General features: G+C 39.9%; 1 non-coding gene across 1 annotated transcript; it reads right to left on the bottom strand.

Annotated features, from left to right (window-relative positions):
• Nucleotides 1-24,707: 24,707 nt before the first annotated feature.
• Nucleotides 24,708-24,826, bottom strand: LOC120582956 (5S ribosomal RNA). Its single transcript, XR_005647692.1, has one exon. It is a non-coding gene; the product is annotated as a 5S ribosomal RNA (ribosomal RNA).
• Nucleotides 24,827-64,685: the final 39,859 nt, after the last annotated feature.

Below are 64,685 nucleotides of genomic sequence, written 5' to 3'. Positions count from 1 at the left end.
ACACAGATCCATTTTTATTCTTGAAAATAAAATAAGTAATCGATGGCCTGAGCAGACAGTCCGGCCCATCACACCAAAATCCACACTGTTTCTCCCGTTCGCTGCCGCTGAGATATAAGCGACTAAGTACGGGAGCCGTGAGGGAGGAAGGCGAGCCGACGGCGAGGGAGGCGAATTCGAATGGCAGTCGCGTTAGGAGCCGACGCAAGCAGAGCAGTCCCGGGGGAGCCCGTCGGTGCTGAGGGGAGGGAGAGCACGCCGGCGGGTGCTGCCGGGTCAGGGACCGCGGCACGTGCTAGGAACCGCGGGGGGCTCACGGTGGCCACGAGGACGGTCCTGGGGTCAGCAAACCGCCCCCCCCCACACCCACGTATACCGGGGCTACTACTTCTTCTTTTCTCTTCAGAGTGTGTGAGATGAGGGTGCAGCACGCAAGCCATCGAGGAATGGGCGGCTCGTGGTGTTGACCTCGACATGAGCTGTCTCTGTTAATTCGGTCTTTCTCGGTTCCTGTGTTTTCCTGTCGTATGAGTTTCCTAGTATGAGCCAGGAGAGAAGGGTCGGCCTGTTCTGTGGAGCACATATTTCTCAGACAGTGGAAGAAATGTCACATAGTATGATATTTCCTGAAGCTAATAACCTGGGCGGCTCAGGCAAGTCAAAGAAATTAGTTCCACTGAAAGCAAGGATGGCCGCCCCTGGACTTCAGCAGATGGCTATGCTCTGGATTGCTGTTTATTAAAAAAATCACAATGGCAGTTTGGAATCTTTCTCTTCCTCTCTCCCTGGAAGGTTAGCTTCTTCAAGGGCGAGAAATAAACTCTAAACAATATTACTAGATCATAGATTCTGGGCTATGGCTGCTATTGAGTGAAATGTGGAAAAAAAGTGGCCCCTCTGTGCCTTGAGAACTTAAAGAAGGTAATAAGCAGGTGACTCAAAAGTTTTGGCTCAGCTGAGAAGTGGTGTGGTTGCGTGGACGTGTTTAAGGTATATAACTTCAGCATCCTCCCACACCCTCCCCTGACACAGGGAGGAGCCCTCAGAGAGCTCTGCGTAGGTCCCAGCATCATCTTAGCATCCTGCAGCATCCACTGCTGATATGCATCATATAGGCCTCTGTCCTGCCAAACATGGCTGTCCTGCCCTGGTGATCACTACTTTATCCCCACCCGACCTCGGGGCAGTGGACCAGAGTGCTAACGTCTCTGCTCATGAAAACGTATAGAAGTCATGCAACTTTCTTGGACATTTGTCTCCTTATCTTTAAACTACAGAAAATATCCCTAGGTAACATCTACCGAACATTCATTTTTATGCAGACAATTTTCCAAGTATTTTGCCGGTGCTCACTTACTGAATCTTTCTCTTGGCGTTACGGTAGAGATGAAGTGCTTAGGACATCGTATGGAATGTAGCCAATTCTCTGTAAATGTTTCTGTGACCGAAACTATTGTAGCTCCTTTCTCGGTCGTCTTATTAGTTTTCTAGAGCAGCCATAACAAAGTATCGGAGTCCCCCATTATTTTGGGGATTTCATTTACCAGTGGTCAACTGAGGTCTAAAAGTATTCAATGGAAAATTCCAGAAATAAACAATTCGCAAGTTTTCAACGGTGCCCCATTCTGAGTCACATCATGAAATCTCACACTGCCCCGCTCCGCCCAGCCAAGACGAAAGTCATCTCTTTGTCCAGCGTACCTGTGCTGAAGACCCCACCTGCCCGTCAGCCACTTAGTAGCTTTCTCACCAGGTCCATGGTAGCCTGACACTACGTCACAACGCCTACCTCGTTCACCTCACTTCATCTCTTCACACAGGCATTGTGCCATCTCATACCAGCACAAGGAGAGAGGGGCGTACAGCGCAATGAGGTATTTTGAGAGAGAGGCAGAGAGAGACCACATTCACATAAACCCATTATAGCATCTCGTCATGCTTGCTCTATTTTATTACAGTTATTGTTGTTAATTTCTCACTGTGCCTAATTTATAAATTAAACTTTATCATAGGAATGTATGTATAGGAAAAAACATTATCTATAGGGTTTGGTACGTTCCGTGGTTTCATGCGTCCCCCGGGGGTCTCAGACATGTGCCTCGCGGATGGCGGGTGGCTACTCTACTGCATGCTGGGTGGTTTAAACAACGGAAATTTATTTTTTCACAGTCCTGGAGGCTGGGACTCTGGGACTATAGTGTCGTCAGGGTTGATCTCTCCCGAGGCCTCTCCCCTCGTATATGGTCATCTTCTCCCTGTGTCTTCACGGGGCCATCCCTCCCTCTGTGTCTGTGTCCAAATCTCTTCTTATCAGGACACCAGTCAGATTGAATTAAGGCCCACCCTAATACTTCCTTTTACCCGAATTATCTTTTTAAAGGCCCTATCTCCCAATATAGGCACATTTTGAGGGACTAGGGGTCAGGATTTCAACATACGCACTTCGAGGGGACATAGTTTAGCCCATAGCCGGTATCGTACACGCCTTTACTCTTAAGTTTCTACTGTGAAATTCTAGAGATGAGACTTCAATGAAAGTCGAGGTTAAAAATAAGAGTAAAGAAAAGAGACTATAGAAATGACTTAGCATCCTCAGGTCACTTTTGGGAAGTCCTTAAAAGCTGACTCCACAGGATCCTTACAGCCCACTGCCATCTCCTCTTCCCCCAGGTGAGAGCATTCTTCAGCAGGTTGTTTCCAATGGAAGTCTAATTCTGACCCAAATCTATAAAGTCATAAATGAGAAGGAAAGTAATACTTTCTCATGTTGTTCTAAGCTCATCTTCTCTGGTTCTGATTTTTTGACTCAGGATACACAGTTTCTCAGGATGATGGAGAGGATGAGTGCTCATTTCATGCATAAAAATCCCATCCATCCTTATGGGTTGAGTTCTTTGGCCCTGACGATGCAATTATACTTTAACTTAATAGGCCACTCTGCATTATTCTTTAATTAAAGACATTGTCAACTTGAAATATGCTCCGAAATTTATTTTATATTCCATTATCTATTGACAACTCACTTTGTATTATTTTTTTGTGTGTGTTACATGTGTGATAATCTCAAGCCTATCCTGTCCCTTGATCATGTTTTCAGTCGTGTTTAGGTAATTTTGTTAGTGTTGCGGTTGTTATTTCAAATACGACTCTAAACTCTGCAGTGGTTTTATTTTTCTGTCCCGTTATTATTTTTTTCTTCCTTATGATTTGTTCTTACTTTTTAACCTCCTTCTGTTGTATTATCAGTTTTTTCCCCTTTGATCTCTAAGATTTATCTTTTGAGCTTTTTTTTTTTTAGAGAAACCTTGTTTGCAGGTGATTCTTTGCTGTTTTCTACAGTCATTCTGATAAAGTTTAGCTGTTTTTTTTCTTATATTTCTCTCATCAGCATTATTACTTTAATTTCCGAGTGCACGTGCAAATCTTGAACCAGTTCCTTTATATTACATGTGTTTACCTGTGTTTAAAGCTTAACAGGACAGTTCTTTCTGAGTCAGTTATTTTTTTCCAGCAAGTGGGAAAGCTGATAGAAGGCAAAGGGCTGAGAAAGTCAATGCCTTACATTTTGATTAATGGTCTCAATCATTCTTCAATCAATGGAGTCCTCTGGCCTGAGGGCACGTAGTCCCGTATTTTTGCGTATTCAAGGAGTTTTCGAACTGACAGTAAAGTTCTGGAAATCTCAGGTTCTCCGTGTTATCTCCTTTCTCTTCCAGATTACCCCTTGTTGGCCGCAGTAATATTACTGCTAATGAAGCTGGCATATCTTCACGGTTCTTCCTTCTGCCCCATTCCCCTGCTGCTCCACGGCCTCTGTGAGGTTATATCCTCTTTCTTCTATTTGACTCTCTTATACACCTTCACCTTGTATGTTAATTCAAGGGTCATTGGATGGGTCTTTCAACACTGTGTGATTATTTAGAGAACTATATATCGATCCACAAATTTGAAGAGGTCTCCTTGTCCCCATTTTAAAATACTTTATTTCAGACATTTTTTATATTTTGTGATTTGCTGTGGCTAAATACCCCGTTGTGTTATTGAAGATGGGATTTTATTCTTTTTTTTTTTCTCCTATTATTCTAGAATTATTTTTATAGCTTTTCAGAGAGGGGAGTGGATACAAATTTTTAATTATCCTACTATTCATTCTTACATAATTTCTTTGTTTTCAGACACCATTTCCCCCAACTGTATTTATTTCTAATGATGTGTTTTGCAATGTGACATTTTGTTCCCACCCAAGAAATTAGCATATTCATAATCAGTGGCTGTGTGAATAATCATATCAGAGCTGGGAAATCAATGGGCAGATGTATGGAGATGAGCATCCCGAGAAGGCTCCACTTTTACTCTTCTAGGATAAATTGAAAAGTACATGCTTCACGAAAGCTGGGGCTTTGTTTGATTACTTGCCACAGTATCCGTCCTTAGGCTAGTATGTGAGATACAGTAAATCTCAATAAATTTATGTCGAATAAGAGAATGATGTCTACACCTACAGGTCATTACCTCCATGTTTATAATCGCAGCTCTACATTGATTGTAAACAACCCCTCAAAGATTTCCATTCATAAGAAAAAATTATAAGCTTGATTTAAAATCATATAAAAAAAATAACCTTTCAGTCCAAAGAAACAAATTAGTCTCCCGAGTCCCCATTCTGCTAAGAGATATCTGATTATCTGACCAGTAAGGACACACCCTTCTGAATCTAGGACCATCAGGTTAATGTTGGCCTCAGTTTCTTTCAGTTCCCCCAAAGAGCGAGATTTCAAAACATTTTCATAACTGAAAGGCCCATTTATTCTTTTCCTTTCCTCTAGAAAAAATAAATTGTTTGCTCCAAAGTTCGACTTAATTTATCTCCAATTAGATGACAGAAAATGCTCACCACTTTTAGCTGACAAACTTTTTCAGCTTCTATTCCCACTAAAATTAAGGAACTTAACTTTGATAATCAGAGAATGACGATTAAAAATGTATAGGCTGTGTATCCCCGGAATACTGTGTAGCAGTTAAAAACTACAGGCCAGATGTATTATAGGTAAATTAAATACACACGACACAAGAATCCATGTTCTATAAGAATATAGACAAGTAAAAGGATAGGAACAAGAAACACTAGAATGGTTGTTTTTGGAAGAAGATGGGAATAAGAATGAGGGATGGGAACACTATGAAATTAATCAATCAATCAATCAATCAGTCAATCAATAAAACTAGGAAAGTGTCTTCCAGAAAACAACAATCAATTGAGAAGCATGACAGACTCAATTTAATACCCTATGAGGTTAAAAAATAACATATACAATTGTAGTACATAAGAAGAAACATGTTGAAAACTCACTGGATCAGAGGTTGCAAAGAAAGAATCTATTTAATATAAATATATGCAATCAATATGTTGTACACCTTAAACTTACACAATGTTGTATGCCAAAAGGGGAAAGAACCTACTATATTATAGAGGAACTATGATATACAGAATGATGGAGAATTCAGAATAAAAATAACCTCAAAGATTATACCTAGAGAAATGCATAAAAAGAACTAACAATACTCATCTCTCCTAATTTCTCCAGAATTGTTATACATTGCAATGAACCGCACAGATGTCTATTTTGTTCTAAAGAGATCTGCAAGGCTAGGGTGCAGAAGAACTGTGTGGCTATAGATCCAACCAAGCAGGAGGTCAGCGTTAGTAATTTACAGGAGCAGGTATTGGGAATTCTCAGCTTTGTGTCGCAGGATGCTGAGGCACGATTACAGGTTCAAGGAAGAGAAGTGAGAGCCAAGAACGGGATCCAGACAGGTCTTTAGGCAGCAAGCACAGAAAATGAAGTAGAAGATGATGAAGGGCTTGCCGTGGGAGCCAGTTACTGGGCGTATGACGTCCATACATCCCGAGGCAGTCAGAAAGTGGAGATTCTTTTTCTTTCAAATTTCCTTTTAAGCGTTAAGAATTTTATTTAATAAAGTATTATTTTATTTAATTTTTTTATTACAATGTAGGCCAGTTAGGGCGCTTTTTGGCGAATTCGAATGAGACTCGGTTATCCCGTTGGATGACGAAGGTCTAATGTTAAGGAGCTGTCTGTGGTCTGTTTGTCAGTGAAGGAGAATGAAGCCGGCACGGGGAGCGTAGGAAGCGGGTCTAGGAGACGAAGAAGCAGCTCTAGCGGCATTTAAGTTCCTATATTCTGATGTTTCCTATGTCTACCTGCTCTGTGGCCCTTAGACAGCTTAATTATTCTTTGGGGTACTCAGATATACATGAATAATTTCCCTTTGATTCATAAGCTAATTTGAGTTTGGCTTGTATTACTTCCAGGTATAGTAACCTTAATTCATGCGTAAACATAGTAGTGGTTTTCTTCTAGAACCTGCTGATACCTTTGGGCTTTGTAAAAGGAGAGAGTGGCGCGAGGGGGCAGGGGCATTGTGAGGCGTAGAAAGTGCTAAGCTTTTGAGTCATTTAATATGGACTTAATCCTTACTCTCCCACCTCTTAAATGTGCGGCTTTGGGGGAGTTGTTAACCTCTCTAGGCTTCTGTTTCCTCGATATGCAAAACTGGGATATTCGCTTCCCATAACAACTATGGGGCTTCGATGAAATAGTACATAGAAGTGCCTAATACAAAGCTTTGTACATATTCGGTGCTTTGTTTTTCCCACTCTGAGTGACAACTGGAGCATCTTCCTTCAAAATGATAGCTTTGAAGGCTGTATGTCTTCTGGTTCTATAAACTCTGTCTCATCTAGGACCTCTGAAACCACAAGTCTCATATTTCTCCTTCCCTTTGTAACCAGAACCAGGAGTAACTAGGATGAAAGATGGGTGATCCGGCTTTTGAAATGTCTTTGGAAAAATTTCCCAGTAATCGTTTTCCTTGGGTGTGATTCTCTCACTCAGACAAGTCAAGTTCACCTACAGATGAGAATGATTGCAGAGAACTTAAAAGAAAGAATCTCTAGTTTGGCACCACGTTTTAGTTCTGTGTACTTTCCTGTGCATCCTCTCATCCACGTTTTGTAACATCCCTCCAAGATAGTTAATGCAAACATCATCACCCTCATCGAGAGAAGTCAAAACTGAGGCTTTCCTATTTTTTAGTTCAGTAAAAATTCACGGGGCCAGGCTGGGGTCAGATGAAGAGAATAATAAGATGTGGTCTCAGCCTTCTAAAGCCACGGTGGAGGGTAGACTAACTAATAGCGTAGCGGGCAGGGTGGAGAAGCCCAGGGCTCACACTGCGCATGAGCAGACGAGCCAGGCCCGAAACACGTGACTCTGCTTCAGGACCAGGACGAAAGCTAAAGATAAAAACCGAAGGCTCTTTCTGATATTCAGTGATGGCTGTGTCCTGGAAGACAGATGAGATATTGTGTGTTCTGGTCAATCTAACATTTCACATAATCGTGAATTCTGCCTGTAATGACAATAGATTGAACTTTTTGCAAAAAGAAAATAGAATAGAGTGTAATAAGACACTCTTGGTCTGGTCTTCAGAAATGCTGTTCCGAACATCAATTTGTATCATAATATAAATTACGAAGACGACAGGTGTGGTGATGAACAGCGAGAACTGTGAAATCACTCTACCTGTGTTAAAGTCCTAGTTCTGTTGCACACCAGGAAAAATTGCTTAACCATCGTGCACCTCAATGTCCTCATTTCTAATGGAGGTACTGGTGATGCCTACTTCATGGGGTTCTCATGAGCACGGAGAGGGTAATCAACATGGCCTTTAGCGGAATGGCTGGCACATGGCAGGAACTCGTGATTTTTCGGTGCTGGAAGATGTGGCAGTTCGGGGCTCAGAACAATGGGGTCCCAGACTGCTGACCATTCCTCCTTGGGGCTTTCTTCGGTTCTGCTATTTTAAGGATGAGGAAGAGTCATCGGCCTGAGTTATTGTACCAGCAATAAAAAGGGAAAAAAGCAAGACGAGAAGGATGAAGCGATTCTTTCCATTTCTATCATCTCCTTTCCCAAAAAGCTCTCTGTCTCCAAGACTGAGCAGTTAGTTTCTATAATCCTACAAGTGGGAGCTCTATGGCTGAACTACGTGGCTCAGATACGGTCGCAGAGAATTTTGTTAAATCCCCATCTCCTTAAGGATGAACATATATAACCAAGTAGCCCACCAAAAAGTTGGGAAACGTTCTCAGCTTATCTGTCACTCATTCTGAAGGATAACTTAATTTAAGAGTCAATATATTCATATTAGTTGTTCTCAGATATTAATTAGTAGGACTGATTAGTAGTTACTTAATGACCCAAGATGATGTAGTTAAAATTCAGTTTTTAAAGCTAGATATAGCCTAAATGACTCATGCACATCTTGGAAAAATCTCATGACTCCTTAGTAATCACCCTTATCAATATAAATAACTTTTAATGCTGGCGATATTATCCAACCCTTCATCAAGGGCTAGGAGTGCCAGGTCTACTCATGGAACTCTCCCTACATGCCAAGACCACATAAACCTGCTCGGGCCCTAATTATCAACCTAATTGCAATCAGAGACAATTGAGAATTATTTTCATATTCAAGTTATCTTTTAGAGGAAAAAATGCGTTACTTTTATTTTCTATTTAACTTTCACATAAAATTCACTTGTAACTATTTTGTTCATTTTTTAAAAATTTGTTTTTGTTTGCAGATATGTAGCACTGTCTTTACTGGAAAACATCATAGAACATAAATTTTCAGTCAAAATTATTTCCTTTGAACAACAAGTTAGAAGATTGCTTTTCCTTGATATTCATGGCTTTATCAGGAGGATAAGATTGCATGTTTTCACTTCCTGATAAAATATTTATGAAGGGGAGAGATTTCCTTATCTACCAAATTATATACTCTAATTCAGCAAATGCTTTATCTTCTGGAACACGAATTTAATAGGCAAATACAGCCTGGGCAATTCTCACAAGATGACTTCGGATTAAGATCTCCAAAGTTTTGCTTTTATGCCAATCCCTGCAAAAAGAAAAAAAAAAATCTGTTCTAACTTCTCCCAAAGTGTTTTGACTTTTCTCAGACTGTATAACAAAGGTTTTATATAAACAGATGCAAATTTGAAAAGCCCTTGACATTTTCCCTTAACCAGGCATAAAAGGAAAAAAAACCCCAAGTGGCAGGTGTTGACTTTTATGCAACCAGCCATCAAATGAGCTTCTTACTTTTTCTAAGTTTCCAGCGAACTCTGAATCCACTTTACAGTCTGGAGAAATAGGCCATTGATCCAGCAGCACGTAAAACCAACTGAGTTTTTGCCCCGAAGTAGAGTGTTTGGCAGATGTTTCTGGAGCTGGATGAGGAGCATCCTACAACAGATTGTCAAGGACACTTGGGGAACAAGGACACCCGTAAATCAAATCCGTCCCTCGCTTTTTCTCTCCTGACCACCTTCATCTATCAGCTCTGAAACAACGACAACTGAAACTCTTCTGCGAATCCGAGTGCCACGAGAGCCACGTTTACTGCAAGGTCCGTAAAACTCCAACCTCATTCTTAATGAGGTGGGAGGAGGGGGGACGCCCCGCCATGTTAGAGTTTATGGAATTCATTACTCCACTGTGTGAAATTTATAGACTTGCGATTTGATGCCTGGTGCCTTATGTGCCTGGGTTTTCATTTATGTTTTCTTCTTTTTTAAATTTTTTTTGGTGGTAAGGCTGATTTTGTTTTTATTTCTTAATATTTTACATCAAAGACTTTACTTTCCGCCTCGCCTCATACTTAAAGGTCGAAGTGTGACGGCTCTCTCCTTGTCCAAGGCAATAGCCTTGAAAACTTCCAACTACTCTCTTTCATCCTGGTCTTTGAAGATTTGGGAAGGCCAACCATCTCGTCTGAGAAGGTGATATTTGCTTGTATTGCTATTCTGTGCCATGCCATTCTCTTTTCAGGCTCAGAAACCACTCTACCTTTTCTCAAACATTGGAGTCCCTCCAAAACTCAACCTCTAAGATCCTGATCACATTCCCTCCTTTTTCTTTAAGCTCCCAGTGCTCTTTATGTGTGCAGCTCTTTAATATGTCCATCACCTGGCGCCATAATTATTTGGGAGGCAGTCTTGAACCGTCGGTGTAAGTTTGGAATTTGGTATCTAGCAGAACCATTCTTAACTTTGTGAGGATCACAACATCTCCACTAAGTTGGTGCTTTATTAAATACCTTCTAATAGTGTGGAGGCATGAAAGTCACTGAATAATAACAGCACTCTTCACAGGGATGTGATGAGAATTAATACAAATTACCCACAAAGCACCACATATAATATGCATTAGCTGCATGTTCACTGTTTAGGTAAGCTCTTACTTCTCTTGTTAGCCAAACAAAATTTCCTCCGGAATAGAGACTACATCTTAAATCATCTACCTTTCAGACCAGAAGAGGACTTTGCATATAATTCACACTCAACAAATAGTTGCTGAATGAGTAAATGACTGATCTGAAAACCCCTCTCAACTGCTTTCCTTGATGACTGCCTGACTCAGGGGCATTTACTCTCCAGACACATCATCTTCCTCCTCTGGTGTCCTACACGCCCTTCAAGACCCATCGGCCCCCAATCAACCACCCCTCAGTCTGCCACAACTATTCTTACCCCTGGTCTTCACAGCCCTCTGTCTATTGCCCAGGCTACTTTAGATTTGTTTCTCCGCAAGGGAAAGGTATAGCATTCCCACTGTCCTCCTCGTCACCGGGACAGACTCCACCTTCTCGCTCCGGGATGCAAGGTCTCCTCCGTTCTCTGGCCACTGTCCTCCTCTCTAGTCACCTTGCCTGCCACCACTGTATTCATGCTCTTCCAAATCTTTTCTATTGAAAAAAATTAAATGGCTCATCTTCCTTTTCTTGTAGTACTTCCACAGAATTTTAAATTTGACTTGTTTCTATCAATCTGCCACGAAAGTAAGAATTGATTTTTGTTCTTGGTTGCAAATCCAGTTCCTGGTACACAGTAAGGTATTAAAAATAAAGATGACTGAATAAACAATTTGCGTACCTTTGAAATGCCATTTCCTGTATATGAAATGCCTTTCTATCCTGTGCTCCCTAAAAAAAAATATTAGTGTTTAAAAATCTGCTCAGTCTTCATCTTCATTGCCAATTTTCTTCACAACATCCAGAGGGAATGACTCATGCTATCGCTTTGTACATTTCTACTTGTTTCACCTTGAATTATTTGTGTTTACATGTGTGTCTTGCTCCTACTAGGATGTGGGTTCCTGGTGGGCAGTGAAAGTGTCAAATACCCTTCATGGTCGTGACACTTACAAGAGGTGTGGCACCTCAGAGATGCTCAGCCGGTGTGTGGATTCATCGCTCTGATTTCTGAAGTGGCAGGTTTCCTGTGCATCCGGCAGACCCATCCCTAGCAATTCCAGAGCACTGTCAAGGGTGATTCGATCATCTTTTAAATTCAAGCTCTTATCGAACAATTGATGAAAATGTGCTGATTAACAAGCCACCAAACTGGAAGAGCTCTGGTTAGGGAGCGCATTTTGCAGCCCGGCGGCCTAGATGACACGTGCTTGGAATGACTGAGAGAGATCGAGAGTCGTTGACAGCGTGGATGATGGAACACGAGCATCAGGAAGGTGCTCAGTATTGTGCTGAAAGATAAAAGTACAGACGGGAAATGGTGCCGAGCAGAGCCCTCGCCGCTTTAAGATGCTAGCGGCATGGCGTTGGGCAGCGACACCCTTCCCTGGGGGAGGGTGGGCGTGGAGAGTGTCCTGGGACTGAGTGGCAGGCAGTGTTCTAAGACAGCGTTGAGTGGCAGGAAGAATTCCAGCTTGGGTGTGGCACTGACAAGCTGCGTGACCTCAACCAAGTTCGCTGACCTCTCTGGGCTTCCGTTCGTTTATTTGTGACGTATTGCGTTAAGACTGTTGGCAGTTTTCAAATATCTATTTAGGAAAAAAACCATAAAGGAACTCCAACATATGAAATATTTTATACTAGTACGTCCTGAGAGATGCTGAAATGGGGCCTGGAAACCCCGTTGGACCTGCCCCCTGCTTTCCAACCCATTTCAGAAATGGCCCCTACAGCACCTCTACCGAACCTAAAAGGCACCTGGGAACCCAGTTTGCAAACACGTTTTTGACATGTAGTCAAGGTCTAACATTTCCCATTTTAACATTTTGTGATTCTGTAATTTAATGTCATAGTTCTGTAATACTAATTATAACAGTAATAATAATTACACACACATGTATGCACGCATACATACAAAATTCCTCGCAGTTTACAAAATTATTTACATTCTTACTGCTTCAGCTTCACATTTGTCCAGATGGAAGGTATGACAGGGATGTACATTTTCATTTCACAAAAGAAGATGTGGCAACGGATTGGAGTTCAATAAGAAGGTGGCTATTCTGGGTATTTGCATGGCTTCGGATGGCTTCTGATAAGCATTAAATGGATGGCAATTTTTGAGAGTCACATAACATTAGGCACCGAAGATATGCTGGGACTGTGTTAAGCACTGGGAATACAATAAAATTAAAACAAAAAAATAGTCCCTGTTCTTGAGATATTTATGGTCTAATGGCAGATAAATGCACGTAGTCAAATTTTAATGCGATGGTTGTTTTAAGATACAGTGTTGCCTAGGGTGCCACAAACAGAAAGAAGAGAGACACGCAGCAGAGTGTGGGTTCAAGGAGTCGCTTTCCGGGGCAGATGCCGTCTGTCTGGCTTGATTGTAAGAGAATAAAGAAAAGGATTTCAAGAAGAGGGAACAGCGTGAGCAAAAACATCAAGTCTATAATAGCATAGAGAAGAGAGGCAGAAGCAGAGACGGGAATGGGAGACGGAGACCAGACGCTGGCGTCCAAGGTGACGTGTGAGGAGGGTGCACGCACCTCGAAGCCGACGCGAAAGGGTTTTCATCGAAAAGTGAACAGATTGGATTTTTTTATTTGAGAAAGATTACACCTTGTCTTTGACGTGCAGAAGGGACTGGAGTTGGGGGAAGAAATGGAGGTGAGGGGAACAAAGTGGGAAGTGACAGCGCTAATCGAAGAATGAAATGATAATGAACTAGTTTAAAGCAATGATTGTTACTTAAAACAAGTCAAACAAAAATAAACACAAACCACATACCGGTCACTCATAGGAATGAAAGGCCCTTAGCCATTCGTTCATGCTGTTCACTATCTCCTCCCGCCTACCTCTTCGGTCTCTCCCACCTCAGCTCCTCGGCTCATCCCCATATGCCCAAACGCAGCATGCAAATGTTCGTACCTACAGGTAAGAAGTTAAGTGATCTGGGGACGGAAGAGACTTAAGAAACCCAGGGGCAAATCTCAAAGGAGACTTAGAAAGGATTTGAATAAATGCTTATTTTCATTATCCAAGATACCACATTCAAAATTAAAATGAAGCAACCTCATAAAGTGTTTGCTGTAAAAGCACAAAAAGAAAATATCATTAGTGTCCACGTAGCTCACACCAATCAATTAGAAAAGCACTTAATCTCAAGAAGATCAACAGCCGAAGAGTTCAAACAGAACATTACAGAAGAAGAAAACAAATAGCTAATAAAATAAGGACGGTACCCACGGTTACTAGCGTAACACACATGAAAAGTGAAGAAACAATAGAAAACTATTTCCACGTCAAACTGTCATAGCTTTTTTAAAAGTCTATTGTTCCAAACTGATGTCGACAGAGAATGGACCAAGAGAATGTCCACAGTGGGCTTGAGGGGACGGGGAAGGATAATGGAGCGATAGTTCTGGAAAGTAATTTGACTTTTAATACCTATCAAGATTATCTGTCTGTCTATGTATGTATGTATGTATGTATGTATGTATGTATGTATGTATGTATCTATTGTCTGTCTGTCTATCTATCTAATCTGAGAGAATTTTTAATAGCTATACTTTTTGAGCCATTAATTTCATTACTATGAACGTACCCTAAAGAAATTCTAAAGATGTAATAAATATTTATTCAAAACAATGTACATTTCAACACTATTTACAATGGCCCAAATCTGAAACAATTAAAATCTCTCGCAATTAAAGTCTGTATAAATGACCATTATACAGTTTTAAAACCTTTAGCTTTTGAATAATTTTATCGAGAAAATTGTTCTACTGTGTTGACAAAGGTGAAAAATGATACAAAACTGCATATATACTACCAATTCTAATTATGCGTACATACCTGTGTGTATGTTTCCAAATGTGTAGACATAATGGTAGGTATTTGTAGGTATGTGAACCCCAAGATCATATTACATATTAAAATGCAATGTGGCTGAAGAATGACTTAGAATCATAAGTTTTACAAAGCTTACATTTCTAGTCAACATCTTGACAAAGGCTTGCCATTGTCAAGTGATTGTGCGAGGCAGCAACTTTTGAAAAGTAATGACTTTATTTCTTTAAAAAATGTTATGATCCAGTGAGACACAAAAAATCCAATAAAACTTAACAGGTGGCGAAGTTTGTTGGGAGGAGAATTCTGCGAAATATGTGACTTTTGGCAGAAATTTGATTGTGGAAAACCCCAGGAACCATTATTCATGAATTCGATGTCTACTGATTATACATAGTAAATAAACTGAAATAAAAACAGCAAAATGTTAACAGTAGTGATATATGGGTTAGCAAAGACAGCCTTTTTTTCCCCTGGTTTTATAATTTTGAATTCTCTTTGAGCATGCACCGCCTGGAAAACAGAAGTATACAGTGCTGAAGTTACAAGAATCGAAGTCACACTTTGCTGACTTGTTCACACCTCCGGAGCCTCTCAAGGGAGACGAGGGACCTGCGATTTGGCTCGCACCAGGCTGGCTCCCGGCTGCGCCGTTGGAAAGCTTGGACGAGGCTTCATCTTCAAACGGTGAGAGCACAGCAAGCTATTTTCCCTGCCATTCTAAACGTTCCACTCCCCGCTACTGCTCTCGCCAGGGCCTCCTCGACCCTAAACGACTACCTCTGCCACCCCTCAGTTGTGGCTCCGGCCACCCCGAGAATCCCCTTCTTCCCGAAACTGACCACACCCACTAGCGAGCAGGAGCAGCGCCAGCCCCCCCCGCCCCCACCCCGCCGGGCTCTGGATTGAACCCGCTGGCCTTGCTGAGCATCGCTGTCTGCAGTCCCTGCCTACGCGGCCGCTCCGTGCATAATCCCACCTCAGGTGTCCTCTCTGCAGCCCTGGCCGCCTACGCTATCACTTGATCCTTCCTTGCAGTAAGTCTGCAAGCGTTTCAAATTTGCAAGCAATAACCTGCCGGCCAGGGTGAACCGAGGACATCGCTGAAGCCAGGATGGCCGCAGAGAGCAGAAAAACATCCTCCCCACACGGAGCAGAGAATACTACCCCAGACAAGGAAAATCATCCGTTAATTCATATGGGTAGAAGCCTATTATGTGACGATTACGAACTGATACAATATCACTAATTAGAAATGGTCATAATGAAGTATCACAACGACAGAGTGCAGTGAATAGAATCCGGCCTCCACCTTACGGGTTAGAATATTGAGTTGCAGCCGAGTTTGGACAGCTCAGTGAGGTCACAGAACCAGGACTTGCTGCCAGGCCTCCTGACTGCAAATGAATGTTTTGCTCCAGGTGGTAAAAGTTTCACAGGTAGAAAGCAAGGCCCAAGCTAGCGGGATGCAGAGTTGAACTTGATGAACATGAATAAAAGACTCTTCAAGAAGGACAGTCAACGGCCTCCGGTACCAGATGCTGAAAGAGATGTGCAGACAGACCCTAAGCAGGTGCCACGACCGAGGGGTGAGGCTGAGACCTGGCTGCCTGGAGGACCGGGCCACATGGCTGCGTGATCGTTGTGGCCTTTTCTCTATTTTACTCTCTGATGCTCTTGGTGTTTCTTTCAATCGCCAAATTTTAAGAGAAAGAAGAATATTGTGAGAAAAATGCAGGCCTCTGGGCAGATGTGGCAGAAGGAAGGGGTGTCACAGAGTTAGGTTGTTGAAAAAAAAAAGGAGCAATATATGTATTACATATGTATGTATGTATGTATGTATGTGTGTATTTAAATTGAGAAAAAGACTTTAATAGGTACTTTGCAAAAGAGTTCATCCCAATGGCCAGTAAACACATGAAAAGGCATTCAACTTAATTAGTTGGAGGACTGCAAACAAAAACCACAACGAGATACCTCTAGAGGTTTTACAGTATAGCCACAAATTCTTTAATACTCTGTTTTTCAATAAGTGGAACTTAATTCCTCTCTCTTTGAGTAGAGCCTGGACTTAAGTGACTTGCTTTAAAAGAGGAGCCATTTAGATGACCAAGAGCCAGGGCCAGCTGGTCAGGGAATTCTCTAGGATTAGTGAATCTGAACAGAGGGAGGGAGAAAATGTCTAGGGGACCGTTTGCGTCAAGAAACAGGAGTGGTGGGTGTCAGGGACGGAGAGAGTTGAAAGGCAGGGAGACTGAGCAGAGGGTTTCACCCTGGAGCGCGGGACTCTGAGCAGGGTGATGGCGGGTCTCGACAGAGCTTGAAGTGTAATCACAGGAGTGGTTCTCTGAAAGGAAGTTGGAGCTGAAGTTCACTTGAGTTGAGAAGGTCAGGCCACTCAAATTCTAGAGTGTTCTGATAGGAGTCTCATAGGATGACAGGCAAATAAAAGAAATGAAAGGTTATAACGTGCTAGCCTTGTGATCTTGACAGGACTCTCAGCTATTAGGCTACTGGGGGTGTCATCCAGCACCGCCGGGCCCATGGACATGGTCCTGTATGTCCAGAGAGTGGCCGCAGGGGGCCTTTCCTCCTCCCGGCTTCTCGGTGACGACAGACCTTAATGAAATCGATGTCTGATTAATGACAAGGAGTAAAGTGGGTGAAGCCGTGAGGGCCGAGGCACCTCAGAAAAAACCTCGGGGTGACAAACAAGGACACAGCCCCCTGGGCAGGGGTCTGCCCGTTCCAGTAGGCATTGAGGGAAGTTTTTCTTCTCTGCCCTTCTCAGTCCCCGACTGCCCCCAGGTTCTAGGGTGGGGGGTGCTTCATCTGCTGCTTCTGACAGAAGGTCCCAGGGAGTAGCGGATAAGGGGATTCCCAGAACAAATAAACACTCTGCAGAGGGATCTGGTAAGGACCCGAGGCTCTAGGAACTGCTACTAGAATGCCAAGGAGAGGCATGGGAACTAGACTCTTTACATCCAGAGTGGCCACCCCCTAAGCCCTGAGAGGGTGGGAAATATTATCTCTTGATTTCCGGCGATCGCACGATGTCATGTACTTTATTGGTGATAGGGTGTAGAGGCAACACAAGCTCGATCTGATGTTAAACCCTAAACGCATTCCACTACATAAATCTTCCTCCCAAACAGACAAAATAACCAGGTGCTAAAGGCATTTGGAGATGCGCTGTAAGTTTCTGATTCTATATGACCAGCAGGGAGGGATATGCGATATAGTCTCGTCTTCCTACATAAGTGTTTGGGGCACCAGTTTCTTAAATGTTCGGTGCCTCATTTAAGGAGAATTGTGCCCATGTCGTGAGATAGTGAAATAGCTACGTCTCCACCAGCGCCAGTCTTGGATGGTGGGGTTCTGCTGACGCCCCGCTATCTATGCTATTAATACAGTCAAGCTCCATTTTGTTCATGTTCCTTTGTCACGATGTCATGATTTTCGGAACTTGCTTAATAAATGATGCCAGTTGAGCTTTCTTCGTACGTCCATGGACTGAGAAGCCTCAGAAATACATTAAATTACAGCATGATCATTGCCCAGAGATTTATTTATTTTTCTTCCATTTTATACAGAAAGAATGAAAAGACAGCAGAGGGAAGGAGGTGGGACCCTCTGTCAGAATTAGAAATGTGTCAACCCATCTCAAGTAAGGCTGTCACTTTAGGTTTAGGGAAAGATATTATTACCCAGCTGTGAGGGTTGATCTTCAGGGAAGGAAAAATAGATTATAAGTTGACAAATAGTACCTTCCAGAATAAGCATAAGCCTGCTGTAGCCTTTGTACCCAATTGCTTAAACGTCAGAAGTTCCAGTTAATGGAGAATAATTTTACAAATCCCGGAGACAGTGTGTGACCAAGGAATCAGTCTCTAAAAGTTTCTAAGCCTTAATTTCCTTGTCTATAAAATGGGGTTTATGATACCTATTTGGAAAGGTCACAACGGCATTTAAGAATAGAGCATATATGGAAGCATCTAGCAATGTGCCTGAGGTCTGACAGGCATTTTTTTAAATGTGGATTCCTTAGTGAGAGGTGCAGAGAAACTCACCCAGCAGGTTTCCCACAGCTAAGCTACGTTCCTGGCCTTCCCTAGAGCCAGCTGTGGCCACATGGCTGAGTTGTAGCCACATGGCTGAGTTGTAGCCCAAGCAAGGAGCCACAGTGAATCAAGCACCTGAGATGCATTAGCTCATTTTCACAATTTACTATGAGATCCACGTCAACCATATCAGATGACTCTGAGTCTCCCCAGAATTAAAAGATTTATGAAGATACCAAATCTGCACCCAGGGGAGTGAGGAATTGATCTTAATATTAACAAATTATAGTATTTGATTAGGGACATAGAAAATCAAAAGAACTTATAGACCATCCACTAAATACAATTGGAAAGTTTAGCAGTATTACCACAAACAATGTACCCATATGTCAAAATAAACAATTAGAAAAACAATACCATTTTTCAATAGCCACACAAACTATAAAGTGTCTAGAAATTAACCTAACACAATATGTGCATTTTTTTTGTAGAACAATGATATAAATTAAAACAACTAGTTTGTTCTTGAGCCGTCTAAGCCCAATACACATTTAGAGTTTAAGAGAGAATTCAAGAGACAGACAGACAGACAGAGAGACAGAGACAGAGACAGAGACAGACAGAGGCAGAGGCAGAGGCAGAGGCAGAGACAGGCTGAGAGGAAGGCAGAAATGAGGTCTCCATCATATTGCACAATGTGGTAATCGAGTCAGCTGCTGAAAGGCTCTCAGGCCTCTGCTTTCAGGTGGGAAGACGGGTGAGAAGAGAGTTCAGGACACATGAAGGTAATGTTTGTATGTCGCTGCTAGCGCCCCTTTCAGAACCCAAGAAAGCGGTAAAACGAGGCTTACGGCTCTGTGCCAGGAGTGAGCACTGGGCCCCTGATTCCTCCCTAACCAGGGCTCTTCGCAACTTCACTGGCACATGAGATAGATGTGAGGTCCCAAACCCCTCAGACCAATAGTCAGAGAGGAGGCCTCCGACTCTGCAGCCACAGCCCACACTCTATGCAGGTGCTTTTCCTGGGCAAGTGAGTTCATTTTTTGAATAAAGCACAGCAAACTGGCCAGAGAGAATAGAAGGAGGTCAACCGAGGCCATGGAAGGAGCATCTAACTAAGGGACAGGCCCTGTAATTAGTGTCCCCTCTGCAACAAACAAGATGGCCCTCTGCACTTTTGTGGCTTCCGTGTTCCCCTGAGGCTAAGTTCCCAACTTTCCCCAAGAGGACAGGCTCTTTCGTTTGGCAGACAGAACTCATGCACGGGACCTCCCAGAGGTGACAGACATGGGCTCTTCTGAGGTCTGTAGTGTCCATGTGTGAACCGTGTTCTAATGCGTTTGGCTTAAAGACATTCAGGACAGGCTGCCCTCGGAATCCGGCTGTTGCTACGCGTGGCTCCATCACCAGAGGCCCTCACCAAAGTCCTGGGCTCTAAGGACATGGCTATAATATCCTGCTGTGGCCTCACTGACACACTCTCATTCAGAAAGGTCAACTCAACTCGTGAAGTCTTTGGATTTTATCCTGATTGCCAAGAAGGACCTGCATGTGGCCCCATGGGACTTGCAAGGCTTTGGAGGCAGAAAGCCCTGGATCGCTCCCTGGCTTTGACCCTTGCTGGCTGAGTGACAAAGGGGAAGCTACCTAATTCTTAAAGCTTCAGTGTCTTCATTTACCAAAAGGAACTCACTGGTCTTATCTCAAATATTTCCAGGAGGTTGGAGGTACTGTGTCTAAAAGAATCGTATTGCTGACATCTAGAGTATTTGCTCGGGTTTGGGGGCGTTTAATTCTGGATCCTTCGGCATGTTGTTTTACCTCTGGGAGCCTTAGTTTATTCATCTGAATAAATAAAAAAAAGTAAAGAACTGGAAAATGAACACCACTGCTATCAGCATTTGATTATAGATTTATTTTTTTTATCGCTTCCTGATAACCTATCCCAATAACCTTCCTGATCGTCTTCTAGACCCATATAAAACAGTCAAGAAAAAGTTGCCCAAACTCACATATTGAGGTTTTTTTGGGAGGGAATAAAGGAGGAGAGAGAAGAAGAGAGAGAGAGAGAGAGAGAGAGAGAGAGATTGATTGAGGCCTGGAGATTCTTTTAAAACTTTTAAAAGAAAAGTCTGGTGTTTTCCAACTTTCTTAGAAAAAATACAGCAAGGTCAGCTTTTAAAAAATTCAAACTTTCCCTCTGGCTTCTTCACAATGGAGAGGCTATAATGAAACTTGACTAAATTACTTTTTAATTGGCAAAGCAATGAATCAGTGAAAATGTATTCTTTTTGTATTACAGAATCACTATATCGGATCCAGAAACGAACCACTTTGTGTGGCATTGTTTTGTCTTTTCGTTATTGGCATTCTTTTTTTTTCATAAATTTATAGAGATAGAAATACTAAAAGTGAAGAAAAGTATAAAGTCACACAAGTCCCGGCATAATGATTTGACCTTTAGGTCAGATGAGAAAATCCTTGGGCTTTAATTCTGCCAAGGATTAAAACATTTCAGAAATGATTTCAACATCCTAAAAAGATTATTACAAGACCTGATGGTACTTTGGTAATAGCTAAATGCCTCCGAGGGCCAACCAAAGATTACAAACAGTTTTGGAGTAAGAGGCACAGAAATGACAAAGGCGATATGATGTCAGAATCATCCTAAACCTCTGTGTAGCACTTTACCTTACGAATCACCTTCACCTTCTCATTCACTATCTGATCTGATCCTCCCAACAAACCCGGGGGAGACAGGGAAATACTGTCATTCTCTTTTTGGAAGTAAGGAAGCTGAGACATAATTTTCATTACTTGCTCTAGTATACACGGCCTAGAAATTGGCACAGTAGAGATGGAAATTAAGCTCTGTCTGACTTCAAAGTCCATAAGGAACACTAACAGAGAGTTCTTCTCTTTTGCAGTGAGGACATGTGCACAGGACCTCCTGGGGGCAAATTGCATGGGAGATTACAAAATGGAGTTTAATATTCCAAATGGAGCGTGATAAGAATGACTTGACGGGAAAGAATCCATACCCAGATGGTCACAATATCAGGATAACGGATGCGCAAATAGCCAACACTTTGGTCTAGCATAAAACAATTCAAGAACAAATTGTTTGGGGACCAGAAAAAGGATAGGCTTTGCAAGATGGCGACAAAGACAGGCTGGAGAATTTACCGCACATCCTGGGCCCATTACTTAGCTCCCCTGTGGTGAAGTAAGGAGAACAATTCCTGCATCATCTGTAAAATGGGGAAACCGGTTTCTAGCTCACGGAGTCGCTGTGAGGGTAATACGTGCTCGCTCTTCCCGTGAGCGCCGTGGCCGTGGCCCTTACGGGGTCCTTCAAATGAAGTGAATCTGGCGAAGCATCTTTTCCCTGCAGTGTTCGGCTTGTGAAGCCTGCGGCCTGACCTTTGGGCCCTGCTTCTCAGCGCATCAAGCAACAGAGAGCAGCATACAAGCGGATGGACTGCAGACGCCAGCGTTGAAGGCACCTTACCTGGGAAATGGAGCGTCCAGTTGGAAGGGCCGATGGATTCTGTGTGGTGGACGGCTTGGGCCAGAACCAGAACTCGGGGTCTCCTCTGCAGGTGGCAGCAAGCCATTGACGATTGTGAAGTGGGGGCGGGGGCGGTTTCTCCACGTTGTTTCAGAAAGACCCATCCAGCAGCCACCTTTGGAGGTACAGGGACCTATTGACACTCTGTTAAAGGACTCCACCTATGGAAGAGAACAGGAAGTCAACCATGAAGACTTAGAATCGCCAGTCATGGGACAACTCGAGGCCACTGCCTTCTTCGTAGCTGGACACACCTCAAAGCTGGACTCAATTCTATTTTTAAAAATTTGTTTGCTGTTCAACCCATCAGATCAGGCGCTACACTCCGTCACCAGCTTTACACACGTTTGTGGTTTTCTAAAATATTGATTTTCAATATGTGCTCTTGGCCTTTGTGTCCATCTGCAAGTGATTAAAGTCCGATCTGGTTTCCCCTGGACTCGGATATCAATATCTTATCAACGCCACTCTCTGCCGGCGTCGCTGGCGCTTTCACACACCCGGTCTTCCTCGGGTGCCTGAGAGGCGTTCGTGATGGACTCCACCTGGCCTCAGGCCTTCTCACTCCGCCTTTCATCCTCCAACCCATGCCCTTGCCCGTTTTTTCTCCTCTTAGCTCAAGACACGTCTTTTCGTAGCCTGTTTGGGCTTTCTCGCTATGCCTCGATTTCTTTTCATTCCTCTGTGTTCACATTGACCTTTTAATTTTTTTTTCTTTGCGTATTTATTGCTGGATGGCTTTCATCACCTCTGGGTTTGGAATTATTTATCCACTGTGCCTCCTTTCTTCCCTGTTGAAGTTCATTCAATGTTACTTTTATTTCTCCCCCCGATTCTGCTCTGCCGCAATCTGACTTTCCATTATTATTCTTATCAGCAGTCCATTATTTATAGAGTGGAGAAATAAGATAAGCTCCTTGTAATATAGATGGGACACAGGCAATGTAGCTGAGAATGAAAAAAAAAATGTGACAAGGAAGGCAGAGCTGCAGAAAGCAGAGCTACAGGGCCGTGCCGACTGCTGGATGAACGGTGACTTGCAGAAAGCACTGGGAGTGGGAAAGTGAGATTGCAGCACAGGTAAGCATCTCCCAGGTGAGAGGGAGAGAAAACAGAACCGTGGTCCCCTGCTCTGTGCTGAGCGCCGTGTGAACTCCTGTGGCCGCATCCTCTCATTTGATCTTTGCTCTGGACCACGAGGTAGCACTAGCCCTACGTTCTAGGTAAAGAATCCGAGATTCAGGGAGGTGGTGATTTTACATCTGCAGCAGAGCCTGCTCGCAGACCCAAGGACTGTGAAGGTATAAAGCATTCAGAGACGGTTATCTCAAGAGGGTTCACAGTTTATGTTGTTTAATGCAGTATTCCTAGGTCTGGGACTCCAGCAGAAAGAAATAGTCTGAGCTCTAGACAAGGAATGAAGCACAAACGGCTCACAGCATTGCTATTTATAATGGTGAAAATGCTATCACAGCCATATGTTTAGAGAAATGGTAAAGGAAATAAGGGCTCATCCATACTGAGAAATTGTATAAAAACACGTTAAAGGAAATATTAATGGTCTGTAGTAAAAGTTGGAAAATCTTTACAGAAAAGCATTACAAGTATAAAAATTAGATATACATATGTATTTAAAATCGAAAAGAGATAAAAATGTACAAACTAAATGTTGATATTTTTCATCTCATAGTTTCTTCTTTAAGCCATAAGAAATAAAATACTTTTCCTCTTTTTTAAGTCATACCTGTTCACCTCAGCACATGGAAAAGACGTCAGAGTGAGTGAGCGAATGGACAATGACAGCTCTAAATTTTCTACGATTTCACATTCTTTAATTTTCGAAACATGACATAAACAAATCTTTACACGTATGCTTTTCTGATTTTTCTGGCTCTAAGTTTGAACGTTTTGTAAAACACTCAAAGAGAGAAGAAAAAGCAATTAAATTTTCTCATAATTTTACTACACAGAGATGACCACCATTAACCTTTTAGAATGTTTCTTGTTACTCCTCATTGCATTATTTTTCATGGCAGAGATCTGGTTCCCTATACTGATATTTTAGCAAAAGAAAAAAAGAAGTCAACACAGGATTAGTCACAGGGACTGGTGCCCTGAAGACATTCACATGGAACCCTAACATAGAATTCTTATTATACTGCCAGTGTATTTGTCTATATCACCCACTAAACTATAAAGTCCCTCACACAGCCATCACACATATTTTTTTTTGACACCGTACTTATTTTGCTCACAGATGCAATCCCAAAGTCTAGAATAATAACTGGAATTAGCAGGCACTCAAAACATACAGTGACAGAATGAACGATATAGCAGAATTTGCCCCTGTATGGTCTATTTATTTTCAAATTATTGAAAATAACTCCATGAATGCAAATGTGTTTCATAGTTGTAGAAATATATTTTTTTCTAGTTCCTTGATTATGAAAATGGCCATATGCAGCTCAAGGCTACCTGCTTTAGTGAGAGAGAAAAGCAGAAATAAAATATGGCTCGTTTTGGCAATTTTTCTGACATTGTGTCCCAAACATTTGGCCATAGTTAAATGCTGGAAAAGAACAGTATTAATAATTGTTTTAAGTGATATATAAAACACTTCAAGAGCAAAGCTTGCTTATTGAGAAACTCTGGAACTGATACTAACAATAAAGAAAAGCAAAAAAGGGCCAAGATTTTCTCCGAGGAAAGAGAATTATAGAATTTGAAAGCATCTGCCACCACTCCTGACCAAGATGGACTTAACACAACTGCTGAGAATTTCTTTTCTTTTATGTTTTTAGGCGAGGCAACCCTTAGTTGACCTCACAGACTGCAAGGACCTTGTCAGCTTACAATCTCTTTTTAAAAAATATTTTTTACGCCTACAGCACCTGGTCCTCCTAGGTGGTCTCCCATCCAAGTACTAACCAGGCCCGACCCTGCTTAGCTTCCGAGATCAGACGGGATCGAGCCTGTTCAGGGTGGTATGGCCGTAGATGAGAATTTCTTAAAGGGCTTTTAAATAATGCCCCTTTGGAGGTAAAAGGAACAGATAAGAAATGAAGAATTGTGTATTAGTTACTGCTGAGTTATCCAGACAAAGATAATGAGAATTGGTTGGAAATAAAGATCTATTGTAAGGAGGAGGTTTTAAAGTTGTAGACTCTGGCTTTGTCTACATAAAAGTAATGATGAAAACACTGATAGTAGAGGAGATGGCCAAAGGAGAGGGGAGAGGGCGAGGGAGAGGAAGATAGAGATATTGAAATTCAGGAGTGTAGACAAATGAATGTGGAAGCATACTAGGGGTAAGGGCAAAGAAAGGAAGAAGTAAACTTGGCAAAGACTGACAAGAAATAATTCAAAGTGTATGAAGAGAACCAGAAAAGAACAATGTCATGAGTGTCAAAGAAAGAGTTTCGGAAGGAGCTGGTCAAACTAGGAAATAACTGGTTTAGGCAATTGGTAAAGCATAAGAAACCTGAGTTTCTATACAACGAATGGAAAAGAAGCCTCACATAAAAGTTAAGAAATGTGTGGGAAGCTGAGGCCATAAGTTTAAACCACTTTTCTGAAAAGTTTGTAAATGAAGAAGAGGAGGAAGAAGGAGAAAAACAGCCCATTTATAAACTGATGGAAAGAAGGCTCATTGAATAGGTCAGAGCTTGGATTTCTCATCGAATGGCCACTTGTATTTTTTTGAATTTGTATCTTCTAATAAAATTTGTTGGTATCTTATTTGAGAAAATTATCTCTAGTGTGTAATGAACGGCAGCCACGTATGCAATCAAGGTAATGAAAAATTGATGCTCATAGCGGACTCTATGTCTGAGTGGGTTTGGTGTTCATCAACACAATTAGATGCCAGGACTCAAACAAAAACACCCAAGACTTACAGAGATGAGCTCTCTCTTATTTTTTTTTATACATCATTCTCAATTTTACTCCCAATGTTTTTCTTATGGTCCAGTAGAGAAAGCTGGTCTCACGTATGACACAGCATGACTTTTCTTGTTTTCTTTTTTGAACCAAATTATTCTGGCCCATGGGGACTGGGGTTGTTTGTCTCCATCGTCGGTTAGAGATGAGCAAAGAAATGAGTTTTCTGTGACAGAGAGTAAGGTGATCAGACACAAACGAAGAGTGCCACGCTGAGGAGGGACAGTGCCCATTTTATTGATCTCTTTTTAAATGAGTCTTCATGGGTGTGGTTTAGTGATAGAAAAAGCAGAATGTGCACTAGAATGTGGGATTCAGATCAACAGTAAAAATGGCTACTGTTTACCAACCATGGACATTGTGACGGGTGTTTTCCATGCATTTATTGTCACATTCAATATTCCCAACACCACTTTCCCCCTATTTTATAGGCAATATTTAAGTAAAATATCTGAAGATTTAAGTAGTGAATAGAAAAATTGTTTGTAACTATTTGTGTTCAAAACAAGACTGCTCATTACATCTCATCTTTTTCTCCAAATAAAAAATGCTTTTTAACGGTCCATGAATCATTGAAGCATTTTCCAAAACAATGGCTTTGGAAATGGAATAACTTGGTACTGCTAATAAACTTTCCTGAATATATTTTATGAGGAGCCATAGGGAGTTTTATTAAAATAAACATTTTTGTTATAATTTGACACATACCTTGAAGCTATTGAGAAATCCTTTGTCAGCCCATTCAAAACTGTTGAGGTCTGAATTTTGAAGTGAATATAAGAGCAGTCGATCTTTGTATTTGTTTAATTTTATGATTGACAAAGTTTACGGTACGTTGTATTCAGAAATTGAAAAATTTCAGCAGCTTACTGTTAAAGCAATATGTTTTTACCACGCTATTGAACAGTGCACCTTTTGATGGTGGCTTCCACAGGCTGGCAATCTCGTTGAGACTAAACATTTGGCTGATGAGGGAAAAATAACCCTTCGGCACACCATTCCTGTTATACCTTTTTCCCCAAGTCTGCAGTCAACGTATAGGTATCATTCTTTGATTACCCCAGAGAAATTCCTGGAGTTGAAATTCTCGGAGCTGCCTGTAACAACACCTGCCTCAGATCCCAACTCCAGCCCCTCAACACCTGTCTCATAATGCCTAGCGGAGGGCACGGCACATAGATGGCAGCTGCTCAGTGTCGAAGTGAGTGCAAGAAATGTAATGTTGAAGAAGCCAAAAACTTACACAAACACTACCAGAATGCATCAGCAAGTAGGTGGCACTGAGGACAATCCCTGGTCCATTTGTTAGAAACACTATTTGTTTTACATTTATGATCTCCTGTTCTCAAATGGTCTGTTTCCTTATTTTTCTTTCTTTTTTCTGTTTTCTCCTTTCTTTTTATTTTGTTATTCTCTCCTTCTTTCTTACCTTTCTTTCATCCTTCAATAATGTAGAATGTTTACCTTTTACTGAACACTCATTTTAATAATCCCACCTTCGATGATGAGGAAACTCGCTCAAAAATTTCCATAGCTTACTCAAGATCCCATAGCTCATAAGTGGCAGAGTCATTCAATCCCTGACTCAAAATCATGTTTCACTGATACAAAAGAACATAAAAGTAGTTTCCTTCCCTGTGAAGTTATCTGAATAGTGATCTCTGCCAGTATAGGCTCTCAAAGCTTCTATCCGCCTCAGGCGATTCTTTATTTTTTCTGTTTAGTTGAGGAACACTAGTAGGCCACAAAGAATGAAAAATTCCCCCTGGCTCATTAGGCATAAAGAAGTTTAAGAAGAGGTCATGGGTGTTTTTATTATCTTGGGCAAAAATACATCAATGCGCACATGTTCTTATAGAGTGCGTACAGTGGGCAGTAAAATAATCACAAACAAAATTGCTTCGTCTTTGCTTCATCATCATCCTTTTCGTATCAGATATTCCTTGGATGGAATTCTTCAGGCCAACTGGCAGATAGCTTGACCTTTAAGTTCATCTCCGAGACGCTGAGACGGAATAGTGGCTCTGTGACTAATTCAATAAATACTTAAGTGCCAGGCAATTCTGTTTACTCCATTCAATAACGCCACTAACACTTTCTGGAAGAAGATTAAGTCTTGTCAAGTGATACATAAATGAATATTAAAAAGCTCTTACCCCCCAACACCTCCAACTACTTCAATGGTTTTATAAGCCTCTAAATCTTTATATTAATAATATTTGGTTTAAAATTCCTAGACTGATTTGTATTTTCCTGATCGGACTCTGACTGATTGAATATATGGTGCCAGAAATAGGGAGTTGCCTAAGAAAATATATTTCTATGAGGTTATGGCTTAGTGCGTGGAAAGAAAATAAATGTTACGGGCTGGAAAGATGATGAACATATTACACTATGTGACATACGAACCTGGAGTAGAAGGGAAAAGTGATAAAACAGAATACTAGTGATGTGTGCTGGTGATATCGATTGTGCCAAGGTATAAAAGAGAGAAATTAACTCAGGGAAGTATCAACTGGTTTGCAAGCGTAAATGAAAACGAATAGTCTAGAAACCTGAAACCTCGAGTTGGAAGAAAAATCAACTGTTCTTAGATTTAAAACAGCAGGAAACAAAGTTGAGAAAGCCTTTAGGCAACAAAGACCAATTAGAATCCAGTATTTCTAAAAAGATCAGATTAAGGGTGTAGACTTCTCACTCAATCCTAATAGTTTAAAGTTACCATTAAACTAAGAGAGAGACAGAGAGGTGGAGGGGGCAGGGTTATGCAGGTGAAGAAGAGGATGAATAAAAAGTTTCAAAAAGAGGCTTATGGAAAGAGTTTAGATGCAGTTCTTGGTACATGGAACCAAATAGAAGACAATGGATTGGAAGTCTACTAAGTTACTGAAGGAAATGTATTTCTGAATATAAAGCTCTTAACTAGTTGAAACCAAAAGAAACCCTTGGACCTCTTGTTATTACCCAAGAGATCCCCCAAGATGGCCTATGCTCACCTTGACTGTGTCCAGAGGGTCGCTGGGCCACTGGCACAGGAAGCAGGCAGAGCCAGGTACGGTAGAGCATCACGGCCTAAGGACCTCAGTGGCTGTCAAGTAAGTTCCCCACTTCCAGGACAGACTATTTCAGAGTTCACTACTCATGATTTTCAAACTGCTGCTGACTGGTGGCTGTTGCGGATCTTTCAGTCTTCTATCTTTTAAAGCAAATATCTTGTTGTGGTCATTTCTGGACATCAAGGCTGTTCTTCTATGATGTGTGTGTTAATATATGGAATCAGGTAACTTGTATTTTTAATCCATAGGTTTCTGGATGCAGAGTAGTCATGTTCAGATCTGACGGCAAAACTATAATTAACTCAGAAATCCTGTACTTTAAGCTGGACATAGTGACTAAATGGAATTTTTGGATTTCTTCATTGGGGAAGAGCGAAATGTGTTCTGTGATTAAAAGAAATAAGTTTTGGAGGCCTTTATGGTTCCCACCTTTTGGACTTCAGACCCTTGAATAAACTCCTTCCCCAGAGTGTGGGCAGAATCTGTAATTTGCTTCTAACCAATAAACCAATAGCAACTATCAGTCTGCAAAGAGAAGGTGATGATGTGTCACTCCCAACAGCACATTACATTATATGGCAGTGCTATGAGATGTTGCTTTTGTGATCATGGTATGTTAGACTGTCTTGTTATCAAGCACATTCTAGGGCATCTCTTCTTCTCTCTCCCCACCCGTTCTTTTTATTTCTCTATTGCTAGCTTTGAAGAAGAAGGCTGCTACGAATCCTAAAGCCATAGAGAATGAATTCCACTAATGTCCTGAGAGGACTAGGAATTGGACCTTTCTCCAGTGGAACCTCAGGTGAAAAATTCAGACTTGATTCTCATTTGATCGCAGCCTCGCGAGAATCTGGGTAAAGAATCTATCCGGGCCATGCTTGAACTCCTGACCTACAGAAAACTTAAGATAGTGATTTTAGAGCTCTAAGTTGGTTACGATTTGTTAAGTAGTCATAGAAACCCAACAAAGATGGGCATGGATACTTGGTGACCAGAAGGGTAGATAGTAAAAGAGATGGCTTGCAGGCCATCATAAATTTATATTTTTTTCCTGATTTGGAATTATTATTGGGAAGAGGCTCCATCTGGGAGTACATTTCCCATCTCCTTTTATCAAGGTGTGGCCATGGGATTAGTTCTGGCTAATGCAATGTCAGCGAAATGACGCATGCCAGTTCCAGGGTGAGGTTTTTATGCACCTTACACGTGGTTTCTTCTTGTTGGATCATATGTACGAAATGGTGGCATCATAATATAGAAGGAGCCTGGGTCTCTGAAAAACTATATAAGGCAGAAACATTGCCCCACCGATTTTGTTGACCATTTGGACTATAAAGTGAGAGAACAATAAACTTGTATTGTGTTAAGCCACTGACTTCTTGGGACTTTTCATTAAATAAGTTAGCTTATTCTGACTCACAGAGGAAGAATAAAATATTTTTACTGTTGCTATTTTTTGTAAAGACAATTCCTGGAATTAATTTTATAATATTTAAGTGACAAGTTTCATTATGCTATATATAACATTACATTTCATCCCTGAACTTAAAACAAAACAAACTAAAAAATTAGCACTTCTAAATTAGTTAATGAATACATCAATTGAATGAGTGAATAGATCAAATAACATCATACTATACCCATTTTCTGAACCTGTCTATGCATCATCCAAAGTGAAAGTAATATGGAATTGGCTAACCATATTCATGCGATTGAGAACGTGTTGAAGATCATGGACTTTGGCAACTATCAGGTTTAAACTTAAAGCACAAATCTGAAAAATATTCTATTGATTGTGGTTATTGACCACAAAATCATCTGACCTTGACATAGTTATGTAACCTATTTCTCACTTGTGTCATCTTGTAAATGTACATAATATTTACAACATAAGACTCTTGTGAGAAGGTAATGACATACTTAGTTCTTTTCACTTAGTAGGTGGTCAACAGTGGCTAGATCTCTTCCTTTCCCCGCTTTATCTTTACTTATCATAAAGTGTCAAACAGATAATGGGTGGCATCAATTAGGTATGACTTTTTTAGGACATTACTAATGGGAGTCATACATCAAAACATTAGGCCTTTGAGATCTGCAACTGTTTGCTGAATCTGTCCTTACTTTAAAGACATGACTTTAGGGCTTCCTAACATAACAAAGACTGTATTTGCTTTGAAATTCACACAGCTCTTTGATTATAAAAGCAAACTGACAAAATTATGCATCAGGAGTGATTACATCATTACGAAATACTCCAAAATGCTCTGTGCTCCTGTAGTTTTAACTAAAAAGTGAAATTCTACAAACCTTTAGTAACAGCAACTCAGGCTGTTACTGTGAGTGTGCATGTGTGTATATTTACAAATTATTCAAGAGGTGAAGAAAAAACTGAAATGGGTTTGCCGTGTGGTCACGTCAGAATTTAATGAACTCTGCCTCTCACTCTCTTCTCTGTACACACTGAGCTCACTCGATCTTTGTTCCTTTTGTGCTGCTGTCTCTTCCCTCCCCACGAGCCTCTTCTTATCTCCCCCGCTCTTAACCTGTTTTTCAAATCTCGATTCAAGCTCCTCTTCTACGAGCCTCCCATTGGGATTTCTGCCTTTGTGACCTGCTTTTGGTCCCATGTGTTGCTGGGATGGGATATACAACTGGCCTAGGCATGTGGGGTTTAGATTGTGATGGTCCATTTCCATAGCAAAATGTTCTAACCCTGTAGAGCAGTGGTGCTCAACTTTTGTGGCACCAGGGACCGGTGCTCCCATGAGCATCTAATGCCTGATCATCTGAGGTGGAGCTGAGGCGGTGATGCTAGTGTTGGGGAGCGGCCGCAAGGACAGATGAAGCTTCACCAGCTCGCCTACCCGCTGCTCACCTCCTGTTGTGTGGCCTGGTTCCTAATAGGCCACGGACCGGTACTGGTCCACGGCCCAAAGTTTGGGGACCCCTGCCATAGGGGGTATTGGTATGGAGAGGTGTAAACCAACCTGAATGCTGTAGAAGAAAGATGAACTAAAATGCCATGGATAGAGTCTACAAATGCCAGTTCTGAAGGGGTCAAGGTGTGAGTTTTGAAGTTAGAGTCACAAGAGATCAGACTAATAAATGGCAAAGAGGCATAAAATCTTTTTGTAAGGCTAGAAGATGAAAAATTCCTGAGTGAGCAAATTGTCCTAGACTGTCCTACAGAGACTGTCTTCTCTTTGTATTTATAAGACTTCACTGTTTCTATTCATAGATTAGGATGTCGGACTATGTGGCCTAAAGAATTATGTCTTGGTAGCTGAGTGACAGTGTTCTAGGTCTGGCTTCACAAATTATTAACTGTGTTATCTCACTCATTCTGCTGAACTGCTTCTGAGCTTCGGTTTCATAAGGGTACGGAAGGTCAAGCAATGCCCATCATGGAAGGGTGGGAAACTCACTGAGATAACGCATCAGGAAAAGTCTTCAAACTCAAAAGTACTGAAGAAATACTAGAAGTTATTATTGTCTGGGCTATAAAATTGAGCGCCAGTTAACTTTATTTATTTATTTATTAACTCTACCATAGATATAAAAATACTAGTTTTTCAACCTAAACAAAAACGTTTTGATGAAACGAACTCATATGTCATATTGTAACTAATGCTTCAAAGTATAGGTCCAGGGATGTATTAGACATTTAATGCATGTTTGACGTTCAATAAATAATTGTTTTTCTCTCTGCACATTTATCCAACTTCTGGTTTTCTTATATATCTTATAAAAAACAGTTACTTTCACAAATAATCATGTCTCTGAATGATACTAAGTCAAAGAGGTAAATGATGTGATCTATGTCCTCAAGAAATGTCTGAATTCAAACCCCACATCGCTCACATGAATTTTAAATAATTTGCTACCTTCTTGATAGCAGTTTCTTCATCTGTAGAATAGAGATAAGAATAATTTGCTCAGAGGGATTTCAAAAAAAAAAACAACAAAAAAAAGACTCGAGGTACATAAAGTAACACAGCATTTTTCTTAATACAAAATAGGTGATCGATAAGTGTTTCTCTTTCTCTGTCATGATTGTCGCTTTTTGGGAGGATGTGCACATGGGTTGTCTCACTATCTGGTTTATTATGGGCTATCTCTGTGACCTAAAATCTCTGATTTTACGAATTAGAGATATAGAGGAAGTATTTCAGAGTAGCTGGAAAGGAAGGTTTCTTTCTATTTAAGTCAATATACTTTGTAAGAACAATAGCCTTAGTTGTCCTGCTTGACGGTCCTTGTACCATCGGCCTACCTACAGATGAAAGGGATTCCTCTATTTCATAGCAAAAGGAAGGTTGTTTGATGTCATTTTGAAATGTTTTAAAGAAGAAGATGGAAGGAAACCTAGAAATAAAATAATAGAGGCTGGCTCTTAGGAACTTCAGAGTGGAACAATACTCTATTTCTCTTCACAGGAAACTTCATTCAAATGCATTCACTTTCCATAAAGCATCTCCTCGGTTTCAGCCCAAACACTGAAAACTGAGCCTATTAAACCAGAACAAAAAACACTTTTGAAAACATCTTTGGAAAAATACAATTTTGGCACAAAGAGATGAGAATCAAGAAAGATGAAAAAATCAAAATGGAATTCAGTGCGAGGGAGACAGGCTCTCAGGTGGTTAGTTATTTGTGAAACTTGCAAAGTAGCAATCAAAGGCAGAGACTAAACCCATCAGGACATATTGTTCTGTAGTGACCCTGATTCTCTCTTTCAAACATTTAAAGACGAGCAATGACAGGGGCCAAGGATCCTATTTTATAGAAAAGGGAGGATATAGACTTGACGATGAAGTTTAGGTATTTGAGGAAATATTTCTCCATTCCTCTCTACTTTTGCAAGTCCTTCCCCTTCTTTAGGCCTCTTTGCATGTTCCACAGCATGTATTAAGCATTCCTTGACAATTATAACTGGCCATGCTTATTCTCCTTTTCAAAGTCTGGGAAAAGGTTCTCTCTGCACAATTACAGGCAGTTCTGTGCAGTGGTTAGAATACTGGCTTTGCAAGCCAGACTGCCTGGACGGAATCCTGACTCTGGCACTTGCTAGTTGTAAAATCTTGGGCAAGGTTATTTAAATTGTTTGTGCATACATTTTATCATCTATAGAATAGGGTTAGTACTAATATAATATTTTCTAACTTATAAGGGTTGCCACATACTTTAGATAGTGCTAGGAATGCGGTTAGCACTGCACGTTGTTACTTATTCTTAGTCAATGGGACCATTCTCCTATCATAAGTCTGCAATTGAGAGCCAAGGAATCTTTCTAAAATGCAAATCTACTTTAGTCACTTTGTGCCACAACTCCTTCAATGATTTTAGTCACTTTCAGAATAAATCCCAGACTTCTTGATGTGATGTGGTAGTAAGAATAACACACACACACACACACACACACACACACACACACACACCATGCCCCCTTCCCACAGATGTTCACACCGTAACATTGGACCCTGTGAATATATTACATTACATGGCAAAAGGGCCATTGCATATGTGATCACAGATACAGACCTTGAGATGACTCCACATATTCTGATCTAAGCAAATATGTCCTTAAAAGTGGAGAACCTTTCCTGACTATGGTTAGAGACTGACGGTGGAAGAAGGGTCAGAAAAATGCAACACGTCCGACCTCGAAGGTGGAGGAAACGGGACCATGGACCCAGAAGTATTGACAACATCTAGAAGCTGGAAAAGGCAAGGAACCGATTCTCCCATAATGATTTCGGAAAGGAACACAGCCTTGCAGACACCTTGCATTTAGCAAAGATCAAACTTCGGATCTAAAGAAATGTACGATAAAACTTTTGGGTGGTTTAAGCCACTAAGTTTGTGTTAATTCGTTATGCTAGTCATAGAAAACCAACTCACATGGTCTGCGAAATGTTCTGGTTTGTCTCTTGCCTTCCCCTCTGCCTACCTGTAGAGCTCTGAAAAAATAATACTGAATAGAGGGGACAAGGCCAATGGTCAATCTTCTTCAAGTATGGGCAAGATTCACCTGGGTCTCCTGACTGGTATTTTTCTAAGAAAAAGACAAAGTGCTTATCAGGAGAATGGATAGATGTTTGATGCAGAATGAAGGGAATGGAGACGTGAAGAGAGGTTGTGATCGACGGAATTCTAAGATGTTCCTCAATATTCCCAGCCCTGGTCGACATGCCTTGTACAATCCCTTGCTCTAGGAATATGATAGAATATCCCTGATTTGTTATATGGCAATAGGAATTTTGCAGATTGAGCTCCAGACTGAGCTCCAAAATCAGCTGACCTTACAATAAGATGATATGAGTTGACTTGACTTTATCTCGTGAGACTTTTGAATATAAATCTAGAGGTCAGAAAAAGAGGAAGTCAGATTCAGATCATGAGAAGGATTTGTAGTATGATTGCTGGCTTTGGACATGGAGGAGGCCACGTGGCAATGACTATGGGTGGCCTCTGAACACTGAAAGTGACCCTCAGCTGAAAACCAGCAAGGAGATGGAGACCTCAGTCCCATATCCACAAAAATCTTTTCAACAATCTGAATGAGCTCACAAGTGATTCTTCCCCAGAGCCCTCAGAAAGGAATGCAGCTCAGCTGACACCTTGATTTCAGCTCTGTTGTGATAGATTTCTACATATAGAACAGAGACTTAATAAATGACTGTTGTTTCAAACTGTTAAATGTGGGGAAATTTGTTATACAGGAATAGAAAATGAAAACAGAGGATAGGCTAAAGTTGCAACATCATCTTTACCCTAAGTAGGGTCATTTGCTCTTGGAATATAGAGCAGCTGGCACCGTGCAGGGGTTCATTCCAACTTGGTCTTACATACAGGTGAATTTTGAGGTCAGAGAACTCCAGGTCAAATTACAGGTTTGGTTCTTGGCTACCTGTGTGCACTGGGAGAAACTACTTAACTTCTTCAAGCCTCAGTCTCCTCATATGGTTGCAGTGAGGGTTAAATAAGATGCTACATATAATATTGCATGGTATCTGATACACATTAAGAGCTCAAAGGACATTACACTAGATCTTCTTCCTTTTCTTATCATCATCATTTTTTTTTCTTTCTCTGGCAACTTCCCAATATATTGAGAAAGAGAGAATACGCCAATTTCTGGAGGGAAGATTGGGGCCACATTACAGAGTCTCGAATTCCTGGCTAGACAAATTATACTTTGTCCAGGACACAATGAGAAAATCAGTCAATGCTTTTAAACTAAGAAAGTTAAAATTTTATCATAGACCCTGCAACAGCCATGTAATCTTTGTGTGCTTGTATTTCCTCAACCGTCACATGATTAAGTGAAGTAATACATGTGAAGTGCATAGGAAAGTGCTTCATGTGGTGCATATTCAATAAGTAGTATTTTTTGCTTATTTATTTACTTATTCATTGCCCAATATTTGTCAAATGCTCATTGGTGCCTGGCAATCATTGTTCTAGGAGTTGTAGATACGTTAGGAATAAACAAAACTAAATCCATGAAGCCAACATTTCAGTGGGACATACAAATAATAAATAAAATTAAAAGATCTTTTAAATGTGTGTTTGTATCTCTGTAGCATGTTAGATGGTGGTCAATGCTCTAGGGGAAAAAAAAAATGGAAAAGGAACCAGAAGTGCCAGGGTGGGAGCAGGAAAGACAGGTCTCAGTTTTGAATGGATTGCCCAGGGAAGATCACAGGGAAATGACATTGACTGAGACTGGATGGAGGAGAGAGTGTGTAAGCTCTGAGACGTTCGAAGGGAAGAGCACTGTAGGCATACAGAAGAACTAGAACCAAGACCCCTAAGAAGAGTCCACCATATAAGTCTAAGGAACCAGTGTGGCTGATGTGGATTTAGCCAAGAGACAGGGGATGGTCAAAGGAGATGAAGTCAGAGAGTTAGGAAAAGGGGCCAGATTTTTTAAGACCTTGTGGGCATTGTTAGAATGTGGGCTCTTACTCTGTGGACATGAAGAGCTATTTGTCATGGCTGAGCAGAGCAGGGACTTAGTCTGACCTATATTTTAACATTGGACAGGGTGCTATGCCATGAACTGATGGCAGGAGAATGAGATCAGAACCATTGACACAAATTAGGAAACGGGACAATAATTTCGAATAATTTCAAATGTTAAAATTTCTACCAGAGTTTTTAAACAAAATATTTGTTTTGAGAACCAAAATCTTTTCCCCCCCTGAATAATTTAATATATTTTGTGTAACAAGTAAAATTGTGTGTGTTTTTTTTTCCTATTGTTGAAATAACATAGATAATAGCTCTTTCTTCTTCAAAGCTTATTGTAAATCGGCTGAAAAGCAGCCACTGTTTAAAGCTGTATTAAAATGCTGGCTGCCTCATCTTCTGCTAACATTTGCTTTGTTCTAAGCATGACTACTGGATAGATGAAGAACTGGGATGATTTGGGAAAGAAATATGATACCTATAGCAAGGGACTGAGCAGTACTAAAATGCCAATATCACTTCTCAGGTCTCTTTGCTTAGACCAAGGCAGCAGCCAGGGGTGATCATTTCTTCTTTGGGTATCTCAGTAGCAGAGCCTAGAATTCAGAAGTGTCTAGACACTTCTGCCTCTCAAGAGCACCTTTCAACAGTGAAGTGCAGGAAGGAAAAGCCTTACGACTTCCACCCCTGACTATCACTGGTGACAATGTAAACGAACGAGAATGCTGTGCACTTCCATTGTTTTATTCAGGCATTTAATCGTGCAACATTTACTGTGTATCTTTTATTTGTCAGACACAATGCTAGGCACTGCGGTAGTGTGGGTTCGAGTCTTGCTGCAGCTACTTAATAGCGGTGTGCTCCTAAAAAAAAAAAAAGTTTTACTTTCACCTGGCCTTAATCTCCTTCCATAGAAAGATAGCAGAGGCAGTTTCTGGCAATACGGCAGAGTAAACTTTAATAGAAATCCCTTCCCCAATTCTGCAATAAATTTATAGAAAGTCTAGTGAAATACTTTAAATATTTATAAACATTAAAACAAAAATTTAGATAACAATGTAATACTAAATACAAAATAATTTATATGTAAATATGTTTACATACAAGGTCAAAAGAAAGAAAGAACAATATACATGTGGAAGAAATGTAGAGAGAACTTGAAGTCAAAATAATATGGATCATCTGACACCAGGGGCGAACATGGAGGCAGCAGTTCCAATTACAAAAAAATGGGGACCTGCAGTTCTAAAGCCTTCGCAGGAGTAAAAGGCAAGACTCTGGTCTACGAAACGTGAGAAACTGGGACGTAAATCCTAAATGTTAAAGTATCACCCCCTCCCCAAATATAGATATTTAAAAAATGCTTCTAAAAAATTATGGATGGAGTGAAGAATCTCTCCTGTGTTCAGAACCTACAACAGATAAAATGTTAAAATCAGTCACTTGAGAAATCTAAATCCCAGCCCTGTGATGCTCTAAATTATGAGATTAATGGTCATATTTAGTACCAGTAACCCAAAGTAAGAAAATAACATGAAAATGGCAAAGGACCTCTCCAGAGCCAACATAGAACTGTGCTATAGGTTCACTCATGAGATTCTCCTGGAATGTAAAATAAGTTCACTGGACACGAACTCACAATGGAAAAGTACAAGGAGCAACCACAAAACAGGGAGAGTCAGCAGAGTCACCGCAAATAGAATCAGCACTCTAAGAATGAAAGATAACCAGTAAATAGGAGTGTTTCAACACTTAAGGAGGAAAACAAAAGTACAGCAAACAAATTATAAAAGTGAAAAAATCGAAGTTTCGGAGGATCTTTTTAAATTATGACACTCTTCTCAAGTATATGGAAATGTTTTAAAATATGGATAAAAGAGATAATACCAAGAAACGGAAAATTTTCTTCAAAATGTTAAGGAACTATTATAAGATGAATTATCAGAAGCAATAAACAAGCTGCCAAAGAGCTATTCCCCACTTCCCAAAAGCACTACAATCAGACAGTATCATAGGGAATTCTGCAAACCTTAACAAACTATTTCAATAATATTTATTCTACAACATAAACAGAAGCTTCAAAATAACTTTTATGAAGTTACTGAAGAAGTGATACCAAACTTAACAAAGATAGCCTGGATTGACATAGCATTAGAATTTAACTTAGATATACCTGTTAGAACATGACAATTAAAATAAAAAATGAAATAAAATCTAGAGCTTTTGAACAAATAAAAGAACAAAAACGTGTCTGGCAATACATATCAAATGAGAGATTCTTACATTGAATTTGCAAACAACAAAATCCAGCTTTATGCTATTTGCCAGATATTTCTGGTAAATGAAAAAATTTTAAAGTAAATAGAGTAAAAATATGTCAGACAAATATTAAGCAAGAAAAAGTATAATAATGTTAGTAATAGAAAAGATATATTTTAAAACAAAAATCTCTATTACTCTATTATTAACTATCTATAGTATCATTATTATGTAATTAAAATTCTGTATCTATTTATCTACCACTAGAAAGAGAATTATAAAAAATTGAACAAATGCAGTGATTTCTAAAAATTTATCTGCTTCAGAATCTAAACAAACATTAAAAAATGGCAATAAAGAATATTTGAAAGGAGAAGTTAACGATAATAAACTAATGGACTTATATAAAAAACTATATCAACCTTCGTTTTAATCACAAGGTAATCTTAAAAAATACTAAAGAGTATATATCATATAGTCCACATTCTGTGAATCTAAGGCAATAAAGTTAGAAATACATACCCCTAGAAATTACCCTTCAAAAAACAATAGATTTTAATCTAAAACCAATAACAGTAAAAACAAAATATATAAAAATAAGTTTTGAGAAAAAAATTTTGTGAAAATTTCAACATATTTAGGAATGAATGTCCTATCAAGACATATTAAGGTTTCAGCTGAATGTCGTCCACAAAAGTGTCATTGTCACACAGACTTATCCAGAGGGAAATGTAGGAAAAGGAGCAGGCTCTGCTTCAGACGTCTGGCAGCCTCATCTCATTGAATCTCCCCAGCATCTTGCACCATTAACTGTCGCCACCCAATGCTGCATGATAAGCAGCCACAACACTCTCAGAAGCATGTAACCAGCGTTATTTAGCTTACAAGTCTACATGTCTTCCGGAGGTTGGTTGACCTAGCTGGATTCATCTATAGATGTCTCTGCCCAGTTGTCTCTCATTTTCCTCTCGGGACCAGCCGTCATTTTGGGCAGGCTTTTGTCATGGTGATGGCCAAATAATGCTGAAGTGTAAGCCCAGTTATAATAGTGTTTTCCAGACTTCTGCTTATGACGTCAGCTAATGTTCCAAGAGCCAAAGCAAGTCTTATTTCTGAACCCCAAATTAAGGGTGGGAACATTTACTCTGGCTCTTGAGTGGAAGGAATTAGAAAGTCACATGGAGAAGTGAGTAGGTACAAGTAAACCAATCAGAGCCATTAAAGCAGCTTCCCACAGACAGCTCTGTATGGTAGGTGTTGTTGATTTAAATTTTAGTAAACTCCTGAGAGAGTCGACTAGGAAGGAAAGAAAGCCTAGACAGAGCATAGAGCACTGGACACCTGGATCTCTTCAGTGCATATTGGGAGAAACAAGCTTTCCATTAAAATGGGTTGAAAAAGGTTTAGTAGTTCAGTAGTTCAGTACTTCTCATGTTAGACACTAGGAACACATCAGTGAGTAAAAGTCACCGCAGATCCTGTCCTCAGGGTGTTTACAGTACAGAAAACATAGAAAAATCACAGCAAGTGATGCATAATTACTTACTGTGATGAAGGTCATGAAGGAAAGGTGCGTGGTGCCAAGATACAAAGAAGGGATGTGACCAGACTTGGGAGTCAGACAGGGATCCTGAGAACTGGGTGATCAACCTGAGATCTGAAGAATCAGTAGGAATTAACAAGACTTGGGTAGGAAGGACAGCGTTACAGGCAGAGGGAAAGGCATGCACCGAGACCCCGGTGGAGGGAACATGGTGTGTGTGTGACCAGTGAGAAGAGTCTGGAACAAATCTAGCTGAAGAGGGGGATCAAAGCCACACCATGCTGGGCTTTACAGAACAGATAGACAACTGGGGTCTTTATCCTAAGAACCACGGGAAGCCATTGAAAAGTTTTGGTAGGAAAGTAATGTCATCAGTGTTCGTTTGGGACGTGTCATCCTGGCTGCCTCGTGGAAGAAGAGGGTGATGACGAGGGAGTGACAAGGAGGGACTCATGAGGAGTCTGTTTGTGTACACCTGCTGAGAGATGGCGGCAGCTTCGGGAGAATAATCCTGCAGATCAGAGGGTGTTAGAATGGTGTTGACCAAGCGATAGTGCTAGAATGCAAAATTGAAAATACGGAGTCATGACTGTGGGGGAGAGGGTTATTTTTTTAATAAAGAAAAAGGGTTGATGAAGAGTGTCCTCCAAGAGATCAGGTACTGCTGGAGGACACTGGCGACCTTGGTGTGAACTGTTTCAGGGGAGCGAAGCTAGAGTGATGTGAGCAGAGAATGGATGGAAAAAGAAGCAGGAGCAAAGAGAGATCGCTTTGTAGAAGTTCCCTGCTGAGTGAATGTGAGAGGACAGGGATCAGAGGCAGATGTGGTTTTGGAGTGTTTTGTGTTTTTTTTCTCATGATTGGAGAGACTTGAGAAAGCATAAATGCTGATCATAGGGATCCTGTTGAGACGGGGAGTTTTAAAATATTTAGGAAAGAGGGGTAACCCATAATTTAAAATCCATGGAAATATTTAAGCAAAGATAAAATATAAAAGCCATAAAATGAAGTTCAGCCATCCTAACAGACCAAGAAAGAATACCTTAAAGCATGAAAAAATACAGACCTGCCCAGCACAGAGTTATTCCTTTAGCCATGCTTGCAAATGATATTAATAATTACTTAATGAAAATGAAGGAGCTACTGTGAACTCTCTATAGAATTTATAGTATATATCTGCTTATTAGTGTTTAGAGCAAGAAAGTGTTCTCATTACAAATGTGGATTTAGTCATTTCTACAAAGTATAGTCCTGATTTAATACTTTAGGCATTATTATAAACACATAGCTACTTTGGGCAGATGCTATCTGGTAATTAGAGAAAAAGTTCAGATGTCCGGCATGAGTAAGGCCATATAGAATTCTCTTGGAGTCTCAGATTGAGAGGTAATCCAATATCTTTCAATCTGAGAATGCTACTCATTTCAGATGAGTGACAGATGAAACATCTAGAGTTAGAAGATTACACTAAGTCACTAATGTTCAAGACAAAGCTTGTACATTTGATTTCAACCCTAATTTCATGATTTTGTAATGCAGCTCGTACAGGGAGATTGTGCCTCCAGCGTAGCCTGACTCCCAAGCAAAGTGAGCTTCGTGCACCTCCCCTGAGAGTCTTTCATTCTCCCTCAACTTGACAGTAGGAGTCGGTCTCAGATGTCAGTACATTCAGCATGTATTGACTTTTTAGATTTTCATTTTGACATTCTAATGATCTCTCTATAGATTTACACTGAAATCATCTTGCCATTTACTTGGCACTTTAGAGTAGGTATTTTCGACTCTATTGTTATTAGCAGTTGTAGTATTGGCTCGAAAAATCGGTTTCTAGTCATTTTCTGTTGGTCAGAAAAGTACAAGCTCAGGAGAGGTACTTTTCATCCTCATGTTGCTTGAAATGTAAAAAACACAAGAAGTGTCCTGGATGACTGATAATTTGGCAATGCTGATGGCAATGATAATAATATAAACTTTTGGGAAATTGATGGAGTAATATGTATTACAATTAAAATGTATAGATTCTTTGATCCAGTAATCCTATGGTGTTGTCTTTCCTACAGATGTATGTATATAAATGAGTATTACAGCATTATCGTGACAAAAACAAGAACATAAACTGTTTTTCAATAGGAAAGCTGTTGAAAAAAAGCATGATATGTCTATACTATGTAGTATTATGCAGTTCTTAAAAACAATGAGCTAGATCCTCATGCAATGGCTTAGAGAGCTGTGCACACAATACGTGATGCATTTTTAATTAAGAAAAGAAAATTTAGTATACACTAACACACTTATATAAGCTGACTTTTGTAAAAATGAGCAACTCCAAAATTCTTTGTATTTGTAGGTGCTATGCTTGGGGGCACATGTGTTGTATATGTATGTATAAACATGAGGAAAAGCTAGAATGTCATAGACAAAGCTATTAATATTGTTTATTTCAGAGGAATCGGGAGGCAAAGATTTGGGAGAAGTTTATTAATTGCTTTCCTTATTTTCTGTTTGGATTTTTTTTCCTTTTTTTGTTATTTAATACTTTTGGGAAAACAAACGGACAAAGATTATAAACTTAAATGAAGTCTTTAAAATATTTGGAATAAAAAGTTTTCAGCTCTATTAACAACTTTAATTTTAATAAAGGCATATTTTAACAGTGACTTATTATTTAAAAGGCACTTCATATGCATTACTTCAATCCCCGTGATGCTGTAATAGAAATGTTAACTTTATTTTATAAATGCAAACAATTATTCTTAGAAAACAGATAAATTATTTAGTGCCTACTTTATTTTACAAAGCATTATTTTATTTAATCCTTCTAATAACCCAATGAGACAGGAATCACTAATGACATTTATAAATGAGGAAAATGAGACTTAGGGAAATTCGATTCTTGGCCTTTCAAAATTCAAACCCCATTCTTCTTCTCTACGTGTCTCTCCTTCGCCATAACTTGTCAGGAGCGCTTGGCAAGTCAGTAATGTTATACATAGACCTATTATTAAGCCCAGGGTTCTTTTTGCTAATCTAATAAAATTAATTTAGCTACTAAAAAAAAATAAGTGTGTTACTATATGTCTAAATTTTCTTTTCTTGATTAAAAATGCATTACTAATTTTTAATGATAATGGCCGGGCATTGAATTCCAGTTGTAGAAATAAACAAATGGAAAAGGTGTGAATTAGGTCTTACATGGTGAAATTAACATAAAAAATGAATTGATTTGGTAAACTGTCCATTATTATGTAATAAGAACAATTTATCAGAATAGACTTGTTTCTCAAGTATATCACCATTAAATTGTCAAAATGGCCATCAGAGTTACATTTTATCTGTTTTACCTTGTAATAATATGTAGTTCTTTGTTTTACCCCTTTAACAGACATTTATTGAGTTTCAGCTACGTGCCAAGCTTATCCTAGAACTGAGTTTGGAGGGTGAGCAAATCCCATCTGGACCCAGAACTCACACAATTCAGACGGCTGCTTCCAAATTTCTCTCTCCTCCTGGTTAGGTTCAGAATCGCTGAGTTTAAACCCCGACTACGCAACAGCCTTGGCTAAACTGGAGATAATGGTCCAATATAGGGGACAATCTACCACTTGGAGACACTCACAAGACTTAGCTGGAGCCGTTTTTATGTAAAACAACAAGAAAAATAAAAGACGGCTAAGCTGATGATTCTGTCGGCCACTTTCTGCGGCCACTTTCTGCGTCCTTTTACCGTCACAGACCTGAGAGACGTGTTAATGCCACCATGTTACGAGAGAGGGAGGTTGCACAGGTGATAAGGAGTGGAAATAAGATTTAAACGACAAACATTGACAATAGATTATTATAATACAATGGGATAAAGTCTGAGATGGAGTTATGCAGAGATTGTTGTGGGAGCACGGACTGAAGGAAATATGATTAATTCAACAAAAGGCCCATTTCCAGCAGCTTTATCCTGCCGATGCTACGTAGAGACTAAATGTTGCCGACATAGGAAGTCAATGTGGAACTATGTCGATGTCCAGATCACCGATTCATAAAACCATCTGTCACGATGCAAAATTAACGGAAATTCAAGTGGAGGTGATCTGTCTGTAGTCTGGTTGATGAGCACTCCCAGCCCGGATTTCATCCTAGGAGCCAAACCAGGAGCACGTTAGACAATACTCATGAAGTCCTTAGCCTTAGAGAACTGTGCTTTTATGGCCCTGGCTAATATCAAAGATCGATATTTTTTATTCTGTTAAAATGAAGTCCGTGCTAATAGTCTTATTAGTTTTGAATAATTCTGAAGGATACTTTGAATCTGGAAATGCTCGTTCTAATGATTCTCAACCTTAGACCAGCTCATTGGAAACTCAACAAACTGGGGAGTTTGAGTTCAGAAATCAATGCTATTTACTTGGAGAGCATGCTCGGTTAATTTAATGAAATGCTGTAGCATGATGGACCCTCAATAACTTTGAGCAAGTGAATAAAAGCTGCTACCACTACACTATCATGGCTCTGCTTGAATCTTCTCACATCGTGAGCCTTCGTGCAACACTCATGACTTGTCACGTGCTTTCCAATTCATAAGGCGTGTCATGTCGGGGAGGATGGGGACTCATATGTGTGGTCGGCCGTTGCCGCACTGCCAGTAGTTAGAACGTAGAAAACGGTTGCTTGACATTTGCTGTATGAATGTGTGATTGGCTCTTTCACATGCATCTCCCGTAGAATGCACCATGATTCTGTGAAGGTGGCCGGGAAATTATAGTTTTTCTTTTCTTGCAAATGTAAAAGCTAAAGTCAAGAGAGCACATATTTGCCCCAAATCATGTAGAAAGTTAATGTGAAATGCAGACATTTTCCAGGGCATGACAATCACCCTTGGATGAGGGGCCATTTTTTTCATCTTCTAGTACATATTACTGCTCTATGCACATAATAGATGCCCCGTAAGTGTTTGCTAAATGAATCACCATATGTTCTTGGTATTCATTTCCTTCGACTTACAAATCTCAGCCAGCTGGAATTTTTTCTTTCTTTTTAAAAATTTTCCCCTTTCTACTAATTCTAGCAAGTGCACAAGCAGAGAACTGTGGTAATGTTCATTTCATGTACTCAGCTTAAAGGTTATAACTTATTTTAGATTATTTTAATGAGAACTTTGTTTGTTCTTTAAAATGACAATTTGATTTTCACAATTTAAGTGAAGGCTCTTTCCACATTGATGTAATGTGTGGATGAAACATCCTAAGAAGGAGAGGAATAAAAGATTTTCTGGAATGCAGGTTGATCATTTTACATTTATTATTTTAATGGGTTTCTCATACCAGCTGTGACATTTAGGCTTTGTTAGGACCATTTTACAGAAGAAAAATGTGCGATTAAATGTCCTGCTCAGAGTAGTTGGTGAAATTGGTGGAAAAGCTATTTGGGCTCAATTTGGCTTAAAGGTCTTTGAACTCATTCTAGAAATGGCATTGTAATATAAAAGTTAAAAAAAGGAAGGAGTGGTAAATAGGATTTGCCTTGTTCTTGGGGATTTGCTGTGGGCTGGGCACCCTAAGTGCTGGTGGTATATCAATAAAGAAAACAAAGACTGTACTCTTTAAACCAAGTCATGAAGAAGGCAAGCTTAAAATCTACTGCTAGAGGTAGAAGATGCTGAGGCAAATGCGTGAATGTACACAGCCTTGACCTAGGGCTATTCGCTGTGCAGGAAATGACAAGAATACAAGCATAGGAAACCACAGCGGACACTGGCTTCGACAGAGAAGCCATCTTCATAGACCTGTGCATAACTCTGAGTCAGAAAACGTTAGGTGGAAAGCTTACATCCTCTCTCTGGTCACTAGTTGGACTCTGAGAAAATTACCTGGACTTGTTCAGGCTCAGTTTTCTCATCAGAAAGACAATATTCATCTTTTATAGATTTTTTTTGAGAGTTAGATAATTTTGGTTGTGAACATGCTACACATTGGACACACATTAAGCTTTCAATATAACTTATTAAAGTGTTTACGTGTGCTTGCATTCAAAAAAGTTTATTGAACACTTACTAGATCCGGAAATTAGGCAAAGTGCTCAAAAATACAAAGATTAGTAAGTCACAATGCCTGTTTAGAAACTCATTCCTTAGAGGATGGAGAAAAGCCATATTGGAACGTTATATTACATTGTAACAAATGAAATGTAGATAAGTATAGAAAAAAGATATGTAACCCAACAAGACTTCCTGAATGACATGACATTCCCCCAAGGGGGAAAAAGCATTTCTGGCAGAGGAAACAGCGCAGACAAAAAGATAGAGGTGGGACGCAAGACATGTTCCTGGAAGGTAAAGTGTAGGCCAGAGCTGGAGCCTCGATAAATAAGAAGGAACGGATAAAGGATGAGTGAGTCTGTGTGCCTCACTGATATCACGTCTCATCTCCTCCACCTAGAGAATGAGACAAGTCCGACATATTAACATGGCTGTTTCACTGATTAGAAAACTGTTGATCAGTGAAACAAACAAACAACAACAACAACAAAAAACGCTGGTTTTGGAGAAGATAGAACTGAATACTTTGGATTAAAGGGCAAATGACAGGAGGCGGGATTAGGAGGGGAGAGAAAACTGAAGCACGAATATCACAGAATGATGATCCGACAGCACAGAAAGGAACCTGTGGTGATACCAGGGAGGTGCACGGTCAAGGGACAAGTTTTACTTTATTTCAAGACAAAAGATGAATTAGGAGAAAAGAGCCAAAAAATGAGATGGAAATGAGAATACAGGTGAACAAATTAGCCTTAGTAACAATCACAGTTAAAGCTAACATAGGTGTAGTACTTAACATGTACAAGAATCTGTTGTTAGCGCATTACACTTATTTGCTCATTTAACCTTCGCAATATGTCTTTGAAGTACGTATCATAATTATCACCATTTTACAGAGGGCACTACTAAGATACTGAAAAGGCTAATTAATTTTCCCAAGATTACTGCAAAAGAGACTCAAACCCACCACTAAGCTTTATAAAAGTACAGTAGGGAAACTATTCCTCGGTTAGTAGAGTATGACATTGTTTTTACACTGCATTATATATAGTGTTGTGAGCCCTAGAGTGACCAAGTGACATAGTTTACATCTAATTAGTAAGAGTATATTGAAAGTAAAAAAAATTCCTGAAATACAATGACTGCTATTTTTTTTTCCTGATAAAATAAGATAAAGTTTTTTTCCTGATAAAATAAGATAAAGTTCCTGATAAAATAAGATAAAGTTTTTTTTCCTGATAACTAAGATAAAGTTTATAAGCACCTAAATTTTTTTTCATATATGCCTTATTTCTTATGTATTATATATAATATAGCTACAGGGGCCATATGAAAAATATTGAAAAGTATTTTCAAATTTACGAATGTATCTTTAAGAAGGGATTATGTTTTATCTTCAAGGAACATGTGTTTTTGAAAGAAATATCCTAAGTGATTGTTCCTAACGATGATGTTATTGAAAATCGGCTTTATATGGATCAAAGGTTAGAGTTTTTTCAGACTCACAAATGTATTAAAATGTCCTTCTATTCTCATTTCACGATGATGATTCCTGCTAATTTGAGTCATCAGAATATTTTGAGATTAAAATTCTCTATTCATGTACTAATTGGTTTCAGGAGACTGCCAAATTGAATTATTTAGTAAATCTGGTATTATAGTATTAATTAACTATCCCATTAGAGTATTTACCCAATCCTTGCTATTTTATTGGTGGGTTTCAGCCTTTTAATTTATCACCAATAATATTATCATTGAACTGTTTTAACTATAAGTAAAGTAACCTGAAAAATCTAGGACTTATTTTGCTTTTTGGCCATAATGGAATAACGGAGTCCAAATGTATTCTTTTATGAGCATACTGCTATAAAACTGGGCAACACGTAAACAGAAAAATGAACTCCAGAAATCTGGCGATGTTTGCTTGCCGAGCATCAACACACAAAGCACAGGATAAAAATCTGTGAAGAAAAGCAAAGAACACAGAGGAACTGTGGACAAAATGGTCCTGATAACTAACTCGGGGCTAGACAATATATGAGTTCTGACCTGCCCAAGTACTAACATTCACTGATTTCTTGGGGCATTCAAGAGAGACCCCAGAGGGCTACACCTTATTAGTGAGAATATAAAAAGCCCTAAAATAAAGGCTAGTCTATATTCGCCCTAACGATGGTTAAAGGCAAACTGTAAAAGGCCACACTGAACAGGAAATACTTAAAAGTATGCCAGACTGAGGTCCAACATTTATTAAATAAAAGCAACAAATTCCAGAGAATTAACAATTAAACATCACAATATCCAGAATCCAATCAAAATTACTAGACAGGCAAAATAACAAATAACTAAATCATATTAAAAAAAAAAAAAGCAGTCAATAGAAGCAAAGAAATAAAATAGAAAATGGAATTAGGAGATAAAAATATTAGAGTGACTCGTACCTATATATGATTATTTAAATAAAAAGGGAAGACATAGAAGATATAAAAATTAACCAGATAGAATTACTAGAAATAAAAACATATAATGTGTAAAATAAATAAGAGGAGTAAAAAAGCAGGATGGAATTAATGTGAGATTAGACATGGCAGAAAAAAATACAAACTTGGAAAAATCAGCAATAGAAATTATGCAAAAAGGATCATAGAGAGAATAAAAATCTAAAAAAGTCAACAGGGCATCTGTGAGCTATTGAACAATATCTAACATACAATGCAACTGTAGCATTAAAAGGAAAAGTTGTAGAATGGAAAAATAAATTTTTGAAGAAATAGCCAAGTGTTTCACTAATTTGATGAAATTTATAAACCTGCAGATCCAAAAAACTCAATGAAACTCAAGTGGGATAAATACAAAGAAAATCATACCAAGACAGAACATAATCAAATTCAGAAAATGATTCATAAAATAAAATCTTAAAACAAGTCAGATACATAATTTATATTTAAATAAAAACAAATAGTCATAAGAAATTATGCAAGCCAGAAAAAACAGAACAACATTTTTAAAGTATTACAAGAAATGCTCAACTTAAAATTCTTCATCCAGTGATAATGTTCTTCAATAATAAAGATGAATAGTTTGTCAAAGAAACAAATGATGAGATAATTTATCCCTGGTAGATCTACACTGTAAGAAGTATTGAAGAAATTTCTTCTGGCATTAGGAAAATAATACCCAATGAAACTTTGGTTCTACACAAAAGAATGAAGAGCACTGAAATAGCAAATATCAGGTAAATAAAAAAAAACAACAACTTTTCTTCTCATACTTTAAATCTTTGTAAAGATTATTATCTGTTTGGTATAAGAAAAATAATGTATTGTGTATGGGGTTTATTGGATATATAAAGTAAAATATATGAAATAATTTTTTAAATCACAGAAGGAGAAAATAGACATGTATCTTAATAAGGTTCTTAATATATTTTAAGTTAAACTTTGTCAGGTTAAATTCTAGAAAAATCACTATTATACTGATATATATAACAAATAAGTCAGAAAAATCACTATTATACTGATATATATAACAAATAAGTCAGTAATGGAGATAAAATTAAACATTAAAAAGTTCAACTCATTCAAGAAAAGGCTAGGGAAGAGAACATAAGGAAAATGTAATATATGAGACAAATTTTAGAAAATGGCGAGATGATAAATTTAAAAGCTATCAATAATTACATTACATTAAAAATAAATAGTCTAAACACATCAATTAAAAGACAGAGATTGCCAGACTGGACAGAAGGGCAAGACCAAAATATCCGTTGCCTTTAAGAATCCCTTTTTTAAGTATAAAGTCACGAATAATTTTTAAAAGTAAAAAATCAGAAAAATATAAACCATCAAACATTAAACTTTAGAAAGTCTCATTGGCTATGTTAAAACCAGATGAAATAGATTACAGAACAAAAAAATACTGCCAGAGACAAAATAGAATATTTCAAAATGAGAAAAAGATAAATTTACCAAATATAACTAATTATTACAAATAAGCATATGCCTAATAAAAACGCTTCAAATTGTATGAAGCAAAAATGATAGCAGTAAAAGGAGAAATAGATCAAATAAAAATTCTGATGAAGATTTCAATACTCCTCTCTTGATAATCCATATGACAAACAGAAATTTGCAGCGATATAGCAGTCTTGAACAAGATGATTAACTGGAACTGTTATTTATAAAAACCTCTGCCTAACTACAGTAAAATAAACATTTGTTGCAAGTGTACAAAGAGCATTCCCTAAAAGAGACCATATGCCTGGCCAGGAAACTAGTCTTAACACATTTCCAAAGACTGAGTTTGTCTTCTGACCAGAATGGAATTGGATTAAAAATAAATTTTTCAAAAAGTCTGGAAAAGACTTAATATTTGAAAATTAAAGCACACACTTCCAAATAACACATGGATACAAAAAAAAAAAGACATTAAAGAGAAATTAAAGAATACTTTGAAATAATTAAAAGTGAAAGAATATGAACTGCACCTAAAGTGGTGTTTAAAAAGAAATTTAAAGCTTGAAATGCACATATTAGAAAATAATGATGCGCAAAATTAATTACCAGATTTCTATTAGAAGGAATTAGAAAAATAGAGAGAATTAAACCTAAAGTAGCAGAAAGGGAATAATAAAAATAAGTACAAATGTTAGTTAAATGGTAAACTAACAAATCACAGAAGAAATCAATACATATACATAATAAAATACCAATACATAATAAAACTTTGGCTAGACTACCCAGACTCAGGAAGAAAAAAAGAGGGAAGAAACCAATTACTGATATCAGAAATGAAAGGGAAATTACTATAGTTCCTTCAAAATTAAAATGATAATAAAGGCATATAATAAAGGAGTGATATCAGTTATGAAACAACATTAATGAAGTGATACATTTTTTACAAGATGAAATTGTTGCAACTGAATGAAGGAGAAATAGCAAATCTAAATATCCTTATTACTATTAAAAATATCAAATTTATAATATTAAAATTTCCCACAAAGAAAAGCCCAGTCACGGATAGCTTCACAGATAAATGTTATACAAACCTTTTAGAAAACTGAGGGGAAATCAATATTTTCCAACTCATTTATGATACCATCATTATACTGATACCAATATCTGGTAAAACCATTATGAGAAAGAAACCTACATTCCTCATTAATGTAAACTCAATCTTCCGGATATGTATCTAAAGAAAGTGAAATAAGGACTTCAAAGACATACCTGCACTCCCGCGTTCATTGTAGCACTGTTCACAATAGCTAAGAAATAGAAATTAGCTAAATGTCTATCAAAAGGCGAACAAATAAAGGAAATGTGGTATAATACACAATGGAATATTATTCATCCTTAAAAACATAAAAGAAAACTCTGCCATTCGGTACAACATGGATGAACCTATACTAAGGGAAATAAACCAAAGAAAGAAAATCACTACAAGATCTCAATTATTGGTGGAATCTAAAATAGTCAAACTTACAGAAGCAGAAAATAGAACGGTGATTGTCAAATTGGGGAAATGGGGTTAAATCGGTCAAAGGGTAAAAAGTTTCAGTTATGCAGGATGAATAATTCTGGAAATCTAATGTACAGCATGGTGACTATAGTTAACACTGATTATATACTTGAAGTTTGCTAAGAGGGTAGATTTAAATTTTTCTCATCACACATATGCAAAATAAGGGGAGAGAAAATGGTAACGATATGAGCTGATCTATATTAATTTGCCTGATTGAGGTGATCATTTCACAATGCGTATATGTATATAAAACATCAGGTTGTATGCCTTAAAGATATAAAATCTGTATTTCTCAATTATGCCAAAATAAAGCTATTAAAAATATACATAAAATATAAGAAAAGATTCAAACAGATATACAAGCACAATACATAATCGAGTTTGGTTTATCCTATGAATGCAAGGTCGGTTTAATATTTTGAAGTCTATTTAATTGTGGCATCTATCAGAAAATCTATAGATAATATCCTATGTAATATTGAAAGACTGACTCATGATTCAGTTGCTACCAGCTTGTCTCAACTAGCCATATTACAAAGTGAACGGACACCATCACCTAATTGCTACCTTATTGACTGATAAGTGCCCTCATGTCTGTAAATAGTCCAACAGTTCACGTGCCAGTGTATTTCGAGGATGTTTCTAACACAAAGAGTCTTTTATTGGCTATAGAAACAAACAAGCAAAAATCTACACATAAAAAATAGTTATAGAAACACATCATTTCTATGTACAGAACACGAAATGTTACCATCTTTGTCTTTCCCAAAGAACTGCTGGTGATATGAATATCTTCACATTCCTTGCAGCTGTGTCATCGTGCCTGACGTGCTGCTAGAGGTCCTCGTCCATCTCAGTTTTGTGCGTCACCATTACAGGCGACATTCAGAAACATTTCCCCTAGACCAGACTCCAGAGACCTCCATCTTTCACACTGAAGTGAAACAGGGTGTCTTCTCTCTCTAGAAATTACAGAGATTATAGTGAGAGTGATCCTGTGTTTTTACCACCTCTTCTTCCCAGATCTAGAGTCTCCAGAGTGTGGGCATGATGCGGAGTAGACAGTGAATGAGGATGAATAAAAATCACAGGACTCCCTGATACTTCTTCGTCTATTCACCTCCTTTCCTCAGACCCTGCTTTTGCATCCCAGCTCTTCGTTCCCTTAGGATAAGTTCTTTCTGTGGAGCTCTCAGGCCCCTCCTACTCACATAATTCTATCACCGATCCTCCATCAAACCAAGAGATGCCTGATTCCTAGAATAAATGGATTTATATGGCAAGATACCACTGAACACTATGGCAAATACGGTGTTGGGACAGACACGTGGATCCTAACACACTTTAAACCTTCAAAGGCTGAAGCACCGAGAGCTTTGCTTTCAAAATGCACTTAGCCTTGACACTGCAGCATCTTCTTGCATAAAGCAAGCAGCAAGACTCCCCAGAAGCTGTCTGGAATACAGGCGTTATTTCTTAGCTGTTTCCTCTCCATAAACCAGGGAGGACTTTAAATGCCCTTCAACTCTGTCTCGACATTACCCTCTAAAATCATCACAGAGCATCAAGCACCACCTTATATATTTCATAAGGACTTAGTCCTTGTCTTTCTTTCATTGAATTTTTAGTGGTCATGTATCTTTTTCTCTTCTATCTATCTATCTATCTATCTATCTATCTATCTATCTATCTTTCTATCATCTATCTATCTATCTATCTATCTATCTATCTATCTACCTACCTACCTTCTACCTATCATCGATTTGGGCTGGGAAACCCTAAAATGAATGCTGGCACTAGCAGCACATCCTGAGACAAACAGAGCTACAAAGCGTCACGCTCCTGCCCCACACGCGTGGCTTTCATTCTCATACTCTGAGATGAACATTGCCGTCCTCATTTCGCCACGAGGAAACAAAAGCTTAGAAAGGCTGAACGCGTTGCTGAAGGTCACAGAGTTATCGACAAGCAGAGGCCAATTGTGAACCCAGGTCTGTCTCCACAGCTAGCACTTTTTCCACTACCCACACTGCCATTCACCACCTCGGACCTCTCTTTTTCCTTTCCTTGGTGCCACCAACACTGAGCTCATGAGATAGTTGTGTAGATTCATTTCAGAGTGTGAATGTGCCTGGCCCAATGGCTTGGGCATATTTGAGGCCTAAAATGCTATCTTTATTTGAATTGTTTTCTTTGGTTTTGAAGTTTCTCATTCCTTGTCAGCAGAAATCACTCTGTCATGCTCTGTGCAGAGAGCTAGTCTTCCAGGAGTGGTTAGCATACTATGGTGCAAGAGGGAAAAATCCTTGTTCCCTGAAATACTCAGGGGGTTGCTGAAGGCTGAGCAGACAAGAAGGCAGGATTCCAACGGAATGACTCAGGAGGAAAATCGAGAGAACAAAACATTATGAAAGCCAAGGAAGAAAAGACTTTCGAGAAGAAGGTACTGAAGTATGTCAAAGCAGTATGTCATAGGCGATTACAAGAGCTAAGCTTCTATAACTCCCTCTGTGCCAGCACCATTTGTTATATATGTTATCACCACGTTTTTCTGAACAATGTTCTGGGATGGATACTATTGTTATTTCCATTTTATAGAACAGATAGTTAAGGCAGAGAATGTTGGCACCCAAAGTTACTGTGTTAGTTTTCTATGCTGCATAACTACATTAGTATGAACTCAGTAGCTCAGACAGAAGATGCATTTATTATTTCACAGTTTCTGTGGGTCAAAAATACAGTCACCCCTTAGTTGGGTCCTTTGTTTAGAGCATCACAAGATGATAATCAAGGTTTTGGCTGGGCTGTGTTCTCATCCAGAGGCTAGAATGCAGAAGACACTGCTTCCATGCTCACTCAGTTCTTTGATGGTTGTTGGCTGGAGACAACAGTTCCTACAGGCCAGCCCCAGCTCTTTGACATGTGAAATGCCTCGACATGGCTGTTTACTTCAACAAGTCTGCAGGAAGACTCTCTAGAGTGAGTTTTCTAGCAAGACAGAGTCTTACATAATGTAATTTAATCATGAGAGTGACAAACTAACCATTACCACATTCTGTTGGTTAGAAGCAAGTCACACATTCTGCACAAATCCAAGGGGAGAAGATAATACACAGGTATGAATGTCGGAAGTAGGGATCGTGAGGGAGGGGTTGCTGAGGGTCTGTCCCCCACAGTCAACCAGCTATTTGGTGACTAACGGTCTGACTCTGGATGCTCCTCTCAAGCCCTTTGCCATTGATTTAGCACCGATGACATCGACAGAGACATGAGAGAGTAGTTTCACTGGACTCACAAGTGGAAACCCAATTGCTCGGGCAGGAGCCATGTGTCAGTCGCGTTTAGATCATTGCTTCTTTTGTTCAGTCCTTTGTTCTACTTGCTTCTTTTTATTTTCACTGCTTCTCCTCCTCTCCTTTTTCTTTTTCTTCCTCTTCCTTTTCCTTTTCTTCTCTATTAATCAATTGTTGATATTACATCCAATTACACATCTCATTGACTTACAGGAGGTTTCCTTGGACCAGGTACTAAACCAGGTACTGAGGACACAGTTCTGAGTTAGAGCTGGGTGTCCTGCCTCCCTGGAGCTTACCTTCTGCCTGCGATTCTGAGAAATTTTCTATTTCGAACGTTATTCAGACGGACGCTCAGCAAAGGTGCGAAGTGAGCACAGTTCATCTCCCTTGTCACTGGCTCCTTCTATTCTGGGTCATTCCTGGGATGGAGTGGCATATAACTGAACGTCCGCGGGGACCGCAAAGTCAAGTTGACCTAGGTTTGAAATTGGTTGGTAACCAGGGCACATCCATAAACCGTGCTGATGGAAATTTTAACTTTTTAGAAAGTGTGAAGAATTCAAACAGGCAATGTATATAATGCACTACCCGTAAAGCCTGCTAGTCCTTAGTGTGTTCTAATTTATATAATGATGACTTCTGCCCTAATCAAAGTGCTTACAGAATAATCTCCTAGTTAACTATTTAATCATTTTACCTATGTACTGTCACACACACACACACACACACACACGCACAAATCAACAAAAAAAGCAAAAGAAAAAAAACTAATAAATCAGATGAATTTAATTTTCTATTTCTCTGTTTAGTCCTTGGGGTTATCTTATAAATAGAATCAATGAAGACCAGCAAAAATTTTGGTTACATTTGTTAAATGACTAAGTGAGCAAAGTAATGGATAAATGAGTAAGTAAATGAATGAATGAATAGTGGAATGAATCAATAAAGGAGGGGTGAATGCTAAATAAGTGAATAAATGTATTAATTACCTACCTACCAGGAAGAAGCCAGTGCTGGCGGGGAGGATAAACTCATTTCTGAAAAGGCAAACCTGCTCTGCTGTTTGTCACTCTGCTCTCTTCCACTCCGACTACGCGTGGCGGATGTAAAGGCACAGATGTAGGAGTCTCAATGGAATGACAGCGGCGAGCGTCCCGGTGTTGGGGGCTCAGAAACGTGCTTGGCGTGGAAGAGGCAGCTGCAGTCGAAGAAGGAACTCCCTGAGTTTCAGACGATCTCCAGCCGAAACAGCTCTGTGCCGAAGGAGAATGGGGTCTCGATCCCACGCCAGATGTTGAGGAGCTAGACAGACAGCCAGGGTGAGAGTCGCAAGCGTACCTTGTAAATAAGAACTACCACTGTTGAGCTCTTACTATGAGCCAGAGACTCTCACAGCAGCATACCACGCGGGCACAGGGCCACGGTCCCCCACGTGAAGCTCCTGGGCCTGCTGGTTGTTGAGATTCAGAAGTTTGAGGCTTTTCAAAGGTAGCGCCGTGCACATGCTGCATACTACGTAACATCCCAGCATAACCACACCAGGCCTGATGCATCTGACGCTGTGAATATGAAGACTAAGTCAGTAAAGGATGACTTAACACAGCTGCCTATCAATTCGGCAAAAGTTTTGCTGCCAAAAGAGCTTTTGCTCCAAAAATTAAAAAGAAAAAACAAAACAAAACAAAAGAAAACAAAACACACAAAACTTTCAGATTTCTAGAATTCTGAAATCTTTGGATTTCAGAATTGTGGAGAAAGGATCATGGATTTAAATTTGCACTGCCATTTTATAGATGAGAGAACTGAGACCCAGAGAAGTAAAATCGTTCACCAACATTCGCAGAGCTGAGAAGCGTGGCAGCTGGGGTTTGAAAGTGAGTGTGATGCTTATGCTCCCAGAAAGTTTGGGAAAGGAGGAGTTTGGGCCTCTCTGGTTCCAGTGACTGTTGAATGGATCCTTTTCATTCAGCTTATAAGGGACTGTGGACACAGGGCCTCAGTGACTCAGGCTTTGCCCAATGTTTCAGGATTCCAAGATATTAAAAGATGAAGAAATGTGAAGACTGGATTATATAAAATAAACACACACACACACACACACACACACACACACACACACCTACACACACACACACAGCGACCTTCATTTGCAGATAAAAATTTTTAAAAATAAATTTAATCTTTTGCGAATATGTCGTAATCCCAGCTCTCACGAAACAGTTCTCACAGTTGAATACTAACAGGTCTCCACTTTCAAGAGAAAGATGTCATATAATATTATATGAGTTTCAAGTGTATGACTAATGTAATATTGTAATTGAAAAATAAATTTAAAAAATATAAAAGAGGAATCTCGCAGTGTAACTTATTATATTTCAACAGCCTTTGGATCAAGAGAATTGATGATTAATTGAGAGCGTTGTGTGAATTGTGCACCATAATATGCACATGTGCAATCGCCATTATTAATAAACATCTCTAACCTCATTAAGCTATAAGAGTCTCTGAATTAGACTCCTGCCCGCCCTTTTTTTGAGGCTCTATGCTATGGTAGGTTATATCCAGAATATTTAATACTGTCAAGTCAGCAATGTTCTTTAGCCACGTATTAAACCTCGCAGAAAGCCCTTGGCACATACTTATATTAAATTTTTGATTAAACAAAAAGTAACGCCTATTTTCTTTAAAACAGTGGTTAGTGCATGTCACTTATAAGCCCCTCCCTTCTCTATACTACCAAATTCCAGGTATGTTTTATATTCTCTATTTCAACAACAATGACCGTGATTCAGGTGCACTTACTTATTCCCATTGGACGTTATACTTTTTTGGCACGTAATCTATTGAAACTCATTTATTCTACAAGTAACAAGAATCTTCTCTGTCTTGGGCACCGTGGCAAGGACCGAGAATGCTGCAGCCACTTAGACTGTCTCCTGGCGTTATGGGGGGGTTTCGGTCTGGTGTAAGAAGCAGAAAGCAAGCCAGGAAGCACTAAACAAGTATGTCATTTACGGTTGAGCAGGTGCTGTGAAAAAATACAGTGTCCTCGGAGATCGAGTGCAAGGGCAGCAGGATAAACTCACGCGGTGAGCGCGGTGTGACTGCTGTGAAGGGAGACTGGGCAGAGAGGCCGGGCGGGGTCCCACAGCACCTCCCAGGCCATTATGATGTGCTGGCACCGCCCGCAGAGAAGACGGTAGTTCTGCTTTGATGCAATGGCCATCCCTCCTCGAAGTCACTAGTTGTGCCAACCTGTGTCATGAAGACGTACCGTGTGCCAGGCACTGTGCCAGGAGCTATGCATCCAGCTCAGCTAAGAACGTGGCCCTGCCTCCAAGGAGCTTACAGTCCAAGGGAAAAGCAGACGAGTAAAGAAATCAATCACTTCGGCAGGAACGGTGGTTCCCGGCTTGTTTCTGACACTCCTCCCGCGTCCTGTGGACACCTGGTGCTTCCTGTTAGGTTTCCTGACCTCTCTGGTTTCCGGTGTCCCTTATGGAAACCACTCTTATTATCTATCTCAACGTCCATTAAACTGAGCCAGCAAATCGTGTATACCATGTATACTAACTCCTGACAGGGCACAAATCTTGGAATTGTGGTACAGATTAAGAGACTCTCAGTATTCCCTACAGAGCTTTGTAAAAACCCTGGGAATTCAAATAGACTGCCTTTCATAGGCAGGCTAGAATTCACTGGAGCTGGCCTGGGGACAGGGGGCGGGATTCATCTAAGAGGGCCAGCGAGTGCTACGATGTCTCTCACGAGTGAGATTCAGCGTGTATGTCGCACCGTAAAGATGGACCTATTTGGATTTAAATCTCAACTCTGCACATACATGCTGGTTAATCTTAGGAAAGTTACTTAAGGTGTTTTGAACGTCCGTTTTTAATCTGTAAAATTAAATTATCATACCACTCTCACATGTTGCAAAGACTGAAATTATACAACATAACAAAAAAAGCTCAATGCAGGCCCAGCTGTTGCCATTTATCTTTTTCAAGATGATGGGCTGTCATGGTGAACCACATGGCTGGTTTGAGATGCAGAAAAAAATAACTAAACTTACCCTGTGAGGTGGTATGATAGGTACTTGTCTTATAACTTTTCATACATTGCATTATAGTTATTTGCCACAAGACTTTCTCCCAACCTAGACTTAAAACTCATTGTGGACAGGGAGTGGACGAGTTTGTGTCCACCTGTCTATCCTGTTTAAAAGGGAAGGGGTGGGTGGAGGGAATCAGGCCCAGCATTAGAGGAACTTAATACTGCTTAAAGGTCTAGAGGTGAGAAAGAAAGCTATTACTTATTTTTATTTTTTTAATTTTTGTATTTTTTGAGAAGACCCCGTTGGAATTTTAAAGACAGTAGAATGAGAGGAGGGCATCCTCCTTCTGCAAAGTATTGTCATCTTATTTGCCCTCAGCACAGGGACCCTCATTCCTCAGTCCCTCAGAGAGTAGCATTCCGGGGTGGGGGCTGGGGTGGGGGTGGGATACTCTATGCCTGGTGTGTGGGCTGGGCCAGGAGGGGAGATGTGTGCCTCCACTCGAGGCTCAGTCCCTCTCTCCTGTGACTTGGTTTGCTCCAGACCCTGGAGTGGGCTGGCAGACAGGGCTCATGTGACAGTGAGTGGGGTCTTTGCTCCTTGCAGAGACCCTTGTGAGCAAGACCGGGGACTAAGGGCTACATCTTGTTGAGACGGTGAGCCGTTGAGGGCTTTGGAAGTGACGTGGTCAAATTTAATTTTGAAAATGTGATTCCGAACGCATAGGAGAAGACTGGACCTGGCAACCATCTAGAGGAGAGATGACGAAACCCAAACCAGGGCAGTGGCAGCATAGGGGTAGAGGAGGGGGCGGACTGGAGAAGCATCTAGAAGAATTTTGCAACTTTAATTGCACGGTTCATTTTTATTGGTTATTTACTGTGTACTAGGTGCGCCAGACAGAATGCATAAGAAAAATCCCCAGCCCTGCCCCTGAGCAGCTCAATTATTTAGAGTAAAAAAGGTCGTCAGATATTCTAATCTATGAGAAGATATGCACTTTATTTGCAAGTATTTTGGGATAACCAAATTAAATACTATCTATAATAGTACTCTTTAAAAATATATTAGTATATATCTGTAGGTATTCCTATAAGTAATAATAATGCCAGGCATTATTTACATTTGTTAATTCATTTGACCCTCACTATAGCCCTATGAAGTAGGTTCTAGTATTAGCTCCCTTTTATAGGTGAGGAAATCAAAGTACTGTTGTTATTGGATTACACCAACTATCCTGTCTACCAAGAACAGCCTTTCTACCTCTTTGATTACCATATTAGATAGCAGGTAATAGGAACGGAGCTAATACCACAGAACAAAGTGGTTGAACTTTTCCTAAATGTTGAAGGCATGTGCTGTATGAATACCGGTGAACAGAGATGGACCAACAAGCACTTTGCTGTGTCTCCATCCACCCCTCCTAATCCAACTCGCAAACTAAATAGGTGGGTGGATATCTGAAAGCATGATAGGCAGTAGGATAATGGGTGAATAGATAGACGCACATCACCGCTTGACTTTTAAGGTAATTGAACCCACTCAGGCCCACATAAGATACGTGTACTTATCTTAAAGACCTTAAAGAGAAGCCAAGACACTCCTGACTATATGAAGACCCCCACAGTGTCTTCCTGGGGGACTCATTGTCATGCTGTAGTCTCACCTTTGGAGTTAGTTAGTGTTTAATTCAGCACCCGGCTTTTAAGCTAGGCTCCCCTTGCTTAGATCACCTTGAACCACTCACGTTCCTTGTTCAGAACTTTGTAGCCAAACTCCAGTGGACATGTGAGCATTGGACCTTATGAGTTACTACCTTAGCGATGACTGTGGGACCCAGAAACGTGCTCTGTGTTCAACACCATTTCATTTTGTTTCCACTCCCTACGGCTCGTCTTGGCGGAATAATTTTTTAACAGAGTAACTCTAATCGACTGTCTTGTTTACTTTAAGTCATTGCCACATCCACGTCCAGAGCAAAAATTATGTATGATTGAACTAGGAATTCGACAATTAATGACACAAGCATCCAGTCATGAGACTTTCCATTCTCTGTAGAGTGGCCTGTTTGTAGAACTTTGACATGGGGAGCTTTGGGGGAAAGATCAGATTCTAAACTTCAGCGCGCCCCTGCCCTAAAGATGAACTCGTACGCCTTTTCTCTCAGCTAGAGCAGATTCTGTTCTGTTTTAGTTGGATTCAAAATGATCTCTTCTTTAAGGATTTATTTTAATTTCACACACCCATCATCTGGGCCTTTTGTTCTTCTCCTACTTTTTTTAAGGAATTTTCAGATTGTTTCCAGTTTTGCCATGGACCTAACTGTTCCAGAGTGGGGATCACACCATGGGTCAAGGGGAGGCCACAGATTCCAGGAAGACTGAAGCACAAGCATGACTCTGTGAGACCCTCCAGATTCAGCTCAGCTGAATTTATCCACTTTATGTGTATTATACCTTCCAATAAGATTTTCTCTATCAGAGAGAAAGTCTGTCCTCTATTATGACAAAAGTAGAAATTGAGATAAGCCTCAATTTACTCATTATAATGTCTTTCTTTCTTCCTCTCTTCCTCTCGCTCTTTCCCTCCCTTCTTTTTTTTTTCTTTTCTTTTCTTTCTCTTTTTTCCCCCTCCTGTAAACAGGGGTTTACTGTGCACCTGCTATGTGGTAGACCACATGTTTGCATGAAGAGGAAAGTTCCTGGATTCTATAAACTTAGAGTATGAGGTGTTAATACCCCCCTACTAGCTAGAAATATCGGGTCAGTTTCCCTGTGAATGTTGAGATCTGATAAATAAGAACAAATGAATGCAATAGAGCTGAGGGAAAGAGGGTTCCTGGTAGAGGAATCAGCAAGAGCAGAAATCTGTGTAAAGACTAGAGGGACGTCTCATGTGGCTGAGGTGCTGAGACTCAAGGAATACAGTGAGAGGTGGGTGTTGAAAGATGGGTTAGGGCCAGACAAGGAAGTGCCTAGGCCATGCTCAAGAGGGTAGGAGGTGTGTCCGAAAGGGCCAGATGGGTATTTTGCAAATAGTATTCTGACAATTGAGCAAAAAGCAGGTTGGCGAAAGGCAGAAGTGGATGCAAGTGGACTAGTTAAGAGGCTACGGCACTGGGCCAAGGGTAAGATAATGTGAGCTTCTACTTGGATGGGAGTGATGGAAATGGAGAGAAATAGACATAGTCAAGACAAAATTAGAGAAAACATTTCTTTTTTAAACCCTAGGCTAACTTCTATTTTTTTTCTGGGCGGTCCCTCTTTTTGTTGAGATAGAGTATATTTTTCTATATTTTTGTTGAGATAGAGTATATTTTTCACATTATCTGCTCAACTGTATATCTAGGTTAAGGTTTATAAAGTTTTGCATTTTATGTGCTTATTTTTAACAAGGTAACAAGTGAACAGTGGTAAATAAAGCCATTGCAACTGGCCTTTATGTGTCAAGAGCTATAGTATGAATTCATTGTGTCAACAATGAAAAAAAAATCATTTTTTGAGGCGTGTCTAATGTTAGGGACCAGGGAGTTCAGAAATGAATAAGCCACTGTCCTTGTTTGTCCTCAAGAGATTCTTAGATTAGTGGAGAAGAACACGTAAATAGATAATCACAATTTAAATTAGTAGACTGTGATGATAGGATGTGAACAACGATGTGACATGAACAACCATCAGAGTATGTACCAAGTGCAGAAAAAGGTCTCAGAGAGGAAGTGGGTAATTCTGATGGGAGAGAAGAGGAGTAATAGGGTCACCAGCCACACGATATTTGAGATGGAGCAGTGGCTTCCTAAAAATCTAAACACACCATTACCAGGCAGGGATGAGTGGGCTGACTGTAATAAGGAAATTAAGCAGTTCTGAAATCCTCTGGAGACACATGGATTTGAGTATGCCATCGGCTCCTTCCTTTCACAGAGCAAATTGCCTCTCAATTATCCTAAAGGCATGCTTTTGAAAATATGCAATCATTTCAAATCCTGTTCTTAAATGATCGGGTTTGGATTCTTCCGGAGTTTGCACCAGGATTGAGGAGAGATATCAGGGTGGGTGACAGTGACAACGAATGCTTCTGCCAATCCCATGGGGTGCAGGGGAAAGTGACTCTGGAGCTGGAAGAGTCCCATCCGATTGTCGTGAATTTCGATAAGCGGGCAGGGCCTTCATGATGCAGCACTGGACCGGTCAAGCTAGGTGCCTGGGAAGGGATCGTGATGCTATGTGAGGTGGGTTTCTTCATCTAAGGGCCATCTCTGGATGGAGACTCAAATGTAAGCTAAGAGTGGTCAACACTTCCTTCGGCTGGGAGAATGGGTGTTTCAGTCTTGAATGGGGGTAGGGGTTGGTAGCTCAACACATCGCGCATCGCGATTCTTTGCCAATTATACCAAAGTCTGAGGGGAACCTGGATGTATACTTCATTTCGTGATTATGTGTCAGGTGCTCTGGTAAAAATTCTGTCCTAGAGGGCAATGCCTCAGACTGGCTACATGGCCCTGGAACTGCGGTTACGGCCACCTGATTCTTGTACTTGATCAGAGGAGCTAAAGGAGGTGTTCCCCAAACATCTCCCTGGTCCCTTACTCTGCTGTCACAGCTGGAAACAATGACTGGTTTATTAACATCTGAAGCAGAGCTCAGCGAGAAGCAGAAGGAGCTGTGGCTTCGGGGAGAGGCTTAGCTCCATGAAGTTATTCAAGTACACGAACTCTTTCCAGCTTCTGACTCCGTCCTCTTAAAGATACTCTGTGCTTTTCTCTCCTCATCATTGGAAAGGAATAGGTGTTCTTAAGAACCTGCGCTGGACATGGCTCCAAACACTTTGCTTGCGTTGGCTACAAGTCAGTTTCCTGGATTCACCTGAGCTGAGTGAGAGAGTCTAGAAATTGTAGTCCAGGTGCTTGACCAGGAAGGAACAGAAATATCTGTACTAACCAGTGGCCTCTGTCACACAGTGGACTTTAGACAGACCTGGGTTCAAATTCCAATTGTGATATAATTAGCTGTGCACAATGGGGCCAATTGTCTAACTTTTGAGGCTTCATTTCTCTTATCTAAAATGACTATCATACCTGCCTCAATGGCTTATTGGAGAAAGTAAATGAGGTGAATTTAATTTCACAGGAAGTATCTCCCTTCCTTCCTTCCTTCCTTCCTTCCTTCCTTCCTTCCTTCCTTCCTTCCTTCCT

This window comes from Pteropus medius, unplaced genomic scaffold (genome assembly GCF_902729225.1).
Source record: "Pteropus medius unplaced genomic scaffold, Ma_sr-lr_union100, whole genome shotgun sequence".
NCBI classification, from domain to species: domain Eukaryota; kingdom Metazoa; phylum Chordata; class Mammalia; order Chiroptera; family Pteropodidae; genus Pteropus; species Pteropus medius.
The sequence above is the reverse complement of the archived record's forward strand: the minus strand, read 5'-3'. Positions and strand labels throughout refer to the sequence as shown.